At 44.1% G+C, this 72,089-nt stretch overlaps 4 protein-coding genes, 1 long non-coding RNA gene and 1 pseudogene across 5 annotated transcripts; all 6 read left to right on the top strand.

Moving 5' to 3' along the window:
* The first annotated feature begins 22,750 nt into the window (after positions 1 to 22,750).
* Positions 22,751 to 29,467, top strand: LOC115173172 (mucin-5AC-like). Its single transcript, XM_029731098.1, has 5 exons — positions 22,751 to 23,106; positions 26,064 to 26,120; positions 26,731 to 28,001; positions 28,150 to 28,259; positions 29,206 to 29,467. The coding sequence occupies exons 2-5, from the start codon at positions 26,081 to 26,083 to the stop codon at positions 29,465 to 29,467; spliced, it is 1,683 nt and encodes a 560-aa protein (XP_029586958.1). The 5' UTR covers positions 22,751 to 23,106; positions 26,064 to 26,080.
* Positions 29,468 to 29,665: 198 nt separating this feature from the next.
* Positions 29,666 to 31,843, top strand: LOC115173171 (mucin-5AC-like). The gene is made up of 3 exons (XM_029731096.1): positions 29,666 to 31,567; positions 31,661 to 31,719; positions 31,838 to 31,843. Exons 1-3 carry the CDS (start codon positions 30,121 to 30,123, stop codon positions 31,841 to 31,843), a joined length of 1,512 nt encoding a protein of 503 aa, XP_029586956.1. The 5' UTR covers positions 29,666 to 30,120.
* A 516-nt stretch (positions 31,844 to 32,359) lies between these two features.
* LOC115173667 (mucin-5AC-like) lies at positions 32,360 to 34,974 on the top strand (the record flags this gene model as incomplete). The annotated part of the gene is made up of 1 exon (XM_029731971.1): positions 32,360 to 34,974. A coding segment is annotated over exon 1 (2,442 nt), but the record flags the coding sequence as incomplete, so codon positions are not given.
* A 1,059-nt stretch (positions 34,975 to 36,033) lies between these two features.
* Positions 36,034 to 39,053, top strand: LOC115173170 (mucin-5AC-like; annotated as a pseudogene).
* Positions 39,054 to 39,351: 298 nt separating this feature from the next.
* LOC115173169 (mucin-2-like) lies at positions 39,352 to 47,790 on the top strand. The gene is made up of 9 exons (XM_029731095.1): positions 39,352 to 39,407; positions 39,797 to 39,985; positions 40,643 to 40,815; positions 41,320 to 41,458; positions 41,568 to 41,756; positions 41,865 to 42,815; positions 43,403 to 43,591; positions 46,186 to 46,335; positions 47,646 to 47,790. The coding sequence occupies exons 1-9, from the start codon at positions 39,352 to 39,354 to the stop codon at positions 47,788 to 47,790; spliced, it is 2,181 nt and encodes a 726-aa protein (XP_029586955.1).
* A 2,464-nt stretch (positions 47,791 to 50,254) lies between these two features.
* On the top strand, positions 50,255 to 51,112 carry LOC115173668 (uncharacterized). The gene is made up of 2 exons (XR_003871644.1): positions 50,255 to 50,390; positions 50,523 to 51,112. It is a non-coding gene; the product is annotated as an uncharacterized LOC115173668 (long non-coding RNA).
* The last annotated feature ends 20,977 nt before the right edge of the window (positions 51,113 to 72,089 follow it).

Here is a 72,089-nt window from a genome sequence, read left to right as displayed (position 1 = left end):
GATTTAGAGCATGAGTTAATGTTTCTGTTCTATATTGTACCAGTGAGAGATGACCCCAGGGACAGATCTTGGTCTCTACACAAAGAGAACTGTCTTTACAGCAGATACATTTTACATTTACATTTTAGTCATTTAGCAGACGCTCTTATCCAGAGCGACTTACAGTAGTGAATACATACATTTCATACATTTTTTTTTTTCTGTGCTGGCCCCCCGTGGGAATCGAACCCACAACCCTGGTGTTGCAAACACCATGCTCTACCAAACACCATGCTCTACCAACTGAGCTACAGATACTGTCTGCTGTGAATTATAAGTATCTTTCATACAAATCTTAACCTTGTGACCCATTCCATACATCTGTTGTTCGTCATGTAGACTGAAAGGAGTGTATCTTCGCTATAAAAGACCTTTGTACTTTTATCTCGGGGCTCTCAACAAATCATCTGAGGGTCATGACCAGCTCTCCTTATCGTAGAGCACTTAATCGATTCACTTTATGTGTGTGTGTTGTATTGACCTGCTCCCTTATTAACAAGTGAATAAAGATTTAGATTAAGTATAACTGTGACTTGTGTGATAAGTTTCTCTCCTCATGTACTAGTAAATAAATTAACGACCACACTATCTTGGAGCGATCCGAGGGGAAGGAGGAGGGCTGAAGCTCGAAAATGAAGCCACACTGAGCTAAAAATGCCTGACAGGTGCTCGGCTTTCCATTAAAACGTTCTGGGGTAGGTAAATGGGGCTCCCGGGAAGGTGGAGTGGTCGGTGGGGCGGCACTGCTAACCGCTGAGTTACTGAGCGGCGGTGGGGTTACCACCATGGCAGGCTGCCCCCCAGAAAACCAGTGTAATTGTTCCAGCTGCATGTCCAAAGTCCGGTCATGGCGCTCAGCCAACGTTTGGACCCCCTCCATAAGACCACGAAGCAATTCCTCGTGCCTACCAATGGAGCCTCCTTGGGAGGAGATGGCGTTGCGCAGCTGGCCCGGGTCAGCTGGGCCAGTCATGGCCAGTTTGTACTATCAGGTATGAAGGTAAGACCCAGATGCGGACAACGTCAAATTAACAATGGTTTAATAATAATAATAATAATAATAATACAACATGGGCAGTCAATAGACAGGTCAAGGCAGGCAGGGGTCATTAAACCAGAGGTGGGGCAACGGTACCGGATGGCAGGCAGACTCAGGGTAGGCAGAGGTCAATAATCCAGAGGTGCGGCAAATGTCGGCAGGCAGGTTCAGGCAGAGAGGTTAGGCAGGCGGGCTCAGAGTGAGGACAAGCAAGGATCAAAACCAGGAGGGTGAGGAAAAAGAGAGACTGGGGAAATCAGGAGCTGAGGCAAAAACACTGGTTGACTTGATAAACAAGACAAACTGGCAACAAACAAACAGAACACAGGTATAAATACACAGGTGATAATGAGGAAGATGGGCGACACCTGGAGGGGGGTGGAGACAATCAGGGTGAAACAGATCAGGGTGTGACAACACTGGGTGCAATATGGATCAAGATAAATACCTCCATCAAAGTTTAACAACTATTTGGTTGGATGCTGCGTGACCATGCATGACCATGTGACCAAGTTTGTGGTCACTTAGAAATGTACTTGTTTTTGAAATAACAGCACATTAAAATAACATCAAATTGATCAGAAATACAGTGACAACATGGTGATGTTGTAAATGACTATTGTAGCTGGAAACGGCAGTTTTTCTATGGAATATCTACATAGGCGTACAGAAGCCCATTTACAGCAACCATCACTCCTGTGTTCCAATGGCACGTTGTGCTAGCCTTTTAAAATAGCACAGCTGAAAACTGTTGTTTCTGATTAAAGAAGCAATAAAACTGGCCTTCTTTACACTAGTTGAGTATCTGCAGCATCAGTATTTGTGGGTTCGATTACAGGCTCAAAATGGCTAGAAACAAAGAACTTTCTTCTGAAACTCATCAGTCTATTCTTGTTCTGAGAAATGAAGGCGATTCCATGCAAAAAATTGCCAAGAAACTGAAGATCTCATACAATGCTGTGTACTACTCCCTACACAGAACGGCGCAAACTGAGTGGGAGGCCTAGGTGCACAAATGAGCAAGAGGACAAGTACATTAGTGTCTCTAGTTTGAGAAACAGACGCCTCACAAGTCCTCAACTGGCAGCTTCATTAAATAGTACCCGCAAAACACCAGTCTCAACGTCAACAGTGAAGAGGCGACTTCGGGATGCTGGCCTTCTAGGCAGAGATGCAAAGAAAAAGCCATATCTCAGACTGGTCAATAAAAATAAAAGATTAAGATGGGCAAGAGAAGATTGGGAAAAAGTGTGAAGAGGTGATTTTCCAATGATGTCAAGCAAAGAGGCACTGAGTTTGAAGGTAGGCCTTGAAATACACCCACATGTACACCTCCAATTGACTCAAATTATGTCAATTAGCCTATCAGAAGCTTCTAAAGCTATGACATAATTTTCTGGAATTTTCCAAGCTGTTTAAATGCACAATCAACTTAGTGTATGTAAACTTCTGACCCACTGGAATTGTGATACAGTGAATTATAAGTGAAATAATTCTGTCTGTAAACAATTGTTGGAAAAATGACTTGTGTCATGCACAAAGTAGATGTCCTAACCGACTTGCCAAAACTATAGCTGGTTAACAAGAAATTTGTGGAGTGGTTGAAAAACTAGTTTTAATGACTCCAACCTAAGTTTATGTAAACTTCCGACTTCAACTGTATTTATACAGTACCAGCCAAATGTTTGGAGACACCTACTCATTCAAGGGTTTCTTTATTTGTACTATTTTTCAACATTGTATAATAATAGTGAAGGCATCAAAACTAAGAAATAACATATGGTATCATATAGTAACCATTTGTCACGCCCTGACCAGGTGAACTCTGCTATTTTGGTCAGGGTGTGGCATTTCTATGCTTTATTTTCTATGTTTTGGTTATAGCCTTTCTTTGTGTTTTATTTCTATGTTGGGCTCGGGGGTGATTTCCCAATCAGACAGCTGTCGCTTGTGAAGTCTGATTGGGAATCACATTTAAGTTCCTTTTCCCCCACGATGTTTGTGGGTTGTTGTCTCGTTATTTGAGCACGTAACGTATAGGCAGTTTTTCCTTGATTTTGTGTACATGTTTAATTCTAGTGTGTTAAATAAACATGTATTCGCTCCCAGCTGCGTTTTGGTCCGCTTAGTCGTCTCCCGACGACAATCGTTACAGAACAACCCACCGAACCAGGACCAAGCAGCGGGAGGAAAAGGAGCGCGAGAGATGGGCTCGCGAGGGAAAGGAGTTCTGGACCTGGGAGGAGATCATGTTGGGGAAAGGACCCTGGCGGAAGGATTCCCAGGTCGAGGAGGTAAAGCCAGCCGGTAGACGGAGTCGCAGGCGGCGGTCGAGGAGGCCCGGAAAACACCCCCAATAAATTTTTTTGGGGGGGCTAATGGGGTGGTCCGGAAGGGCAGAGGAAGAGCCCAGACCACTGCTCTCGTGGGGGATGACGGCGGAGGAAGAGAAGGAGATGAGGCGTTTGATTGAGGACCTGCAGAGGGAAGATCTGGAGGAGGAGCCATGGTATGCTGAGTTGCGCGCTGTGTCGCCAGTGCGCCCGCACAGCCCGGTGCGTCCGGTGGACATGCCCAGCACATGCCGTGCTATGATGGGCATCCAGCCAGGACGAGTGGCTAAACCGGCTCCACGCTTCAGGTCACCAGTGCGTGTTCACAGTCCTGTCTGGCCCGTTCCTGTTCCCCGCACCAAGCCCACGGGGCGTGTCCCCAGTCCTGTCCGGCCCGTCCCTGCTCCCCGCACCAAGCCATGGTATGCAGAGTTGCGCGCTGTGTCGCCAGTGCGCCCGCACAGCCCAGTACGTCCGGTGGACATGCCCAGCACATGCCGTGCTAGGATGGGCATCCAGCCAGGACGAGTGGCTAAACCAGCTCCACGCTTCAGGTCACCAGTACGTGTTCACAGTCCTGTCTGGCCCGTCCCTGCTCCCCGCACCAGGTTAGTGGTGCGTGTCCCCAGTCCTGTCCGGCCCGTCCCTGCTCCCCGCTCCAGGTCAGTGGTGCGTGTCCCCAGTCCTGTCCGGCCCGTCCCTGCTCCCCGCACCAGGTTAGTGGTGCGTGTCCCCAGTCCTGTCCGGCCCGTCCCTGCTCCCGCACCAGGTTAGTGGTGCGTGTCCCCAGTCCTGTCTGGCCCGTCCCTGCTCCCCGCACCAGGTTAGTGGTGCGTGTCCCCAGTCCTGTCCGGCCCGTCCCTGCTCCCCGCACCAGGTTAGTGGTGCGTGTCCCCAGTCCTGTCCGGCCCATCCCTGTTCCCCGCACCAAGCCCACGGTGCGTGTCCACAGTCCTGTCCGGCCCGTCCTTGTTCCCCGCACCAAGCCCACGGTGCGTGTCCACAGTCCTGTCCGGCCCGTCCCTGTTCCCCGCACCAAGCCCACGGTGCGTGTCCACAGTCCTGTCCGGCCCGTTCCTGTTCCCCGCACCAAGCCCACGGTGCGTGTCCACAGTCCGGCACGGCCCGTGTCTGGTCCACCGGTGCCCAATCATGTTCCGGTCGACGGCTCCGCTCCGGAGCCTGAGCATGCCGCTCCACAGTGGTCCAGTCCGGGCCAGAGGGGTAGGGCTAGGGTGGAGGCAGGGGGAGAAACACGCCCGGGGCCAGAGCCTCCACCGAGGGTGAGGCGCCCACCCGGGTCCCCCCCCTAATAGACTTTAGTTTGGTGCGCCGGGAGTACGCACCGTTGGAGGGGGGGTACTGTCACGCCCTGACCAGGTGAACTCTGCTATTTTGGTCAGGGTGTGGCATTTCTATGCTTTATTTTCTATGTTTTGGTTATAGCCTTTCTTTGTGTTTTATTTCTATGTTGGGCTCGGGGGTGATTTCCCAATCAGACAGCTGTCGCTTATGAAGTCTGATTGGGAATCACATTTAAGTTCCTTTTCCCCCACGATGTTTGTGGGTTGTTGTCTCGTTATTTGAGCACGTAACGTATAGGCAGTTTTTCCTTGATTTTGTGTACATGTTTAATTCTAGTGTGTTAAATAAACATGTATTCGCTCCCAGCTGGTCCGCTTCCTCGTCTCCCGACGACAATCGTTACACCATTTGAGATTCCTTATAGTATATTTATATTATATAAATATTTATATAAATAGATTCCTTAAAGTAACCACCCTTTGCCTTGATGACAGTTTCGCACATTCTTGGCATTCTCTCAGCCAGCGTCATGAGGTAGTCACCTGGAATGCATTTTAATTTACAGGTGTGCCTTGTTAAAAGTTCATTTGTGGAATTTCTTTCCTTCATAATGCGTTTGAGCAAATCAGTTAAGATGTGACAAGGAAGTGTAATGCCCTGGCCATAGAGAGGGGTTTTTTGTTCTTTATTTTGGTTAGGCCAGGGTGTTACATTGGGTGGGCGTTCTATGTTTTTGTTTTTCTTTGTTTTGGGCCGTGTGTGTGTGTGTGTGTGTGTGTGTGTGTGTGGCTCCCAATCAGGCACAGCTGAAGTTTGTTGTTGTTGATTGGGAGTCACACATAAGTGCATGTTTTTCCATTGGGGTTTTGTGGGTAATTGTTTCTGTCATTGTGTTTCACCTGACAGGACTGTTTGGCTGTCAGTTTCTTATTTTGTGTTTGCATAGTGTTCATCATATTTAATATTTAAGAAAGAACACTAACTCCACTGCGTTTTGGTCCACTCTCTCTCACGGCAGTCGTTACAGGAAGGGGTGGTATACAGAAGTTAGCCCTATTTGGTAAAAAACGAAGTCCATATTATGGCAAGAACAGCTCAATTAAGTCATTACTTTAAGACAGTCAATGAGGAAAATATCAAGAACTTTTACATTTTCTTCAACTGCAGTCGCAAAACCATCTAGCGCTATAATGAAACTGGCTCTCATGAGGACCACCACATGAAAGAAAGACCCAGAATTACCTCTGCTGCAGAGGGTGTTCATTAGTTACCAGCCTCAGAAATTGCAGCCCAAATAAATGCTTCACAGAGTTCAAGTAACAGATACATCACAACTTCAACTGTTCAGAGGAGACTGCGTTTGTCAAAACTTCACGGTCGAAACCAATACTAAAGGACACCAATAAGAAGAAGACTCTAGCTTGGGCCAAGAAACACGAGCAATGGACATTAGACCGGTGAAAATCTGTCCTTTGGTCTGATGTGTCTAAATTTGAGATTTTTGGTTACAACTGCCGGGTCTTTGTGAGACGCAGAATAGATGAACAGATTATCTCCGGTGTGGGGGTGCTTTGGTGGTGACACTGTCTGTGATTTATTTATAATTCAAGACACATCATTCTGCAGGGGTGTTGTGTTCATGGGAAACACTGTTTTGTCACTGCACTTTCTCCATCATAAGTTTCAACATGCCCATCATCTCACCTTGCTGCTGCTGTGCGTGTTGCACCAAGGCATGAGTTACGGAAGTATATGGAATGTGATACTGTTGACTTTGAGTAGGAGCAGGAGCAAAAGAGGAGTGTGAGGCATGACGTTTTTCATTGTTAACTTGGTTGTGTGACACTGGGACATTGTCGTGCAGAGCAGTGACATGGCTCTTTGTTTGTTTAACGCCGCTTTGTTTCATTAAGTGTCTCTGCTCCCGTACTCATCGAGCCTCACCTGAACGTCTCTGGAGCACTACTCATGAAGTGCTTTGCAGCTGAACCTGCAGGAGAGCTCAGGATCAGGGCAATGTTTCACAAACATGTGGGCCACTTGCTGACATACGTTTTCCATCTTCCCACCCTGTCTGCGTAAACCCTCATCAGCTAAATCCGCTGCTTTGTTGAGCCTGATCCAGTAGACTACCTGATCCTCCCTCAGTTTGGGCTTCGTAGAGTAGAAATCTTCAACTGGGTGACATAATGACGTGTCACTAAAATAGGAGGATTGGAAAGATTAGATTTGAGTTCTGTTTCACATCCAACGACTCGTCACTCCTCAAGCCTATCTTCGCTACATCCCTAGCTTTTCCCATCAACCTGCTCTTGATCTTTTCCGCTTGCTCAAGGCACCTCATCATTGCTTTTTCAAATAGTCTGTTGTCAGATCAACCCACTCTTGTACTGTGTACTTGTCAGAGCTGTCACCTCTGAACACTGGGTTCTCTCTCGGACTTGCCGTGGACTGTCACATGTCGAACTGGTGGAACTTCATGTCTTACTGAATCAGTTGCTGACGTTTCTCTTCATGGTGTACTTTGGAACTCAACACTCACATCTATGGCTCCTGCTGACGTCAATCTGGCAACTATGGAGTCACCCATCTGCACTCTAAACTGGCCTACCATGTCAATAAGGTGTAGTATGGCATCTGTATCGCTACTGGGTGTGGACGTGTGTGAACCTCCTCTCAAAAACAGACCCATAGGAGAAAAACTTTTGCTCTGACCTCGCCCCGCACTCCTAACACTATCAGCTAATGACTGATATAGCCCCACACCATGACCATAAAAACCACTGGACATCACATTGCTACCTGTATGCTCGCCAAAAAAAACACCCCTCCCCTTGGCAATAGTAGGAATAGTAAAATCGTCAACTATTGCTCTATCAGTTGAAGATTTGTGAGCCATTTCCCCACCCTTAGATGAAACAAATTAAATGTAAAATAAAAAGTTAAGACGAATTGACAGAGAAAATAACAGGAAAATCCCTGAACACTGAAATTACAAAACAGCAGTCCTATGGCCATGAAACCACAAATCTGACCAGAAGAGCACACTTGATTTACATTTCACCCGGTGATCTGCGTCAGACTGATCTTGGGGATCTGACGGGTCACGGCACCAGTGTAAGGGCTCTCATATGGCTCATCGACAAAGGACGCATTGCTGTTCTTTCACAGTTTATTCTGCAAATACATACACAACACTGTGTAAACTTCAGAACAACTGCAAACCCACCATGGTACCTCCATCAAAGTTTAACAACTCTTTGGCTGGAACTGTAATACTTTTAGAAAAGTTAAATGTACAGTACCAGTCAAAAGTGTGCAAAGCTGTCATCAAGGCAAAGGGTGGCTACATTGAAGAAGTAAAATATAACATATATTTTGATTTGTTTAACACTTTTTGGGGTTACTACATGATTCCATGTGTCATTTCATATTTGTAATGTCTTCATTACTACTCTACAATGTAGAAAATAGTAAAAATAAAGAAAACCCCTTGAATGAGTAGGTGTGTCCAATCTTTTGACTGATACTGTACTTCCTAGCTAAACTCATTGTGGATGCATTTTCTACGTTTCTGGAAGTGTAACGGCTCTCATTTGGCTCATCGACAAAGGACAAAGTGCTGTTCTCTTTCACGGTTTATTCTGCAAATACACACACAACACAATTGCAAACCCACCAAGCAATCTCCATCAAAGTTTAACAACTCTTTGGCTGGAATTGTAATAATAAAAAAAGTTAAATGTATATTTATATTATACATTTATAACATGGCTACAGACAACATTGTGTAAACTTCAGAACAACTGCAAACCCAACAAGCGATCTGAGTGACATGAAATAACAAAATAAAAGTACATTTACACTTCGAGATGACTAGCCTCAATAGCAAAGAAAGTACAAGGTGAACATTAGCTAACCTTTAGCATAACGCAACGTGAAAATGTTATACATGTCCATCAAATTGTAAATACATGACACAGCTCTATCACACTATTACATAACATGTCAACATCGATAGTGATTGTAAAACAATACATTTGTTCAGCCTAACACACATTAGATATCATTTAAAAAATGGAAACACTGGGTGCAGCATGGATCACGATACATACCGCCATCAAAGGGTGGGCGCCATCACTGGGTGCAGCATGGATCACGATACATACCGCCATCAAAGGGTGGGCGCCATCACTGGGTGCAGCATGGATCACGATACATACCGCCATCAAAGTTTAACAACTCTTTGGCTGGACACGGCATGATCATGCGCACACACACACACACACACACATACATATATATATATATATATATATATATATATATATATATATATATATATATATATATATATATATATATATATATGGGGATACAGTTACTCAAATAATACAGCAGGTGGTTCCACAACTATACATACATTTGCATAACCTGGCTTCTTAATTATGACAAAACTCATACAAGTAAGGATGTTTATTTCTACCCTGTTACACCCGCACCATCCAAGTGGGAGAATAAGCACACTAATACACCATAGAGTTCATTTAATGTTCACATAAGAACAATGTAGTTACTAGTTATTAAACAGGATATTGTTGGTTAAAATTAAGTGTATCTTGAGGAGTACTTAATGTGTACTTATACATTACCCATCCTGACAACCTGGCTCTCATTTTTAAAGTTTCTGGAAGCGCCATCCATGTGGGAGAATAAACACACAAGTACACCATAGAGTACACTAACCAATAACCAAAACGAAACAGGTGGGTGTTTAGGAGGGGTACTGAAAGACACTCATGGGGGTATCCACTCAAAGTTGACTAGCAACAGCAAAATTTGCCCAATGAAGAGGCAAACAAAAATAAAAAAACACATCAAACTTAGAGACAGGAAGTAAACCAAAAAGGTAGAGCAAAACAAAAACAGGGAAATTAGATAAAGGATTGTTTTTCCAGAAATAAAAAAAGAGAGCCAACTGAAGGTGTTAACCCTTCGCATCTGTCAAGACAACTGGAGCACTGGGCCTGCCACTCTTAAATATCACCTGGGCCAGGACAGGTGAAACACCTTCCCACTAACTTGATGGCAACCAGCACAGATGTAAAACATACTGACTAAATTCGTTAAGGCTGGGTCATTGAAAGAAAGCTTATTTTACACTTCTCCAGTGAAACGAGGCCGCCATGCATTTATGAAAGCACTTGTTTCCAAAACTCAAATTATCTCCCTCTTTCTTACAGTTCTACAAGAATATTAAATGATGTTAAATAAAAGTTTTATTAGTAAAAACGTGAGCACCAACATTTTTTTATGGGCTTAATCATACAATTACATATAGAATTGGAGCCTATTTCTTTCTATTCAAAAACGTGGTAAGCCTACCTGTTTGACAAACACAATTATGCTATCTATAGACGTCGATATAGCCAAATTCTCCAATACTGTCGCATGCACTCCTTCAATACCTCCGTTTCTGGGAAGGGCTTGGTGTGTTTGGCCTCAAATTGAGTGAGGGTATCCCATACTCTTTGTTAAAAGGTAATTTACCACCTTCACAAGTGCAGTCTCAGTGCTATGATGGGGTCTAAAACCAGACTGAAGCGTTTCGTATACATTGTTTGTCTTCAGGAAGGCAGTGAGTTGCTGTGCAACAGCTTTTTCAATTTTTTTTTAGAGGAATGGAAGATTCGATATAGGCCGATAGTTTTTTATAATTTCCGGGTCAAGATTCGTCTTTTTCAAGAGAGGCTTTATTACTGCCACTTTTAGTGAGCTTGGTACACATCCGGTGGATAGAGAGCCGTTTATTATGTTCAACATAGGAGGGCCGAGCACAGGAAGCAGCTCTTTCAGTAGTTTAGTTGGAATAGGGTCCAGTATGCAGCTTGAGGGTTTAGAGGCCATGATTATTTTCATCATTGTGTCAAGAGATATAGTACTAAAACACTTTAGTATCTCCCTTGATCCTAGGTCCTGGCAGAGTTGTGCAGACTCAGGACAATGGAGCTTTGGAGGAATACGCAGATTTAAAGAGGAGTCCGTAATTTGCTTTCTAATGATCATGATCTTTTCCTCAAAGAAGTTCATAAATGTATTACTGCTGAAGTGAAAGCCATCCTCCATTTGCGAATGCTGCTTTTTAGTTAGCTTTGCGACAGTATCAAAAAGACATTTCGGATTGTTCTTATTTTCCTCAATTAAGTTGGAAAAATAGGATGATCGAGCAGCAGTGAGGGCTCTTCGATACTGCACGGTACTGTCTTTCCAAGCTAGTCGGAAGACTTCCAGTTTGGTATGGCGCCATTTCCGTTCCAATTTTCTGGAAGCTTGCTTCAGAGCTCGTGTATTTTCTGTATACCAGGGAGCTAGTTTCTTATGACAGATGTTTTTAGTTTTTAGGGGTGCAACTGCATCTAGGGTATTGCGCAAGGTTAAATTGAGTTCCTCGGTTAGGTGGTTAACTGATTTTGTCCTCTGACGTCCTTGTGTAGGCAGAGGGAGTCTGGAAGGGCATCAAGGAATCTTTGGGTTGTCTGAGAATTTATAGCATGACTTTTAATGCTCCTTGGTTGGGGTCTGAGCAGATTATTTGTTGCGATTGCAAATGCAATAAAATGGTGGTCCGATAATCCAGGATTATGAGGAAAAACATTAAGCTCCACAACATGTATTCCATGAGACAAAACTAGGTCCAGAGTATGACTGTGGCAGTGAGTAGGTCCAGAGACATGTTGGACAAAACCCACTGAGTCGATGATGGCTCCGAAAGCCTTTTGGAGTGGGTCTGTGGACTTTTTCATGTGAATGTTAAAGTCACCAAAATTAGAATATTATCTGCTATGACTACAAGATCCGATAGGAATTCAGGGAACTCAGTGAGGAACACTGCATATGGCCCAGGAGGCCTGTAAACAGTAGCTATAAAAAGTGATTGAGTAGGCTGCATAGATTTCATGACTAGAAGCTCAAAAGACGAAAACGTCATTGTTTTTTTTTTTGTAAATTGAAATTTGCTATCATAAATGTTAGCAACACCTCCGCCTTTGCCGGATGCACGGGGGGTATGGTCACTAGTTTAACCAGGGGGTGAGGCCTCATTTAACACAGTAAATTCATCAGGCTTAAGCCATGTTTCAGTCAGGCCAATCACATCAAGATTATGATCAGTGATTAGTTCATTGACTATAACTGCCTTGGAAGTGAGGGATCTAACATTAAGTAACCCAATTTTGAGATGTGAGGTATCACCATCTCTTTCAATAATGACAGGAATGGAGGAGGTCTTTATACTAGTGAGATTGCTAAAGCGAACACCGCAATCTTTAATTTTGCCCAACCTAGATCGAGGCACAGACACGGTCTCAATGGGGAAAGCTGAGCTGACTACACTGACTGTGCTAGTGGCAGACTCCACTAAACTAGCAGGCTGGCTAACAGCCTGCTGCCTGGCCTGCACCCTATTTCATTGTGGAGCTAGAGGAGTTAGAGCCCTGTCTATGTTCGTTGATAAGATGAGAGCACCCCTCCAGCTAGGATGGAGTCCGTCACTCCTCAACAGGCCAGGCTTGGTCCTGTTTGTGGGTGAGTCCCAGAAAGAGGGCCAATTATCTACAAATTCTATCTTTTGGGAGGGGCAGAACACAGTTTTCAACCAGCAATTGAGTTGTGAGACTCTGCTGTAGAGCTCATCACTCCCCCTAACTGGGAGGGGGCCAGATACAATTAATCGATGCCGACACATCTTTCTAGCTGATTTACACGCTGAAGCTATGTTGCGCTTGGTGACCTCTGACTGTTTCATCCTAACATCGTTGGTGCCGACGTGGATAACAATATCTCTATACTCTCTACACTCGCCAGTTTTAGCTTTAGCCAGCACCATCTTTAGATTAGCCTTAACGTCGGTAGACCTGCCCCCTGGTAAACAGTGTATGATCGCTGGATGATTCGTTTTAAGTCTAATACTGCGGGTAATGGAGTCGCCAATGACTAGGGTTTTCAATTTGTCAGAGCTAATGGTGGGAGCCTTCGGCGTCTCAGACCCCACAACGGGAGGAGTAGAGACCAGAGAAGGCTCGGCCTCCGACTCCGACTCGCTTAATGGGGAGAACCGGTTGAAAGTTTCTGTCGGCTGAATAAGCGACACCGGTTGAGCATTCCTACAGCGTTTCCCTCCAGAAGCCATGAGAAAGTTGTCCGGCTGCGGGGACCGTGCGAGGGGGTTTATACTAACGTTACTATCTGTACTTACTGGTGGCACAGACGCTGCACTGAAATTCCTACACTGAAATTACCCTTGCCTAACGATTGCGTCTGAAGCTGGGCTTGCAGCACAGCTATCCTTGCCGTAAGGCGATCGTTCTCCTGTATATTATAAGTACAACGACTGCAATTAGAAGGCATCATGTTAATGTTACTTAGCTTCGGCTGTTTGAAGTCCTGACGAACCATGTCCAGATAAAACCTCCGGGGTGAAAAAGTTGAATGAAAAAAGTTGAGTGAGAGAAAAACTAAAAATATACGGTAATGAAAAAGTAAAAACCGTGAGGTAGTCAGGTAGCAAAGTAAGATCGGCAACAAAACGCACAGCAGCACGTAAACAAGTCTGCAAGTTGTGACCGTAAACTTTGTTTTGCGTGGTGTATGTATTTCCTCCAGGTGAAATGCACAAGCCAGCTGTGCTGTTTTTCAAGACTGAGTCCTTGTCTCGTCCTACAACTCAGTTCATGAATTAATTTCTTGTACTTAAAAAAAATATATTGGCTACTATATTATTAGTGATGTATCCGCTTATTATCCGTGTGTAATAGCAGATCGCTTAACCGTTTGTAGCCGAGCATAGCCGACTCAGAATCATAGTCCCAACAAGAGGTCAGCCATTGGCATACACAGTGAGACGCTTCCTGAGTGTTCGACCACTGGGCAGCGGTTTCCAGTATCTGGTTGACTGGGAGGGTTATGGCTCGGAGGAGAGGTGCGGGGTCCCCGCTAGAGACATCCTAGACAGGGCCCTCATTGCCGACTTCCACCGCCGGCACCCCGGTCGCCCAGGTACGACGCCAGGTGACGCCCCTGGGGGGGGGGGGGCGTATGTCACACCCTGATCTGTTTCACCTGTCTTTGTGATTGTCTCCACCCCCTCCAGATGTCACCCATCTTCCCCATTATCCCCTGTGTATTTATACCTCTTTTTTAGTTTTTCTCTGTTGCCAGTTTGTCTTGTTTGTCAAGTCAATCAGCGTTTTTGTCTCAGCTCCCGCTTTTCCCAGTCTCTCTTTTTCTCGCCCTCCTGGTTTTGACCCTTGCCTGTCCTGACTCTGAGACCGCCTGCTTGACCACTCTGCCTGCCCCTGCCCCTGAGCCTGCCTGTCGTCCGGTACAGTTGCCCTACCTCTGGTTTACTGACCCCTGCCTGCCTTGACCTGTCTATTGCCTGCCCGTTGGATTATTAAACCATTGTTAATTCGACTTCTGCATCTGGGTCTTACCTTCATACCTGATAAGTGTTTTCACTTTTAAAATGATATCTAATGTATGTTAAGTTGAAAACGATATTGTTTTATAATCACTATCAATGTTGACATGTTATATGATAGTGTTACAGAGTTATGTCATGTATTTACAATTGTATGGACATTTACACAATGTGTACGTTGCGTTATGCTAAAGGCTACTGTAGCTAACTAGCCTTGTACTTTCTTTGCTAATGAGGCAAGTCACCTCGTGAAGAGAAACTGTATTTTTATTTTACGTTATTTCATGTTACTCAAACTGCTTGGTGAGTTTTCAGTTGTTCTGACGTTTACACAGTGTTGTTTATGTATTTGCAGGTATGTGCTCCCAAATTATATGGAAAAATGTTATGTTAATGTACACGTGTTGCCCATGTGCTGTGCTCAAATCAAATTTTATTGGCCACATACAGTTGAAGTCGGAAGTTTACATACACCTTAGCCAAATACATTTAAACTCAGTTTTTCACAATTCCTGACATTTAATCCAAGTAAACAATTCCCTGTCTTAGGTCAGTTAGGATCACCACTTTATTTTAAGAATGTGAAATGTCAGAATAATAGTAGAGAGAATTATTTATTTCAGCTTTTATTTCTTTCATCACTTTCCCAGTGAGTCAGAAGTTTACATACCCTCAATTAGTATTTGGTAGCATTGCCTTTAAATTGTTTAACTTGGGTCAAAAGTTTTGGGTAGCCTTCCACAAGCTTCACCCAATAAGTTGGGTGAATTTTGGCCCATTCCTCCTGACAGATCTGTTGTAACTGAATCAGGTATGTAGGCTTCCTGGCTCGCACACGCTTTTTCAGTTCTGCCCACAAATGTTCTATAGGATGGAGGTCAGGGCTTTGTGAATGCCTACCATTTCAGCTTGTCAGTGATGTCAGTGATACATCAATGATGTCGCTCTTGCTGCTGGTGATTCTCTGATCCACCTCTACGCAGACGACGCCATTCTGTATACTTCTGGCCCCTCTTTGGACACTGTTAACTAACCTCCAGACGAGCTTCAATGCCATACAACTCTCCTTCCGTGGCCTCCAACTGCTCTTAAATACAAGTAAAAATAAATGCAACGCTCTTCAACCGATCACTGCCCGTACCTGCCCGCCCGTCCAACATCACTGCTCTGGACGGTTCTGATTTAGAATATGTGGACAACTACAAATACCTAGGTGTCTGGCTAGACTGTAAACTCTCCTTCCAGACCCACATTAAGCATTTCCAATCCAAAATTAAATCTAGAATCGGCTCACTAGTTCGCAAACAAAGTATCCTTCACTCATGCTGCCAAACATACCCTCGTAAAATTGACCATCCTACCGATCCTCGACTTCGGCGATGTCATTTATAAAATAGCCTCCAACACTCTACTCAACAAATTGGATGCAGTCTATCACAGTGCCATCCGTTTTGTCACCAAAGCCCCATATACTACCCACCACTGCGACCTGTATGCTCTCATTGGCTGGCCCTCGCTTCATACTCGTCGCCAAACCCACTGGCTCCAGGTCATCTACAAGTCTCTGCTAGGTAAAGCCCCACTTATCTCAGCTCACTGGTCACCATATCAGCACCCACCCGTAGCACGAGCTCCAGCAGGTATATCTCACTTATCACCTCCAAAGCCAATTCCTCCTTTTGCCGCCTTTCCTTCCAGTTCTCAGCTGCCAATGATTGGAACAAACTGCAAAAATCACTGAAGCTGAAGACTCATATCTCTCTCCCTCACTAGCTTTAAGCATCAGCTGTCAGAGCAGCTCACAGATCACTGCACCTGTACATAGCCCATCTGTAAACAGCCCATCCAACTACCTCATCCCCATACTGTATTTATTTATTTATCTTGCTCCTTTGCACCCCAGTATCTCTACTTGCACATTAATCTTCTGCACATCTACCATTCCAGTGTTAATTGCTATATACTTCGCCATCATGGCCTATTTATTGCCTTACCTCTCTTAACTTACCTCATTTGCACTGTATATAGACTTTTCTTTTTTCTACTGTATTATTGACTATATGTTGTTTATTCTATGTGTAACTCTGTGTTGTTGTTTGTGTCGAACTGCTTTGCTTTATCTCAGCCAGATCGCAGTTGTAAATGAGAACTTGTTCTCAACTAGCCTGCCTACCTGGTTAAATAAAGGTGGAATAAATAAAATAAAAATGTGTATGCCGAGGAAATTGAAGCTTTCCACCTTCGCGGCTGCGGTCCCATTGATGTGGATAGGGGGGTACTCCCTCTGACTCCACGATCAGATGGAGTCATTATAAGTTGAGCGCTCCTCTGTAACCATGTTCAGATGGAGTCATTATAAGTTGAGCGCTCCTCTGTAACCATGTTATAAATGTAGTAATGTATAAAATGTATAATATAAATATACATTTAACTTTTCTAAAATTATTACAATTCCAACTGATTTAACTTGTAATATATGCTGGCTCCTTTCCTGTTACCAAATTTGTTACGGGGAACGTATACATTTCCCAAATTGACCTTCTCCTGTAACATACAGTATATATATGGAACACATGTAAGCCCTTTACTATTGCCCTTCCAGGTAATTTCCAACTTTGATGGAAATTGTTAGGTGGGTTTGCAATTGTGTTGTGTGTTGTGTATGTATTTGCAGAATAGACCGTGAAAGAGAACAGCACTGTGTCCTTTGTCAATGAGCCATATGAGAGCCATAACACTTCCAGAAACATAACAAATTTGAGCATAGGCTATAATCTCTCAGACACCCAGTGCATCCACAAGGGATCCCAAGCTTCGTCACAGTTGTTAATGAATCAGATGCAGCAGAGAAGATTCTAAGAAAAAAAATTAAGGGAATTTAATGGCAACCTGCCCATTTGTAACTAGCATGGTAACAAGCATTCGATGTTACACTTCTGTAATTACAGACCGCAATTACAACCAGTCAAATGTTCTTACATTGTAACTATGAGTTTTTACGGTCAACTACAATACTTGTTACAGTGTAATTACAATGTAATGAGGACCCTGTCAGGTCCGTCATAAAAAGTGGACCAAAACGCAGCGGGTATATGAATACTCATCTTATTTTATTAGTATGGAAACCAAAACAAAACACTTATACAAAAACAACGACGAAAAACAGTCCTGTAAGGCTACACAGCTATACATGGAACAACTACCCACAAAACCCATGGAAAAACACCCCTACTATATAGGACCTTCAATTAGAGGCAACACGGAATAGCTGCCTCCAATTGTAGGTCAACCCAATAAACTAAACATAGAAATAGAAGAACTAGAACAAACATAGAAATATATTAACATAGAACATAACCCAAAAACCCCCGAAACACACAAAACAAACACACCCCTGCCACGTCCTGACCAACTACCATAACAAAATGACCCCTTTACTGGTCAGGACGTGACAGACCCCTTATAAGGAAGTGTTACAAAATTCACTTATGTGTATTAAAATAGTAAAAAGTTCAACATTAATGGTAAATGATGTATTGTGTAATTGGAATCACTTTTATTGTATATAAAAATAGAAGGTTTCTTAACACATCTACATTAATGTGGCAGCTACCATGATTACGGATAATCCTGATGGAATTTTGAATAATGATGAGTGAGAAAGTTAGACACACAAATATCATACCACCAAGACATGCTAACATCTCACCATTACAATAACAGGGGAGGTTAGCATTTATGGGGGGGTTAGAAACATACTACACTGCTCAACAAAAATAAAGGGAACATTAAAATAACATCCTAGATCTGAATGAAATAATCTTATTAAATACTTTTTTCTTTACATAGTTGAATGTGCTGACAACAAAATCACACAAAAATGGAAATCCAATTTATCAACCCATGGAGGTCTGGATTTGGAGTCACTCAAAATTAAAGTGGAAAACCACACTACAGGCTGATCCAACTTTGATGTAATGTCCTTAAAACAAGTCAAAATGAGGCTCAGTAGTGTGTGTGGCCTCCACGTGCCTGTATGACCTCCCTACAACGCCTGGGCATGCTCCTGATGAGGTGGCGGATGGTCTCCTGAGGGATCTCCTCCCAGACCTGGACTAAAGCATCCGCCAACTCCTGGACAGTCTGTGGTGCAACGTGGCGTTGGTGGATGGAGCGAGACATGATGTCCCAGATGTGCTCAATTGGATTCAGGTCTGGGGAATGGGCGGGCCAGTCCATAGCATCAATGCCTTCCTCTTGCAGGAACTGCTGACACACTCCAGCCACTTGAGGTCTAGCATTGTCTTGCATTAGGAGGAACCCAGGGCCAACCGCACCAGCATATGGTCTCACAAGGGGTCTGAGGATCTCATCTCGGTACCTAATGGCAGTCAGGCTACCTCTGGCGAGCACATGGAGGGCTGTGCGGGCCCCCAAAGAAATGCCACCCCACACCATGACTGACCCACCGCCAAAACGGTCATGCTGGAGGATGTTCTCCACGGCGTCTCCAGACTCTGTCACGTCTGTCACATGTGCTCAGTGTGAACCTGCTTTCATCTGTGAAGAGCACAGGGCGCCAGTGGCGAATTTGCCAATCTTGGTGTTCTCTGGCAAATGATAAACGTCCTGCACGGTGTTGGGCTGTAAGCACAACCCCCACCTGTGGACGTCGGGCCCTCATACCACCCTCATGAAGTCTGTTTCTGACCGTTTGAGCAGACACATGCACATTTGTGGCCTGCTGGAGGTCATTTTGCAGGGCTCTGGCAGTGCTCTTCCTTGCACAAAGGCGGAGGTAGCGGTCCTGCTGCTGGGTTGTTGCCCTCCTACGGCCTCCTCCACGTCTCCTGATGTACTGGCCTGTCTCCTGGTAGCGTCTCCATGCTCTGGACACTACGCTGACAGACACAGCAAACCTTCTTGCCACAGCTCACATTGATGTGCCATCCTGGATGAGCTGCACTACCTGAGCCACTTGTGTGGGTTGTAGACTCCGTCTCATGCTACCACTAGAGTGAAAGCACCGCCAGCATTCAAAAGTGGCCAAAACATCAGCCAGGAAGCATAGGAACTGAGAAGTGGTCTGTGGTCACCACCTACAGAACCACTCCTTTATTGGGGGTGTCTTGCTAATTGCCTATAATTCCCACCTGTTGTCTATTCCATTTGCACAACAGCATGTGAAATTTATTGTCAATCAGTGTTGCTTCCTAAGTGGACAGTTTGATTTCACAGAAGTGTGATTGACTTGGAGTTACATTGTGTTGTTTAAGTGTTCCCTTTATTTTTTTGGGCAGTGTATATTCTTTTTTTAAATTAAAGTAAGTCCAAAATTACACAATACATTATTTCCCATTAATTTCTATTGGGCACAAAATAATCTGAAACACAACCAAAACTAATTTGTAGAGTCAGAAACTTGATGTAATCATTGCATGAAACAAAATGCTAAACCTTTTAATACTTTAATACACATATAAGTGAATTTGTCCCAATACTTTTAGTTCCCTAAAATGGGGGGGACTGTACAAAAATGCTGGAATTTCCAAATGGTTCAACTGATATGGATGATAATACCCTCAAAATAAAGGTGACAATCTGCACTAACCAGATAGTCATTGTATCATTTGAAATCCAAAGTGCTGGAGCACAGAGCCAAAACAATAAAATTGTCACTGTCCCAATACTTTTGAGCTCACCGTATAGGCTCAGTCCAAATACTTTGAAAATAAAATCTTACATGTCTGAATTGATGAAAACTAGCATTAAACGTCTTTAAAGGGCCATTATGTACCATTTTGTAGAGTGCAGCGCTTGCAATGCCAGGGTTGTGGGTTGTGGTTCCCTCAGGAACCAGCCAGACAAAAACATACGCTCTACTGTATGTTGCTTTTGATAAAAGCATCTACTAAATTATATTATAAACTAAGCACTAAAACCATCTTCTATGTCATACCATGGCATTCAAACATATAACAAGGATGTTCCTTGTTATGGATGTAGAGGTATGTTCAATAGAACAGATTCTAAAAGAAACTCAAACACCTTTAAACGTCACAGGAGACGTCAGGGAGGCGTCAGGGAGTGATACAACTCTTTAAAAAAAACATGCCATCTTATGATATGTCATCGAATGACAAACCACACCAGAATTCTTAGGGTGTGGCTAGTCACAGAACAGTGGAGTTATTGGTGGACAGCAACACCCAAGACAACAATAAATCATCAGAAACATGAAATCACAGTTCAAAAGAATGTTAAGTGTAAGAGTAAGTTGTACAATTCACATCTGATAAATATAAGTTGTTATGATTGGGTCAATGCAAATTGTTAGTTGGGATGTGTGCCAAAAAAATACTGGTCAAAACACAGACACCTGAGACTACTTGCCAACATGCTCTAACTGGGGATTTTAGCCTTCCCTGTGGCTCAGTTGGTAGAGCATGGTGTGTGCAACACCAGGGTTGTGGGTTCGATTCCCACGGGGGGCCAGTACAAAAATAATAAAACATTTTTAAAAAAGCCATGAAATGTATGTATTCACTACTGTAAGTTGCTCTGGATAAGAGCGTCTGCTAAATGACTTAAATGTAAAAATTTTGCTCTCTGCAATATGACGAAAGATTTTCTCTAAACTGAATACACTTCTACCAGTACACGTGTTAATTAAGTTTACTGCAAGTATCCGTCGTATAAGCAGGATGACGTTTTATGAAAATAACCCACTTCACAGAGGTATAACAGCATGCATCTGCACAATTTTGATAGTACAATAGTATAAATAAAGGTTATAAATGCACCTGACTGGTTAAGTTTTAGGGAAAACCATGTATATCCTGAATATATTCTATATTTGTATTAGATTCTGAATCCAATTTTGTCACAGCACTGTCTCTGTGAAAATCACACCTTTGAAGATAAACATACTCTCTAAAACCTGTGATGTGTTTACACCTAGCAAGTATAACTGAAAAGCACACAAATACATCCAGGGCAACAGTCCTTATTAGTCAAGAAGTCGTGAGACAGTAACAATTAGACATGTTGAGTTTATGTTTAACATTAACATACCAACAGAGGACATTCTTCGTCAAGTGGAACTTTCTGTTCAAGAAAAACCAACTCCTGAGCCTAAAGTTGGTCGAAAGAGCAGCAGCGTGAGCATCAGAGGACAGAACCTCAGCCCCTTCCTGTTTCTCCTCCTCAGTCCAACTCTACATTTCCTTTGATTTACAGCACAGAAATTGGCCATTTGTCACGTCCTGACCATAGAAAGCTTTTATTTTCTATATTAGAGTAGGTCAGGGCGTGACAGGGGTTTTCTATTTGTTATTTTCTATGTGGGGTTCTAGTTTAGTTTTTCTATGTTTTGTGATTGGTATGATTCCCAATTAGAGGCAGCTGGTAATCGTTGTCTCTAGTTGGGGATCATACTTAAGTAGCTTGTTTTTCACTTGGGGGTTATTGGATATTGTTTATGTATGTAAGGCGTGTGTGTAAGCTGATGAGGAATCAAGTGCAGGAAGCAGCGATGCAGGGTATTGGCTTTAATAGGCACAATGGCTTAAACGACAAGCCAACCCAAACAGCCCAAAGTGCGCACTACAAAACAAAGTCCCCCAAACACAAGGGACAAAACACAGCTTGCGCAAAACACACGCACCACTGAAAATGTACAACAACAGCGTGTCACCACACACAGCATACAACGAAACAATCCCGTACAAAGAGCAGGCGGGCCTACTGGCTAATAAAGCCCGCTAATCAGCCCAACTCGCAACAGGTGCACCTAATAACGAAAAGGGGGAAAACAAAAAGGGAATCAGTGGCAGCTAGTAGGCCGGTGACGACGACCGCCGAGCGCCACCCGAGCAGGGGGGGGGCCACCTTCGGTAGGAGTCGTGACAATGTATTGTTGCTTTGTAGTCACGGTTCGTCTATTCTTTATTTGTTTTTGTACTTGCATTACGTTTCACTTTATAATAAATTATGTGGAACGCTACTCACGCTGCGCCTTGGTCCGATCATTCTAACGAACGTGACAGAATATCCCATCCGACCAGGACCAAGCAGCGTGACCAGTAGTGGGGGACATACTGGACTTGGGAGGAGATATTGGATGGGAAGACATCATAGTTACCAGCTGATTTCAACATATCTTGACATCTCTTTTGTTAGAGATTTATAAACACACTGAAGTTGCAGGTGTGTGAGTGGTGGACTGTTAAATAGAAAAAAGCTGATTGTTTACTTTAGGCCAGTGACTAAATAAAATGAATGGCTCAAAAGTTAAGTCGATTAATTGCAATGAAGCAAGTTTCTGGCTATAGAAAATGTATATTGTCACCTGACCAATTTTCAATACAATAAGTAATTGGGGGTAACAACACTGCTATGTTACTCTCAAACAGATAGACCTGCCCTTCTTTCACCCCTCCCTTTTTCAGACGATCTTTGTCTCTCCCCAAACATTTTGTCAGAACACAACCAGTTTTCCATACCACGTCAGTCACTGGGGAAAAAATGAAAGCATTATTAACCTAAATACAACTCACATGCATTCCTCTGCCCGTCCATTGTCCCATCCATTGTCCCTCCCTTTTTTCATCTTTATCTTATTGTCTTTTGTGCCTGCGAAAATATTACATCACCTGAAAGACAAACAACTTGTGGCGTCAAACCAGCCCTATAGTAATATAAATAGAAACTAGAAATACATTGACATGACAGTATACATAGGAACAGTTCACTTGTAAGCTTTAAATGGCTAACATCACTAGACAGATAATGAGATTTTAAAGTAGATATAAGCTAGATATTGTGATTGTTTATTGTCATTAGCCAAGACCTTCATCAATTGATATTTGGAGACATTACAGAAAACGGAGGCTGGCATTGAATTGTTTGCTGTAGGTAAGTAATAACCTTTACTGTATAATGGAATATATAAATGGAAAAGCTTTGATTTAAAACAAATATATATTTGCTCACAGTAAAAAACAGAAATACAAACAAATATTACAAGGTACATTGTTCTTATAAATAAGGATCAAAATCCAAAATTGATCATGTAAGCAAAAACATTGAAACTATGAAGATTATGGTTATTATGTATGTGTTATATGTGAACACCTTTACACTTTTTCTAAACTACAACTTCTATTCTGTCACTGAATATGTATAGGATTCAGAGTGAATTGTTGGCAGACGATTTGAAAACTTGTAATTACTTTCTCTTTTATGAAGTAATGGTTACATGATTTACAGTGTATTCAAAAAGTATTCATACCCCTTGACTTACTCCACACTTTGCTGTGTTATAGCCTCATTTACATAAGTATTCACACCCCTGAGTAAATACTTTGTAGAAGCACCTTTGGCAGCGATTACAGCTTTGAGTCTTTCTGGGTAAGTCTGTAAGAGCTTTCCACACCTGGATTGTGCAACATTTGCCCATTATTCTTTTGAAAATTCTTCAAGCTCTGTCAAATTAGTTATTGATTATTGCTAGACAACAATTTTTAGGCCTTGCCATAGATTTCCAAGTAGATTTAAGTCAAAACTGTAACTTGGTGGCTCAGGAACATTCACTGTCTGTTTGGTAAGCAACTCCCCTGTAGATGTGGCCTTGTGTTTTAGGTTATTGTGTTGATGAAAGGTGAATTCATCTCCCAGTATCTGTCTGAAAGTTGACTGAACCAGGTCCTCCTCTTGGATTTTGCCTGTGCTTAGTTCCAGTCCAATTTTTTAAAATCTTGAATAACTCCCTATTCCTTAACGATTACAAGCATACCCATAACATGATGCCGCCACCATTATGCTTGAAAATATGGAGAGTGGTACTCAGTAGTGTGTTGTTTTGGATTTGCCTCACACATAACAATTAGTATTCAGTGCAAAAAGTGAATTGCTTTGCCACATTTGATTTTTGTATTATTACTTTAGTGCCTTGTTGCATACAGGATGCCTGCTTTGGAATATTTGTATTCTGTACAGACTTTCTTCTTTTCACTCTGTCAATTAGGTTAGTATTGTGGAGTATCTGCAATGTTGTTGATCCTGCCTCAGTTTTTCCCTATCACAGCCAACAAACTCTGTAGCTGTTTTAAAGTCTCCATTGTCCTCATGGTGATATCCCTGAGCGGTTTCCCTCCTCTCCGTCAACTGAGTCAGGAAGGAAGACTGTATCTTTGTAGTGACTGGGTGTTTTGATACACCATCCAAAGTATAATTAAAACTTCAACATGATAAAAAGGATATTCAATGTCTGCTTTGTTTTTTACCAATAGGTGCCCTTCTTTGCGAGGCATAGGAAAACCTTCCCGGTCTTTGTGGTTTAATCTGTGTTTGAATTTCACTGCTTGACTGAGGGACCTTACAGATAATTGTATGTGTGGGGTACAGAGAGGAAGTAGTCATTGAAAAATCATGTTAAAAACTAATATTGCACACATAGTGAGTCCGTGCAACTTATTTGACTTGTAAAGCATATTTCAGGCTTGGCATAACAAAGAGGTTGAATACTTATTTACTCAAGCAATTTACAGCTTTTCATTTTTAATGAATTTGTAAAAATTCCTAAAAATAGAATTCCAATCTGGCATTATGGGGTATTATGTGTATGCCAGTGACAAAATCCATTTTAAATTCAGGCTGTAACACAACATTATGTGGAAAAAGTAAAGAGGTGTGACTACTTTCTGAAGGCACTGTAAGTGATGTCCATTCATCCGCATGATGGATGGATGTGCAATCCTTTCAAAATAATTAATTAGCCTTACAGTATTGCTATGTGTGAGAGGATATTAAGTATAACTATTTATCCTCCTGTTGTCACGCCCTGACCATAGAGAGCCCTTGGTTCTAGGGGGTGTTCTAGGTTTATTATTTCTATGTTGGTGTGCTTGGTATGGTTCCCAATCAGAGGCAGCTGTTTAGCGTTGTCTCTGATTGGGGATCATATTTAGGCAACCATTTCCCAACTGTGTTTTGTGGGATTTTGTTTTGAGTTAGTGCATGTGACACCGCTGATGTCACGGTTCGTTGATTGTTTGTTTCTTTTTTTGTTTGGAAGTTTCGCTTAAATAAATATGTGGACCCCAGATCACGCTGCGCTTTGGTCCGAGTATGCTTCCAGTTCTTACGACGATCATGACACCTGTCTTCTTTATAAGAATACAATAACATGTAGCCATGTTTTGTGCTGTGATAATGAATGACACAAACATTCTCCCTTCTTCAATTTATCACCTTTCCCTTTGAAAATATATGGAAATTGGATTTGTCAGCATTTTATAGCATATACTTTTTATGCAGTAAAGGGCAGATTTCTCTTGTAAAAATGCAACGCTAATGTGGGTTTTACTGTATTATATAAAAAAAACATCACTTTTTGATGAACTACACCTATTACTTTCACAGAATATGTATACGTATACGTAAGATTCAGAGTGAATTGCTGGTCGCTGGCAGACTGTTCGAACACTTGAAATGACTTATCCTCTTTTATGAAGTAACATGATTGAAGTGATGCAGTAAATGGCTGATTTCTTATGGAAAAAAAACAATACTAATCTGGATTTACTGTATATTTTACACACAATTGCAAAACTTCCACATTTTGTTGCCTTATTTTCTCCGCTATTCTACACAAGTTATTCCATGAAAAAGTATAGAACACTTTTATTCACTAAGATGTCTTGAATGCATAATTATTTACACTTCTTGGTCTGGCACACATAAATGAGTTCAAGTGCATATATTTCCTTACCAAGTTACACATTACATTGAATGGAATCCACCGTTGCACATTAATAGTGGTTCACATGACCTGTCAAAAACATTTTATATTTTTCTTCCTATTCAGAAAACAACTGTATCAAAATGAAGACACATAAACTGACAGCTACGTTTATCACCATGGGTATGTAGTACACTGAATTTCATTCCGTGTTCTTGTTTCTAACTCAGTTTTTACTAATTGCTAACTGCATGCCAACCCGTGTTTTAATCCTGAATCAAAATATTAACAACCAAAAAGGCAAGACTAGACCATATACATTTAGATCATGTAATTATAATAATGAGCAATGAAATGATGTACGTATTATTTGCATATGATGTTAATGTACAATGCATAGGATTTTTCATGGGGCAATTTTACATTTTGCCTAGTCTGTCAAATGTCTCACCTCGATTAAATACATTTCCAAAAAATAAAAAAGGAAAATGACTAAATTCTAAGCGGTAAGCATTATCACACTGCTGTATATTACTTGAATTATATTACCACTACTGTAATGAAAAATGTCCCATCTTGTAAACAAACATAAAATACAACTCAAGTGTACTAATATCAATATGGTATTATACAATCAAGGGATTTATTTAATAATTTAATTTGTGTGGCTACAATGATAATTATTACTGAATATGAAGATATTAAACCTGCACCATGCTGATGAAGGGTAATCTTGGAAATATTGATATTATGCACGACAAAACACCTTAACCATTCATCTTAAAAATCCCAGTGTTTTTTTGCTGGATTACACATGGAGATTCGACCACAACTGCAGCACCTACTACAACAACTACAACTGAAATCCCTACGCCAACAACTGTAAATCCAACGACAGCAACTGTATCTCACACAACAACTGCAGCTCCTACGACAACTGCAGCTCCTACGACAACTGCAACTCTTTTTACCACTACAACTGCAGAACCTACTACAGCTCCTACTACAACTGTAGCCCCTACTACAGCCACAACAGCAACACCTTCGACAACCACTGCAGCTCTTACTACAACAGCTGTAGATACTACAACAACTACAACTGGAGCACCTGCTACAGAAACTACAATTGCACCTACTACGACAACCACAACTGCAGCACCAACTACAGCAAATGTAGCTCCTACTACGACAACCACAACTGAAGCACCTACTATAACAGCAGCACCCGTGACAACCACTGTAGCTCTTACTACAACAGCAGTAGACACTACAACCACATCTGGAGGACCTGCTACAGAAACTACAATTGCAACTACTACGACAACCACAACTGCATTACCTACAACGACAACTGCAGGACCTACTACGACAACTGCAGCACCTACTACGACAACTGCAGCACCTACAGCAACAACTGTAGCTCCTTCAACAATAATATCTGTAGATCCTACAACCACTACAACTGCAGCTCCTACGACAACTGTATCTCTTTTTACCACTACAACTGCAGAACCTACTACAGTTCCTACCACAACTGTAGCTAATACTACAGCCACAACAGCAACACCAACGACATCCACTGCAGCTATTACTATAACAGCTGTAGATATTACAATAACTACAACTGGAGCACCTGCTACAGAAACTACAATTGCACCTACAACGACAACCACAACTGCAGCACCTACTACGGCAAATGCAGTTCCCACTACGACAACCACAACTGCAGCACCTACAAAGACAACAGCAGCATCCACGACAAGTGTGACACCTACTACGACAACTGCGACACCTACTACGACAACTGCGACATCTACTACGACAACTGCGACACCAACTACGACAACTGCAGCACCTACTACGACAACTGCAGCACCTACTACGACAACTGCAGCACCTACTACGACAACTGAAGCTCCTACGACATCAGCAGCTTCTACGACGACAAAAGCAGCTCCAGCAATGACAACTGTAGCTCCTACAACAGCTACTTCTGCAGCTCCTACGGCAATCTCAACTGCAGAACCTTCTACAACTTTACCTCCTACAACCACTATGACTGCAGCAACTACTACGACAACCACCATTGCACCTACTACGACAACTACCACAACTGCAGATCCTACTACAACATTACTTGCTCTTACAAGCACTACAGCAGCTGAACCTACAACAACTGAAGCTCCGACAACAACCATACCCTCTACGACAGCTACAACTGAAGCTCCTACGACCTCTACAACAGCAACACCTGCAACGACAGCTGCAGCTCCTACAACAACAGCAGCTCCTACGACAACAGAAGCTCATACGACAACAACTGTATCCCATTTTACTACTACAACTGCAGAACATACTACAGTTCCTACTACAACTGTAGCCCCTACTACAGCCACAACAGCAACACCTTCGACAACCACGGCAGCTTTTACTACAACAGCTGTAGATACTACAACTACAACTGGAGCACCTGCGACAGAAACTTCAATTGCACCTACTACAACAACCACAACTGCAGCACCTACAAAGACAACAGCAGAATCCACGACAACTGCAGCACCTACTACAAAAACTGCAGCACCTACGACAACTGCGACACCTACTACGACAACTGCGACACTTACTACGACAACTGCGACACCTACTATGACAACTGCAGCAACTACTACGACAACTGCAGCACCAACCACGACAACTGCAGCACCTACTACGACAACTGCAGCACCTACTACGACAACTGCAGCACCTACTACGACAACTGCAGCACCTACTACGACAACTGCAGCTCCTACTATGACAACTGAAGCTCCTACGACCTCTAAAACTGCAACACCTGCAACGACAACTGCAGCTCCTACGACAACTGCAGCTCCTACGACAACAACTGTATCTCTTTTTACCACTACAACTGCAGAACCTACTACAGCTCCTACTACAACTGTAGCCTTTACTACAGCCACAACAGCAACACCTTCGACAACCACGGCAGCTCTTACTACAACAGCTGTAGATACTATAACAACTACAACTGGAGCACCTGCAACAGAAACTACAATTGAACCTACTACGACAACCACAACTGTAGCACCTACAAAGACAACAGCAGCATCCACGACAACTGCTGCACCTACTACAACAACTGCAGCACCTACGACAACTGCGACACCTACTACGACAACTGCGGCACCTACTTCGACAACTGCAGCACCTACTACGACAACTGCAGCACCTACTACGACAACTACAGCACCTACTATGACAATTGAAGTTCCTACGACATCAGCAGCTTCTACGACGACAAAAGCAGCTCCAGCGACGACAACTGTAGCTCCTACAACAGCTACTTCTGCAGCTCCTACGACAACCTCAACTGCAGCACCTTCTACAACTTTAGCTCCTACAACCACTATGACTGCAGCAACTACTACGACAACCACCATTGTACCTACAGCAACAAGCACAAACTGCAGATCCTACTACAACATTACTTGCTCTTACGAGCACTACAGCAGCTGAACCTACAACTGTAGCTCCTATTACAACAACTGTAGCTCCTGAAACAGCTAAAACTACAGCAACTACAACAACTGAAGCTCCGACAACAACCACACCCTCTACGACAGCTACAACTGAAGCTCCGACAACAACCACACCAACTACGACAGCTACAACTGAAGCTCCTACGACCTCTACAACAGCAACACCTGCAACGACAACTGCAGCTCCTACGACAACAGCAGCTCCTACGACAACAGCAGCTCCTACGACAACTGCAGCTCATACGACAACAACTGTATCTCTTTTTACCACTACAACTGCAGAACCTACTACAGCTCCTACTACAACTGTAGCCTTTACTACAGCCACAACAGCAACACTTTCGACAACCACGGCAGCTCTTACTACAACAGCTGTAGATACTACAACAACTACAACTGGAGCACCTGCGACAGAAACTACAATTGAACCTACTACGACAACCACAACTGTAGCACCTACAAAGACAACAGCAGCATCCACGACAACTGCAGCACCTACTACGACAACTGCAGCACCTACGACAACTGCAACATCTACTACGACAACTGCGACACCTACTACGACAACTGCAGCACCTTCTACGACAACTGCAACACCTACTACGACAACTGCAGCACCTACTACGACAACTACAGCACCTACAATGACAATTGAAGTTCCTACGACATCAGCAGCTTCTACGACGACAAAAGCAGCTCCAGCGACGACAACTGTAGCTCCTACAACAGCTACTTCTGCAGCTCCTACGACAACCTCAACTGCAGCACCTTCTACAACTTTAGCTCCTACAACCACTATGACTGCAGCAACTACTACGACAACCACCATTGTACCTACAGCAACAAGCACAACTGCAGATCCTACTACAACATTACTTGCTCTTACGAGCACTACAGCAGCTGAACCTACAACTGTAGCTCCTACTACAACAACTGTAGCTCCTGAAACAGCTAAAACTACAGCAACTACAACAACTGAAGCTCCGACAACAACCACACCCTCTACGACAGCTACAACTGAAGCTCCTACGACCTCTACAACAGCAACACCTGCAACGACAACTGCAGCTCATACGACAGCAACTGTATCTCTTTTTACCACTACAACTGCAGAACCTACTACAGCTCCTACTACAACTGTAGCCCCTACTACAGCCACAACAGCAACACCTTCGACAACCACGGCAGCTCTTACTACAACAGCTGTAGATACTACAACAACTACAACTGGAGGACCTGCGACAGAAACTACAATTGAACCTACTACGACAACCACAACTGTAGCACCTACAAAGACAACAGCAGCATCCACAACAACTGCTGCACCTACAAAGACCACTGCGACACCTACTGCAACACCTACTACGACAACTGCGGCACCTACTACGACAACTGCGGCACCTACTTCGACAACTGCAGTACCTACTACGACAACTGCAGCACCTACTACGACAACTGCAGCACCTACTACGACAACTGCAGCACCTACTACGACAACTGCAGCACCTACTACGACAACTGCAGCACCTACTACGACAACTGCAGCTCCTACTATGACAACTGAAGTTCCTACGACCTCTAAAACAGCAACACCTTCAACGACAACTGCAGCTCCTACGACAACAGCAGCTCCTACGACAACAGCAGCTCCTACGACAACTGCAGCTCATACGACAGCAACTGTATCTCTTTTTACCACTACAACTGCAGAACCTACTACAGCTCCTACTACAACTGTAGCCCCTACTACAGCCACAACAGCAACACCTTCGACAACCACGGCAGCTCTTACTACAACAGCTGTAGATACTACAACAACTACAACTGGAGGACCTGCGACAGAAACTACAATTGAACCTACTACGACAACCACAACTGTAGCACCTACAAAGACAACAGCAGCATCCACGACAACTGCTGCACCTACAAAGACCACTGCGACACCTACTGCGACACCTACTACGACAACTGCGGCACCTACTTCGACAACTGCAGTACCTACTTCGACAACTGCAGGACCTACTACGACAACTGCAGCACCTACTACGACAACTGCAGCACCTACTACGACAACTGCAGCACCTACTACGACAACTGCAGCACCTACTACGACAACTGCAGCACCTACTACGACAACTGCAGCTCCTACTATGACAACTGAAGCTCCTACGACCTCTAAAACAGCAACACCTTCAACGACAACTGCAGCTCCTACGACAACTGCAGCTCCTACGACAACAACTGTATCTCTTTTTACCACTACAACTGCAGAACCTACTACAGCTTCTACTACAACTGTAGCCTTTACTACAGCCACAACAGCAACACCTTCGACAACCACGGCAGCTCTTACTACAACAGCTGTAGATACTATAACAACTACAACTGGAGCACCTGCAACAGAAACTACAATTGAACCTACTACGACAACCACAACTGTAGCACCTACAAAGACAACAGCAGCATCCACGACAACTGCTGCACCTACTACAACAACTGCAGCACCTACGACAACTGCGACACCTACTACGACAACTGCAGCACCTACTTCGACAACTGCAGCACCTACTACGACAACTGCAGCACCTACTTCGACAACTGCAGCACCTACTACGACAACTGCAGCACCTACTACGACAACTGCAGCACCTACGACAACTGCAGCACCTACTACGACAACTGCAGCACCTACTACGACAACTGCAGAACCTACTACGACAACTGCAGCACCTACTACGATAACTGCAGCACCTACTACGACAACTGCAGCACCTACTACGACAACTGCAGCACCTACTACGACAACTGCAGCACCTACTACGACAACTGCAGCACCTACTACGACAACTGCAGCACCTACTACGACAACTGCAGCACCTACTACGACAACTGCAGCTCCTACTATGACAACTGAAGCTCCTACGACATCAGCAGCTTCTCTGACGACAAAAGCAGCTCCAGCGACAACAACTGTAGCTCCTACAACAGCTACTTCTGCAGCTCCTACGACAACCTCAACTGCAGCACCTTCTACAACTTTAGCTCCTACAACCACTATGACTGCAGCAACTACTACGACAACCACCATTGCACCTACAGCAACAAGCACAACTGCAGATCCTACTACAACATTACTTGCTCTTACGAGCACTACAGCAGCTGAACCTACAACTGTAGCTCCTACTACAACAACTGTAGCTCCTGAAACAGCTAAAACTACAGCAACTACAACAACTGAAGCTCCGACAACAACCACACCAACTAAGACAGCTACAACTGAAGCTCCGACAACAACCACACCAACTACGACAGCTACAACTGAAGCTCCGACAACAACCACACCCTCTACGACAGCTTCAACTGAAGCTCCTATGACCTCTACAACAGCAACACCTGCAACGACAACTGCAGCTCCTACGACAACAGCAGCTCCTACGACAACTGCAGCTCATACGACAACAACTGTATCTCTTTTTACCACTACAACTGCAGAACCTACTACAGCTCCTACTACAACTGTAGCCCCTACTACAGCCACAACAGCAACACCTTCGACAACCACGGCAGCTCTTAATACAACAGCTCTAGATACTACAACTACAACTGGAGCACCTGCGACAGAAACTTCAATTGCACCTACTACGACAACCACAACTGCAGCACCTACAAAGACAACAGCAGCATCCACGACAACTGCAGCACCTACTACAACAACTGCAGCGCCTACCACAACTGCGACACCTACTACGACAACTGCAGCACCTACTTCGACAACTGCAGCACCTACTACGACAACTGCAGCACCTACTATGACAACTGCAGCACCTACTACGACAACTGCAGCACCTACTACAACAACTGCAGCTCCTACGACATCAGCAGCTTCTCTGACGACAAAAGCAGCTCCAGCGACGACAACTGTAGCTCCTACAACAGCTTCTTCTGCAGCTCCTACGACAACCTCAACTGCAGAACCTTCTACAACTTTAGCTCCTACAACCACTATGACTGCAGCAACTACTACGACAACCACCATTGCACCTACAGCAACAAGCACAACTGCAGATCCTACTACAACTATCCTTGCTCTTATGATCACTACAGCAGCTGAACCTACAACTGTAGCTCCTACTACAACAACTGTAGCTCCTGAAACAGCTAAAACTACAGCAACTACAACAACTGAAGCTCCGACAACAACCACACCAACTACGACAGCTACAACTGAAGCTCCGACAACAACCACACCAACTACGACAGCTACAACTGAAGCTCCTACGACCTCTACAACAGCAACACCTGCAACGACAACTGCAGCTCCTACGACAACAGCAGCTCCTACGACAACAGCAGCTCCTACGACAACTGCAGCTCATACGACAACAACTGTATCTCTTTTTACCACTACAACTGCAGAACCTACTACAGCTCCTACTACAACTGTAGCCTTTACTACAGCCACAACAGCAACACTTTCGACAACCACGGCAGCTCTTACTACAACAGCTGTAGATACTACAACAACTACAACTGGAGCACCTGCGACAAAAACTACAATTGAACCTACTACGACAACCACAACTGTAGCACCTACAAAGACAACAGCAGCATCCACGACAACTGCAGCACCTACTACGACAACTGCAGCACCTACGACAACTGCAACATCTACTACGACAACTGCGACACCTACTACGACAACTGCAGCACCTTCTACGACAACTGCAACACCTACTACGACAACTGCAGCACCTACTACGACAACTACAGCACCTACAATGACAATTGAAGTTCCTACGACATCAGCAGCTTCTACGACGACAAAAGCAGCTCCAGCGACGACAACTGTAGCTCCTACAACAGCTACTTCTGCAGCTCCTACGACAACCTCAACTGCAGCACCTTCTACAACTTTAGCTCCTACAACCACTATGACTGCAGCAACTACTACGACAACCACCATTGTACCTACAGCAACAAGCACAACTGCAGATCCTACTACAACATTACTTGCTCTTACGAGCACTACAGCAGCTGAACCTACAACTGTAGCTCCTACTACAACAACTGTAGCTCCTGAAACAGCTAAAACTACAGCAACTACAACAACTGAAGCTCCGACAACAACCACACCCTCTACGACAGCTACAACTGAAGCTCCTACGACCTCTACAACAGCAACACCTGCAACGACAACTGCAGCTCCTACGACAACTGCAGCTCCTACGACAACAGCAGCTCCTATGACAACTGCAGCTCATACGACAGCAACTGTATCTCTTTTTACCACTACAACTGCAGAACCTACTACAGCTCCTACTACAACTGTAGCCCCTACTACAGCCACAACAGCAACACCTTCAACAACCACGGCAGCTCTTAATACAACAGCTCTAGATACTACAACTACAACTGGAGCACCTGCGACAGAAACTTCAATTGCACCTACTACGACAACCACAACTGCAGCACCTACAAAGACAACAGCAGCATCCACGACAACTGCAGCACCTACTACAACAACTGCAGCACCTACCACAACTGCGACACCTACTACGACAACTGCAGCACCTACTTCGACAACTGCAGCACCTACTACGACAACTGCAGCACCTACTATGACAACTGCAGCACCTACTACGAAAACTGCAGCACCTACTACAACAACTGCAGCTCCTACGACATCAGCAGCTTCTCTGACGACAAAAGCAGCTCCAGCGACGACAACTGTAGCTCCTACAACAGCTTCTTCTGCAGCTCCTACGACAACCTCAAATGCAGAACTTTCTACAACTTTAGCTCCTACAACCACTATGACTGCAGCAACTACTAAGACAACCACCATTGCACCTACAGCAACAAGCACAACTGCAGATCCTACTACAACATTACTTGCTCTTACGAGCACTACAGCAGCTGAACCTACAACTGTAGCTCCTACTACAACAACTGTAGCTCCTGAAACAGCTAAAACTACAGCAACTACAACAACTGAAGCTCCGACAACAACCACACCAACTACGACAGCTACAACTGAAGCTCCGACAACAACCACACCAACTACGACTGAAGCTCCGACAACAACCACACCCTCTACGACAGCTTCAACTGAAGCTCCTATGACCTCTACAACAGCAACACCTGCAACGACAACTGCAGCTCCTACGACAACAGCAGCTCCTACGACAACTGCAGCTAATACGACAACAACTGTGTCTCTTTTTACCACTACAACTGCAGAACATACTACAGCTCCTACTACAACTGTAGCCCCTACTACAGCCACAACAGCAACACCTTCAACAACCACGGCAGCTCTTAATACAACAGCTCTAGATACTACAACTACAACTGGAGCACCTGCGACAGAAACTTCAATTGCACCTACTACGACAACCACAACTGCAGCACCTACAAAGACAACAGCAGCATCCACGACAACTGCAGCACCTACTACAACAACTGCAGCACCTACCACAACTGCGACACCTACTACGACAACTGCAGCACCTACTACGACAACTGCAGCACCTACTACGACAACTGCAGCACCTACTATGACAACTGCACCACCTACTACGACAACTGCAGCACCTACTACAACAACTGCAGCTCCTACGACATCAGCAGCTTCTCTGACGACAAAAGCAGCTCCAGCAACGACAACTGTAGCTCCTACAACAGCTTCTTCTGCAGCTCCTACGACAACCTCAACTGCAGAACCTTCTACAACTTTAGCTCCTACAACCACTATGACTGCAGCAACTACTACGACAACCACCATTGCACCTACAGCAACAAGCACAACTGCAGATCCTACTACAACATTACTTGCTCTTACGAGCACTACAGCAGCTGAACCTACAACTGTAGCTCCTACTACAACAACTTTAGCTCCTGAAAGAGCTAAAACTACAGCAACTACAACAACTGAAGCTCCGACAACAACCACACCAACTACGACAGCTACAACTGAAGCTCCGACAACAACCACACCAACTACGACAGCTACAACTGAAGCTCCTACGACCTCTACAACAGCAACACCTGCAACGACAACTGCAGCTCCTACGACAACAGCAGCTCCTACGACAACAGCAGCTCATACGACAACAACTGTATCTCTTTTTACCACTACAACTGCAAAACCTACTACAGCTCCTACTACAACTGTAGCCTTTACTACAGCCACAACAGCAACACTTTCGACAACCACGGCAGCTCTTACTACAACAGCTGTAGATACTACAACAACTACAACTGGAGCACCTGCGACAGAAACTTCAATTGAACCTACTACGACAACCACAACTGTAGCACCTACAAAGACAACAGCAGCATCCACGACAACTGCAGCACCTTCTACGACAACTGCAACACCTACTACGACAACTGCAACACCTACTACGACAACTGCAGCACCTACTACGACAACTACAGCACCTACTATGACAATTGAAGTTCCTACGACATCAGCAGCTTCTACGACGACAAAAGCAGCTCCAGCGACGACAACTGTAGCTCCTACAACAGCTACTTCTGCAGCTCCTACGACAACCTCAACTGCAGCACCTTCTACAACTTTAGCTCCTACAACCACTATGACTGCAGCAACAACTACGACAACCACCATTGCACCTACTACAACAAGCACAACTGCAGATCCTACTACAACATTACTTGCTCTTACGAGCACTACAGCAGCTGAACCTACAACTGTAGCTCCTACTACAACAACTGTAGCTCCTGAAACAGCTAAATCTACAGCAACTACAACAACTGAAGCTCCGACAACAACCACACCAACTACGACAGCTACAACTGAAGCTCCGACAACAACCACACCAACTACGACTGAAGCTCCGACAACAACCACACCCCTCTACGACAGCTTCAACTGAAGCTCCTATGACCTCTACAACAGCAACACCTGCAACGACAACTGCAGCTCCTACGACAACAGCAGCTCCTACGACAACTGCAGCTCATACGACAACAACTGTGTCTCTTTTTACCACTACAACTGCAGAACATACTACAGCTCCTCCTACAACTGTAGCCCCTACTACAGCCACAACAGCAACACCTTCAACAACCACGGCAGCTCTTAATACAACAGCTCTAGATACTACAACTACAACTGGAGCACCTGTGACAGAAACTTCAATTGCACATACTACGACAACCACAACTGCAGCACCTACAAAGACAACAGCAGCATCCACGACACCTGCAGCACCTACTACAACAACTGCAGCACCTACCACAACTGCGACACCTACTACGACAACTGCAGCACCTACTACGACAACTGCAGCACCTACTATGACAACTGCACCACCTACTACGACAACTGCAGCACCTACTACAACAACTGCAGCTCCTACGACATCAGCAGCTTCTCTGACGACAAAAGCAGCTCCAGCAACGACAACTGTAGCTCCTACAACAGCTTCTTCTGCAGCTCCTACGACAACCTCAACTGCAGAACCTTCTACAACTTTAGCTCCTACAACCACTATGACTGCAGCAACTACTACGACAACCACCATTGCACCTACAGCAACAAGCACAACTGCAGATCCTACTACAACATTACTTGCTCTTACGAGCACTACAGCAGCTGAACCTACAACTGTAGCTCCTACTACAACAACTTTAGCTCCTGAAACAGCTAAAACTACAGCAACTACAACAACTGAAGCTCCGACAACAACCACACCAACTACGACAGCTACAACTGAAGCTCCGACAACAACCACACCAACTACGACAGCTACAACTGAAGCTCCTACGACCTCTACAACAGCAACACCTGCAACGACAACTGCAGCTCCTACGACAACAGCAGCTCCTACGACAACAGCAGCTCATACGACAACAACTGTATCTCTTTTACCACTACAACTGCAAAACCTACTACAGCTCCTACTACAACTGTAGCCTTTACTACAGCCACAACAGCAACACTTTCGACAACCACGGCAGCTCTTACTACAACAGCTGTAGATACTACAACAACTACAACTGGAGCACCTGCGACAGAAACTACAATTGAACCTACTACGACAACCACAACTGTAGCACCTACAAAGACAACAGCAGCATCCACGACAACTGCTGCACCTACTACAACAACTGCAGCACCTACGACAACTGCGACACCTACTACGACAACTGCAGCACCTACTTCGACAACTGCAGCACCTACTACGACAACTGCAGCACCTACTACGACAACTGCAGCACCTACTACGACAACTGCAGCACCTACTACGACAACTGCAGCACCTACTACGACAACTGCAGCTCCTACTATGACAACTGAAGCTCCTACGACATCAGCAGCTTCTCTGACGACAAAAGCAGCTCCAGCGACAACAACTGTAGCTCCTACAACAGCTACTTCTGCAGCTCCTACGACAACCTCAACTGCAGCACCTTCTACAACTTTAGCTCCTACAACCACTATGACTGCAGCAACTACTACGACAACCACCATTGCACCTACAGCAACAAGCACAACTGCAGATCCTACTACAACATTACTTGCTCTTACGAGCACTACAGCAGCTGAACCTACAACTGTAGCTCCTATTACAACAACTGTAGCTCCTGAAACAGCTAAAACTACAGCAACTACAACAACTGAAGCTCCGACAACAACCACACCAACTACGACAGCTACAACTGAAGCTCCGACAACAACCACACCAACTACGACAGCTACACTGAAGCTCCGACAACAACCACACCCTCTACGACAGCTTCAACTGAAGCTCCTATGACCTCTACAACAGCAACACCTGCAACGACAACTGCAGCTCCTACGACAACAGCAGCTCCTACGACAACTGCAGCTCATACGACAACAAATGTATCTCTTTTTACCACTACAACTGCAGAACCTACTACAGCTCCTACTACAACTGTAGCCCCTACTACAGCCACAACAGCAACACCTTCGACAACCACGGCAGCTCTTAATACAACAGCTCTAGATACTACAACTACAACTGGAGCACCTGCGACAGAAACTTCAATTGCACCTACTACGACAACCACAACTGCAGCACCTACAAAGACAACAGCAGCATCCACGACAACTGCAGCACCCTACTACAACAACTGCAGCACCTACCACAACTGCGACACCTACTATGACAACTGCAGCACCTACTTCGACAACTGCAGCACCTACTTCGACAACTGCAGCACCTACTTCGACAACTGCAGCACCTACTACGACAACTGCAGCACCTACTATGACAACTGCAGCACCTACTACGACAACTGCAGCACCTACTACAACAACTGCAGCTCCTACGACATCAGCAGCTTCTCTGACGACAAAAGCAGCTCCAGCGACGACAACTGTAGCTCCTACAACAGCTTCTTCTGCAGCTCCTACGACAACCTCAACTGCAGAACCTTCTACAACTTTAGCTCCTACAACCACTATGACTGCAGCAACTACTACGACAACCACCATTGCACCTACAGCAACAAGCACAACTGCAGATCCTACTACAACTATCCTTGCTCTTATGAGCACTACAGCAGCTGAACCTACAACTGTAGCTCCTACTACAACAACTGTAGCTCCTGAAACAGCTAAAACTACAGCAACTACAACAACTGAAGCTCCGACAACAACCACACCAACTACGACAGCTACAACTGAAGCTCCGACAACAACCACACCAACTACGACAGCTACAACTGAAGCTCCTACGACCTCTACAACAGCAACACCTGCAACGACAACTGCAGCTCCTACGACAACAGCAGCTCCTACGACAACAGCAGCTCCTACGACAACAGCAGCTCATAACGACAACAACTGTATCTCTTTTTACCACTACAACTGCAGAACCTACTACAGCTCCTACTACAACTGTAGCCTTTACTACAGCCACAACAGCAACACTTTCGACAAACCACGGCAGCTCTTACTACAACAGCTGTAAATACTACAACAACTACAACTGGAGCACCTGCGACAGAAACTACAATTGAACCTACTACGACAACCACAACTGTAGCACCTACCAAAGACAACAGCAGCATCCACGACAACTGCAGCACCTACTACGACAACTGCAGCACCTACGACAACTGCAGCACCTACTACGACAACTACAGCACCTACAATGACAATTGAAGTTCCTACGACATCAGCAGCTTCTACGACGACAAAAGCAGCTCCAGCGCCGACAACTGTAGCTCCTACAACAGCTACTTCTGCAGCTCCTACGACAACCTCAACTGCAGCACCTTCTACAACTTTAGCTCCTACAACCACTATGACTGCAGCAACTACTACGACAACCACCATTGTACCTACAGCAACAAGCACAACTGCAGATCCTACTACATACTTGCTCTTACGAGCACTACAGCAGCTGAACCTACAAACTGTAGCTCCTACTACAACAACTGTAGCTCCTGAAACAGCTAAAACTACAGCAACTACAACAACTGAAGCTCCGACAACAACCACACCCTCTACGACAGCTACAACTGAAGCTCCTACGACCTCTACAACAGCAAACACTGCAACGACAACTGCAGCTCCTACGACAACTGCAGCTCCTAAGACAACAGCAGCTCCTATGACAACTGCAGCTCATACGACAGCAACTGTATCTCTTTTACCACTACAACTGCAGAACCTACTACAGCTCCTACTACAACTGTAGCCCCTACTACAGCCACAACAGCAACACCTTCGACAACCACGGCAGCTCTTACTACAACAGCTGTAGATACTACAACAACTACAACTGGAGGACCTGCGACAGAAACTACAATTGAACCTACTACGACAACCACAACTGTAGCACCTACAAAGACAACAGCAGCTATCCACGACAACTCCTGCACCTACTACAACAACTGCAGCACCTACGACAACTGCCACACCTACTACGACAACTGCAGCACCTACTTCGACAACCTGCAGCACCTACTACGACAACTGCAGCACCTACTACAACAACTGCAGCACCTACTACGACAACTGCAGCACCTACTACGACAACTGTAGCACCTACTACGACAACTGCAGCTCCTACTATGACAACTGAAGCTCCTACGACATCAGCAGCTTCTCTGACGACAAAAGCAGCTCCAGCGACAACAACTGTAGCTCCTACAACAGCTACTTCTGCAGCTCCTACGACAACCTCAACTGCAGCACCTTCTACAACTTTAGCTCCTACAACCACTATGACTGCAGCAACTACTACGACAACCACCATTGCACCTACAGCAACAAGCACAACTGCAGATCCTACTACAACATTACTTGCTCTTACGAGCACTACAGCAGCTGAACCTACAACTGTAGCTCCTACTACAACAACTGTAGCTCCTGAACAGCTAAAACTACAGCAACTACAACAACTGAAGCTCCGACAACAACCACACCAACTACGACAGCTACAACTGAAGCTCCGACAACAACCACACCAACTACGACAGCTACAACTGAAGCTCCGACAACAACCACACCCTCTACGACAGCTTCAACTGAAGCTCCTATGACCTCTACAACAGCAACACCTGCAACGACAACTGCAGCTCCTACGACAACAGCAGCTCCTACGACAACTGCAGCTCATACGACAACAAATGTATCTCTTTTTACCACTACAACTGCAGAACCTACTACAGCTCCTACTACAACTGTAGCCCCTACTACAGCCACAACAGCAACACCTTCGACAACCACGGCAGCTCTTAATACAACAGCTCTAGATACTACAACTACAACTGGAGCACCTGCGACAGAAACTTCAATTGCACCTACTACGACAACCACAACTGCAGCACCTACAAAGACAACAGCAGCATCCACGACAACTGCAGCACCTACTACAACAACTGCAGCACCTACCACAACTGCGACACCTACTACGACAACTGCAGCACCTACTTCGACAACTGCAGCACCTACTTCGACAACTGCAGCACCTACTTCGACAACTGCAGCACCTACTACGACAACTGCAGCACCTACTATGACAACTGCAGCACCTACTACGACAACTGCAGCACCTACTACAACAACTGCAGCTCCTACGACATCAGCAGCTTCTCTGACAACAAAAGCAGCTCCAGCGACGACAACTGTAGCTCCTACAACAGCTTCTTCTGCAGCTCCTACGACAACCTCAACTGCAGAACCTTCTACAACTTTAGCTCCTACAACCACTATGACTGCAGCAACTACTACGACAACCACCATTGCACCTACAGCAACAAGCACAACTGCAGATCCTACTACAACTATCCTTGCTCTTATGAGCACTACAGCAGGCTTGAACCTACAACTGTAGCTCCTACTACAACAACTGTAGCTCCTGAAACAGCTAAAAACTACAGCAACTACAACAACTGAAGCTCCGACAACAACCACACCAACTACGACAGCTACAACTGAAGCTCCGACAACAACCACACCAACTACGACAGCTACAACTGAAGCTCCTACGACCTCTACAACAGCAACACCTGCAACGACAACTGCAGCTCCTACGACAACAGCAGCTCCTACGACAACAGCAGCTCCTACGACAACAGCAGCTCATACGACAACAACTGTATCTCTTTTTACCACTACAACTGCAGAACCTACTACAGCTCCTACTACAACTGTAGCCTTTACTACAGCCACAACAGCAACACTTTCGACAACCACGGCAGCTCTTACTACAACAGCTGTAAATACTACAACAACTACAACTGGAGCACCTGCGACAGAAACTACAATTGAACCTACTACGACAACCACAACTGTAGCACCTACAAAGACAACAGCAGCATCCACGACAACTGCAGCACCTACTACGACAACTGCAGCACCTACGACAACTGCAGCACCTACTACGACAACTACAGCACCTACAATGACAATTGAAGTTCCTACGACATCAGCAGCTTCTACGACGACAAAAGCAGCTCCAGCGACGACAACTGTAGCTCCTACAACAGCTACTTCTGCAGCTCCTACGACAACCTCAACTGCAGCACCTTCTACAACTTTAGCTCCTACAACCACTATGACTGCAGCAACTACTACGACAACCACCATTGTACCTACAGCAACAAGCACAACTGCAGATCCTACTACTACATTACTTGCTCTTACGAGCACTACAGCAGCTGAACCTACAACTGTAGCTCCTACTACAACAACTGTAGCTCTGAAACAGCTAAAACTACAGCAACTACAACAACTGAAGCTCCGACAACAACCACACCCCTCTACGACAGCTACAACTGAAGCTCCTACGACCTCTACAACAGCAACACCTGCAACGACAACTGCAGCTCCTACGACAACTGCAGCTCCTACGACAACAGCAGCTCCTATGACAACTGCAGCTCATACGACAGCAACTGTATCTCTTTTTACCACTACAACTGCAGAACCTACTACAGCTCCTACTACAACTGTAGCCCCTACTACAGCCACCACAGCAACACCTTCGACAAACACGGCAGCTCTTACTACAACAGCTGTAGATACTACAACAACTACAACTGGAGGACCTGCGACAGAAACTACAATTGAACCTACTACGACAACCACAACTGTAGCACCTACAAAGACAACAGCAGCATCCACGACAACTCCTGCACCTACTACAACAACTGCAGCACCTACGACAACTGCGACACCTACTACGACAACTGCAGCACCTACTTCGACAACTGCAGCACCTACTTCGACAACTGCAGCACCTACTACGACAACTGCAGCACCTACTACGACAACTGCAGCACCTACTACGACAACTGCAGCACCTACTACGACAACTGCAGCACCTACTACGACAACTGCAGCACCTACTATGACAACTGAAGCTCCTACGACATCAGCAGCTTCTACCACGGACAAAAGCAGCTCCAGCGACGACAACTGTAGCTCCTACAGCAGCTACTTCTGCAGCTCCTACGACAATCTCAACTGCAGAACCTTTTACACCTTTAGCTCCTACAACCCACTATGACTGCAGCAACTACTACAACAACCACCATTGCACCTACAGCAACAAGCACAACTGCAGATCTACTACACCATTACTTGATCTTACAAGCACTACAGCAGCTGAACCTACAACAACTGTAGCTCCTAAAACAGCTAAAATTACAGCAACTACAACACTGAAGCTACAACAACAACCACACCAACTACGACAGCTACAAACTGAAGCACCGACAACAACCACACCCTCTACGACAGCTACAACTGAAGCTCCTACAACCTCTACAACAGCAACACCTGCAACGACAACTGCAGCTCTTACGACAACAGCAGCTCCTACGACAACTGCAGCTCCTATGACAACTGCAGCTCCTATGACAACTGCAGCTCCTACGACAACAGCATCTCCAACGACAACAACTGTATCTCTTTTTACCACTACAACTGCAGTACCTACTACAGCTCCTACTACAACTGTAGCCCCTACTACAGCCACAAACAGCAACACCTTTGACAACCACTGCAGCTCTTACTACAACAGCTGTAGATACTACAACAACTACAACTGGAGCACCTGCGACAGAAACTACAATTGCACCTACTACGACAACCACAACTGCAGCACCAACTACAGCAAATGTAGCTCCTACTACGACAACCACAACTGAAGCACCTACTACGACAACAGCAGCACCTACGAACACCACTGCAGCTCTTACTACAAACAGCTGTAGATACTACAACTACATCTGGAGCAACTTCTACAGAAACTACCAATTGCCCCTACTACGACAAGTTCAGCACCTACAAACTACAACTGCAGCTTCTACGACAACTGCAGCACCTACAACGACAACTGCAGCACCATCGACAACTGCAGCACCTATTACGACAACTGCAGCACCTACTATGCAACTGCAGCTCCTACTATGACAACTGCAGATCCTGCGACAACAGCAGCTGCTACGACAGCTGCATCTTCTATGACGTCAAAGCAGCTCCAACAATGACAACTGCAGATCGTTACAACAATATCAGTTGCTTTTACGACCAATACAGCAGGAGCACCTACAGCAACAATTGTAGCTCCTTCAACAATAATATCTGTAGCTCCTACAACCAGTATAACTGCAGCAACTACTACAACTGAAGCTCCAACAACAACCACACCTACCACAACAACTACAACTGAAGCTCCTACGACCTCTACAACAGCAACACATGCAACGACAACTGCAGCTCCTACGACAACTGCAGCTCATACGACAACAACTGCAGAACCTACTACAGCTTCAACAACAACTGTAGCCCCTACTACAGCCACAACAGCAACACCTTCAACAACCCACTGCAGCTCTTACTACAACAGCTGTAGATACTACAAACAACTACAACTGGAGCACCTGCGACAGAAACTACAATTGCACCTACTACGACAAACACAACTGCAGCACCTACTTTTGCAAATGCAGCTCCTACTACGAAAAACATAAACTGAAGCACCTACTACGACAACAGCAGCACCTGCGACAACCACTGCAGCTCTTACTACAACAGTTGTAGATATTATAACTACATCTGGAGGAACTGCTACAGAAAACAACAATTGCACCTACTACGACAACCACAACTGCAGCTTCTACGACAACTGCAGCACCTACTACGACAACTGCAGCACCTACGACAACTGCAGCACCTATTACGACCACTGCAGCTCCTACTACGACAACTGTAGCTCCTACAACAGCTACTTCTGCAGCTCCTATGACAACCTCAACTGCAGCACCTTCTACAACTTTAGCTCCTACGACCACTATGACTGCAGCAACAACTACGACAACCACCATTGCACCTACAGCAACAAGCACAACTGCAGATCCTACTACAACATTACTTGCTCTACGAGCACTACAGCAGCGGAACTTGTAACAACTGTAGCTCCTACTACAATAACTGAAACTCCTAAAACAGCTACACCTGCAGCACACTACTACAACTGAAGCTCAGACAACAACCCACACCTACTATGACAGCTACAACTGATGCTCCGACAACAACCACACCTACTACGACGGCTACAACTGAAGCTCCAACGACCTCCAAAACAGCAACACCTGCAACGACAACTGCAGCTCCTACAACAACTGCAGCTCCTATGACAACTGCAGCTCCTATGACAACTGCAGCTCCTACGACAACTGCAGCTCCTACGACAACAATATCTCTTTTTACCACTACAACTGCAGTACCTACTACAGCTCCTGCTACAACTGTAGCCCCTACTACAGCTACAACAGCAACACCTTTGACAACCACTGCAGCTCTTACTACAACAGCTGTAGATACTACAACAACTACAACTGGAGCATCTGCTACTGAAACTACTATTGCACCTACCACGACAACCACAACTGCAAGCACCAACTACAACCACTGCAGCTTCTACGACAACTGCAGCACCAACACCAACTGCAGCACCTACTATGCCAACTGCAGCTCCTACTACGATAACTGCAGCTCCTACGACAGGTGCAGCTTCTACAACATCAAAGCAGCTCCAACAATGACAACTGCAGATCCTGCAACAATATTTGTTGCTCTTACGACCAATACAGTAGGAACACCTAAAGCAACAACTGTAGCTCCTTCAACAATAATATCTGTAGCTCCTACAACCACTGCAACTGCAGCAACTACTACAACTGAAGCTCCGACAACAACCACACCTAATACGACAGCAACAACTGAAGCTCCGACAACAACCACACCTACTACGACAACTACAACTGAAGCTCTTACGACCACTACAACAACAGCAACACCTGCAATGACAACTGCAGCTCCTATGACAACTGCAGCTCCTATGACAACAACTGTATCTCTTTTTACCTCTACAACTGCAGTACCTACTACAGCTCCTACTACAACTGTAGCCCCTACTACAGCCACAACAGTAACACCTTTGGCAACCACTGCAGCTCTTACTGTAACAGCTGGAGATCCTACAACTACATCTGGAGCAACTGCTACAGAAACTACAATTGCATCTATTTCGACAACCACAATTGCAGCTGCTACGACAACTGCAGCACCCTTCGACAACTGCAGCACCTACTACAACCAATGCAGCTCCTACTACAACAAATGTAGCTCCTACAACAACTACTTCTGCAGCTCCTACGACAACCTCAACTGCAGCATCTTCTACAACTTTAGCTCCTACAACCACTATGACGGCAGCAACTACTACGACAACCGCAAATCCACCTACTGCTACAACCACAACTGCAGATCCTGCAACAACATTAGTTGCTCTTAAGAGCACTACAGCATCTGAACTTGCAAAAACTGTAGCTCCTACTACAACAACTGTAGCTCCTAAAACAACCCACACATACTACGACAGCTACAACTGAAGCTCCGACAACAACCACACCACCTACGACGGCTACAACTGAAGCTCCTACAACCTCCACAACAGCAACACCTGCAATGACAACTGCAGCTCCTACGACAACTGCAGCTCCTACGACAACTGTATCTCTTTTTACCACTAAAACTGCAGTACCCTACTACAGCTCTACTACAACTGTAGCCCCTACTACAGCCACAACAGCAACACCATCGAAAAGCCATTGCAGCTCTTACTACAACAGCTGTATATACCACAACAAATACAACTGGAGCACCTGCTACAGACAACTACAATTGCACCAACTACGACAACCACAACCTCTCCTACTATCACAGCACCATAGAAGCTCCTACTTCCACAACCATAACTGAAGGCTTCTATAACCACCACAACTGTATCTTCTACTATGACAACCACAACTTCAGCTGCCATAATGACAACTACCAAATGCAGCTCCAACAATGGCAACTCCAGGTCTTACAACCACCACCACCACTGTAGTTTCTATCATGGCAATTGAACCTGCAGGTCCTACAACAACGACCACAACTGTTTATCCAACAATGACTGCACTGCAGCACCTACCAAGTACAACCACAATTGTACTTCCACTTTTACCTCAACTTCTATGGCTTCAGTGACATCACAACCAGGTAAGCAAGATCATTTTGTAGAATTATTTTATGCAATTGAATAAACACTTTGTCAATCAAGGAAACTTTGAAGCAAAGAACCATGTGTATTGTTTGTGGGTCGTTAACTACTCATATATTCATAAAGCATTCAAAATGTCAGCCATTCTTTAGAAAAGCTCTTTGCGTTACCTCAGGTTGTGTATAGGCGCTATTTCGATCCAATTAGTGTGCTTGCTGAAGGTAAAACCTCCCCGATTGTTTTACATACTATTCTAATTATTTGATTCATTTAGGCCCGCTCTCGCACTTAACGCTTTAAGTTAAACACGGAATCAACTTAGATATTATATTTTTAGAGCATTTCTATCTTTTTGTACTACAACAATTATCATAACGTTTATAAACTATACACATTTAAACAAGTAGAAACTAGCATTGTAATAACCTACCAACAATAGTAGTAACTCTTGAACCGTTCAAGCTAGAGACACCAAACCAAACCAAAAACTAACGTTTTTCCATCTACCTACCTTACGTACTGCAGTCACTGCCACTAATATCTTTATTTCACAGCCATAAAAATGATAAGACACGCTAGCAAGCACACACATTTACTTTAGGAATTGACATGTTCATTTATTACTATTTTCTCTTAGATTTGGCACCGTGATTATTTTTGCTAGACTGGTGTTCCAGCTCAACACACCAGTCCCCCACTGAGGATGATGTCTTGGTGTCATCAACGAGCAACTGTCTCGCCAATTGAACATTCAGGAGAAACACTCAAACCACCTTCCAGAATGCAACTATATCAGTGAGTTCAACAAATTAGGCTTATATCATGACATTTATTACCACTCTCTCTATATAACTTTTCATAGGTAAACATTCAACTGCTTCAATACTTCTTGAATGTTTTTTAACGTTTGAAACTCCTATATTGTAGCAGTTCATTTGGTCTGTTGTCTATAGTAACACTTTTTTGTGTGCTCACAGAACTTACACATACTTCATTTGCCATCAATCTTGGTTTCAAAATAACCAATGTCACCATGGAGTCTCGAAGTGATAGACTCACATTCACCAGTGAGACCTACAACAAGATACAGGATTCAATTAACAGCCTAGTAAGATACTTCTATACAGAAGATACATCCATGGTCATGTTCAGGTCATGATAGTAATTGACAACTTGTTGTTTTGTCCCCCTTTTAGCTCAATGATATTCTTAGTAAACCAGATGGCAAACAATTTGTCTTTCCCAATGCCAACTTCACGTAAGTACAACGTCATGTCTGTAAACCAACCCATCTTTCTCAACTGCACTCTTTAGAATGTCTGCAGATTTCATACAGCTGCTGTTTGTACAGCTAAACAGGATGGAGGGAAGATGTTCAACTCTCACACAAACCACTTTTTTACGTCCACAGTATTGTTGGCACTCAAATCAGGGCAGACATGATGTATGTATACAAAGAGGAAGACATCAAGTTCCCTAGTGCTTTTCTAGAGGAAGTCTTAAAAGTCTCAGGTATGCTGCTTTTTTTGCCATTTCAGTTTTTTTATTACGTCAAGTTATAAAACACCATGTACAGTATGTGTAATACTCAATCTCGAAAACAGTTTCATATGTTATAGTTCACTATGTTATAGTTTATAATTCCCCCTAAAATGTATTAAATGTGTACTCTAGGTCTCTAACAACCACGGTTGCCCCAACAACTACCCAGCACCACACCACTTCCTAACCTTTTGCTGACCACTACTTTCAATACCACAAGTGATGGAGGTTTTCCTGGCTGGGCTCTGGCCATTATCATCCCTTGTGGCATCGCTATCATTCTGGTACCCCTGTGGATCCTGCTATGTGTACGTATAGGCTTGTGTTCACTTGTGTACTGTGAAAATGCTCTACAAAGTATATGATCAAATAAGCTGTTCGATGTCTGCAATGATATTGATTTAGCATGGGAATCATACTTCACCATCTTTGTTTTGCAGTGCTTGCTATGTGGCTGTTGTGCAGCTGTAAGGAGACGCTGGCACAGACGTAGATCTTACAATGTACAGTACACCACCAGAAACGGTTTCCTCTGAGGTGACTTCGCTAACATCTGTGGGCAACTGTCATCACAAAAACAACCAATCATCTATATCTGCTAATCACGGGACTTTAATGCATGGAAAATCCTTGTTACTACATACAATTGCATCTGAAAAGCGGGGAGTTGCATATATTTTTATCATAAAAGAAAATTGATAATGGGGTTAATAGGCACATGTTTTTTGGGAAATGTACTACTTTTTATATATACATATATGATTGTTAATCAAAGTTACAGCTGAGCTGAACAAGGAATGTTATATATTTATTAGCTATGTCATTTGTGGTTTCAAGCTGTGCTGTCCACTTACTAAAACAGTTATCATTTATTTATTTCATGTGTAATATACTAGATTGCAATATTTCTTCTTGAGTTTGTTATTATCTGTCTTGATTAACTATGAACAAATTTATTTTAGACTGCAATACAGTTCTTGTTTCTTCAACTTACAGTTTGACAAATGTAATAAAAAGTCTTCACAAACCAGTATTACGTTAACATTTTATGAATAGGTTTGACTACAGGGTGATTATAGACAAAACATCAAAAATAGTCCAAATTGTCTGACCTGGCACCTGAATTTTTTTTTTTTTTCAATGCAAACCTTAAAGGCCATGTGCAGGCAAAATTTGTATATTCCTGTGTTTTATATACAGTGCCTTCAGAACGTGTTCACATCCCTCGACTTTTTCCATATTTTGTTGTGTTACAGCCTGAATTTGAAGATGATTATGTCCCGTGTGGCTCAGTTGGTAGAGCATGGTGTTTGCAACACCACGGTTGTGGGTTCGATTCCCACGGAGGACCAGTACGGGGGAAAAAATGTATGAAATATATGCAGTCACTACTGTAAGTCGCTCTGGATAAGAGCGTCTGCTAAATTACTAAATGGAAATGTAATGATTAGATTGAGAATGTGTGACACTGGCCTATACACAATACCCCATAATATCATAGTTTAATTATGTTTTTAGAAATGTTTACTAATGTCTTGAGTCAATAAGTTTGTTATGGCACAAGTTCAGGAGTAAAAATGTGCTTACCAAGGCACAGAATAAGTTGAATGGAGTCACTGTGTGCAATAATAGTCTTTAACATGATTTTGGAATGACTACCTAATCTCTGTACCCCACAACTACAATATATGAAAGGTCCCTCAGTCGAGCAGTGAATTTCAAACACAGATTCAACCACAAAGACCAGGGAGGCTTTTCAATGCTTCACAAAGTAGGCCACCTATTGTTGAATGGGTAAAAAAGCAGACTGAATATCCCTTTGAGCATGCTTAATTAAGTTATTAACTACACTTTGGATGGTGTATCAATTCGACCAGTCACTACAAAGATACTGGCGTCCTTCCTAATTCAGTTGACGGAATGGAAGGAATCCGCTCAGGAATTTCCCCATGGGGCCAGTGGTGACTTTAAAACAGTTAGAGTTTAATGGCTGTGATCGGAGACAACTTAGGATGGACCAACAACATTGTAGTTACTCCAAATACTAACCTAATGACAGAGGGAAAGAAGGAAGCCTGTATAGAATACAAATATTCCAAAAACATACATCCTGTTTGCAACAAGGCACTAAAGTTATACTGCAGAATGGTGGCAAAGCAATTCACTTCTTGTCCTGAATACATTACATTTACATTTACATTTAAGTCATTTAGCAGACGCTCTTATCCAGAGCGACTTACAAATTGGTGCATTCACCTATAATATCCAGTAGAACAACCACTTTACAATAGTGCATCTAAATCTTTTTAGGGGGGGGGGGGTTAGAAGGATTACTTTATCCTATCCCAGGTATTCCTTAAAGAGGTGGGGTTTCAGGTGTCTCCGGAAGGTGGTGATTGACTCCGCTGTCCTGGCATCGTGAGGGAGATTGTTCCACCATTGGGGTGCCAGAGCGGCGAACAGTTTTGACTGGGCTGAGCGGGGAAACTGTGCTTCCTCAGAGGTAGGGAGGCGAGCAGGCCAGAGGTGGATGAAGCAGTGCCCTTGTTTGGGTGTAGGGCCTGATCAGAGCCTGAAGGTACGGAGGTGCATTTCCCAGCTCAGCTCCGTAGGCAAGCACCATGGTCTTGTAGCGGATGCGAGCTTCAACTGGAAGCCAGTGGAGAGAGCGGAGGAGCGGGGTGACGTGAGAGAACTTGGGAAGGTTGAACACCAGACGGGCTGCAGCGTTCTGGATGAGTTGTAGGGGTTTGATGGCACATGCAGGGAGCCCAGCCAACAGCGAGTTGCAGTAATCCAGACGGGAGATGACAAGTGCCTGGATTAGGACCTGCGCCGCTTCCTGTGTGAGGCAGGGTCGTACTCTGCGAATGTTGTAGAGCATGAACCTACAGGATCGGGTCACCGCCTTGATGTTAGTGGAGAACGACAGGGTGTTGTCCAGGATCACGCCAAGGTTCTTAGCACTCTGGGAGGAGGACACAAGGGAGTTGTCAACCGTGATGGCGAGATCATGGAACGGGCAGTCCTTCCCCCGGGAGGAAGAGGCAGCTCCGTCTTGCCGAGGTTCAGCTTGAGGTGGTGATCCGTCATCCACACTGATATGTCTGCCAGACATGCAGAGATGCGATTCGCCACCTGGTTGTCAGAAGGGGGAAAGGAGAAGATTAATTGTGTGTCGTCTGCATAAGCAATGATAGGAGAGACCGTGTGAGGATATGACAGAGCCAAGTGACTTGGTGTTATAGCGAGAATAGGAGAGGGCCTAGAACAGAGCCCTGGGGGACACCAGTGGTGAGAGCACGTGGTGGGGAGACAGATTCTCGCCACGCCACCTGGTAGGAGCGACCTGTCAGGTAGGATGCAATCCAAGCGTGGGCCGCGCCGGAGATGCCCAGCTCGGAGAGGGTGGGAGAGAAGGATCTGATGGTTCACAGTATCAAAGGCAGCAGATAGGTCTAGAAGGATGAGAGCAGAGGAGAGAGAGTTAGCTTTAGCAGTGCGGAGAGCCTCCGTGACACAGAGAAGAGCAGTCTCAGTTGAATGCCCAGTCTTGACACCTGACTGATTAGGATCAAGAAGGGCGTTCTGAGAGAGGATAGCAGGAGAGCTGGCCAAGGACGGCACGTTCAAGAGTTTTGGAGAGAAAGAAAGAAGGGATACTGGTCTGTAGTTGTTGACATCGGAGGGATCGAGTGTAGGTTTTTTTCAGAAGGGGTGCAACTCTCGCTCTCTTGAAGACGGAAGGGACGTAGCCAGCGGTCAAGGAATGAGTTGATGAGCGAGGTGAGGTAGGGGAGAAGGTCTCCGGAAATGGTCTGGAGAAGAGAGGAGGGGATAGGGTCAAGTGGGCAGGTTGTTGGGCGGCCGGCCGTCAAAGACGCTGAGATTATCTGGACGAGAGAGGGAAGAAGAGGTCAAGCACAGGGTAGGGCAGTGTGAGCAGGACCAGCGGTGTCGCTCTGACTTAGCAACGAGGATCGGATGTCGTCAACCTTCTTTTCAAATGGTTGACGAAGTCATCCGCAGTGAGGGAGGAGGGGGGGGGGAGGAGGATCAGGAGGGAGGAGAACTGTAGCAAAAGCTTCCTAGGGTTAGAGGCAGATGCTTGGAATTTAGAGTGGTAGAAAGTGGCTTTAGCAGCAGAGACAGAAGAGGAAAATGTAGAGAGGAGGGAGTGAAAGGATGCGAGGTCCGCAGGGAGGCGAGTTTTCCTCTATTTCTGCTCGGCTGCCCGGAGCCCTGAATACAAGATGTTATGTTTGGGGCGAAATTAAATACAACACAGTACTGAGTACCTCTCTCCATATTTTCAAGCATAGTGGTGGCTGCATTATCTTCTCGGTATGCTTGTAACAGTTAAGGACTGGAGAGTTTTTCAGGATAAAAAATAAACTTAATGGAGCTAAGCACATATAAAAATCCTAGAGGAAAACCTGATTCAGTCTGCTGTCCACCAGACAAATAACCTAAATCACAAGGCCAAATCTACACTGTCTTTTGGTGTCTTTCCTATATAACTTTTTAAAATATTTAATTAATTTGTTTATTTAATGTAATATCTTATGCTATTCTGTCTTACTGTTCTGTACTTTGTCATGTATTGTATGTTTTATGTAGACCCCAGGAAGGGTAGCTTCTGCTTGTTGCAGTAGCTAATGGGGATCCGTATAAACTAAATCAAGAAGACAGTGAATGTTCCTCAGTTGCCGAGTTACAGTTTTGACTTAAATCCGTTTTGACAATCTATGGCAAGACATGAAAATGATCAACAACCCAATTTGACAGAGCTTTGAAGAATTTTCCAAATAATTATGGGCAAATGTTGCACAATCCAGAAGTGGAAAGTTGCTAGATTTACCCAAGACTCACAGCTTTAATCGCTTCTGCCAAAAGGTGATTCTAATGTATTCACTCAGGCGGTTGAATACTTATGTAATCAAGATATATTAGTGTTTCATTTTTCATAAATGTCTTACAAATGTTAGAATTTCTCTTCCACGTTGACCATATAGAGTATTTTTGTAGACTGTTGACAAAAAATGACAATTAAATCCATTTAATCCCAACACGTAGCTCTTACTGAAATGTGGGAAAGTCAAGGGAAAAGTCAAGGGGTGTTAATACTTTCTGAGGGCACTGTATATTTTCACACTATGGGTTGGAATGCAGAAAACAGATATCGCTAGCTTAAACTGACACCTATTGATGTGGATTTTTGTTATCTGACAGCACCGGTGGTCAATCGATCTAGGGTGTTAACTATTTTAGCGGTGTTATGAAATGGGGTAGAAGCTGTTCAGGGTCCGGTCTGTTTCTTACTGGGTTCGACGGTTAATGCTACCCGTGCGGTAGCAGATAGAACAGTCTCTTGACCATTTTAGGGCTTTCGCCTGTTACAGAGGTCCTGGATGGCAGGGAGCTCGGTCCCAGTGATGTACGCACTCCCTTCTGTAGTCTCTTGCAGTCGGAGAGCAAGCAGTTGTCATACCAAGTGAACACTTCCGCGCTTGTCTGTTGCTACTTGGCTAATGCCAATGATTTTGTTTGTTACTTTTAATAACCTTTCAATCAAAACTCTGCCTTTAACACATTTACCAACATCTTAGTATTTTCCTCGCTTGACTTTTTTCATTCAACTTTTTCACCCCCGGACACTGTCTAGACATGTTCTACAGGACCCCCACCAGCCCGAAAAAGCTAAGTAGTAACATTAATGCTATGCCATCTAATTGCAATTGCTGTATTTATAATATACAGGAGAACTATCGTTCTTATGGTGAGGATAGCCGAGTTGCAAGCCCAACTTCAGACGCAATCGTTAGGCAAGGGCAATTTAAGTGTAGGAAAGGATGAAACAGCGTCTGTGCCACCAGTATGTACAGATATTAGCATAAATCATCCCCGCACAGGTCCCTGAAGCCGGACACTTTTTCAATGGTTCTGGAAAGAAAATGCTATCGGCATGCTCAACGGTCTGTCGCTCATTCAGCCGACAGAAATTTTCAACCGGTTCTCCCGGAGTCTGAGACCAAGGCTTCTCTGGTCTCTCCTCCACCTGTACGGGGTTTGAGCTGACAAATTGAAAACTATAGTCATTGGTTATTCCAATCATCAGTGATCATACAGTGTTACCAAGGGGCAGGGCTACGACGTCAAGGCGAATCTAAAGAGGTTGCTAGCTAAGGCTAAAACCGGCGAGCATAGAGGTTATAGGGATATTGTTATCCACATTGGCACCAACGATGTTAGGATTAAACAGTCTGAGGTCACCAGAAAGATATGTCGGCATCAAGTAGTTGTCTCTGGCCCCCTCTCAGACGACGGGAGTGATGAGCTCTACAGAAGAGTCTCACAGCTTAATCGCTGGTTGAAAACGTTTTCTGCCCCTCCCGAATTAATAGAATTTGTGGATAATTGTCCCTCTTTCTGGGACTCACCCACAAACAGGACTAACCTGGTCTGCTGAGGAGTGACGGACTCCATCCTAGCTGGAGGGGTGCTGTAAGCCAGCCTGCAGCTTAGTGGAGTCCGCTATCCCCATTGAGACTGTGTCTGTGCCTTGATCTAGTTTGGGCAAAACTAAACATGGCTGTGTTTGCTATAGCAATCTCAATGGAATAAGACCTCCTCCATTCCTGTCATTATTGAAAGAGATTGTGATATCCTCGCATCTCAAAATAGGGCTACTCAATAGATCACTTCCAAGGCAGTCACTAGTCAATGAACTAAACACTGATCATAACTTTGATGTGATTGGCTTGACTGAAACATGGCTCAAGCCTAATGAATTTACTGTGAAATGAGGTCTCTCCTCCTGGTTACACTACTGACCATATCCCCCGCAAGGCAGAGGTGTTGCTAACATTTACCACAGCACATCTTAGTTAACCCCCCCCCCCCAAAAAAAATACTGTGTTTCTGTGTTTTGAGCTTCTCCTCATGAAATCTATGCAGCCTACTCAATCACTTTTTATAGCTACTGCAAATCACAGACTCCTCTTTGAAAGTGTTCATTTCTCCAATGCTCAGTTGTCCTGAGTCTGCACAGAACTGCCAGAAACTAGGATCAATGGAGACACTCAAGTTTTTTTTTTATCCTATATCTCTTGACAAATTCACGAAAATAGTCATGGCCTCTAACCTTTCAGCTGCATACTGGACCTTTTTCCAACTCAACTACTGAAAGATGTCATGGAATATTGTAATCAAAAGGAGAGACTTCAAATGTCTTCTAAACAAGTCAACTTTATTATTTAATTACTGCAGTAATGGAGCTTGTCAATGAGCCCCCCCTCCCCTCTCGTTCTGACAATAGCTACTTCCTATGCTTGGCCCTCCTATGTTGAACATAATAAATGGCTCCCTATCCTCCGGATGTGTACCAAATTCACTTAAGGGGCAGTAATAAAGCCTCTTCTGGAAAAAGCCAGACCTTGACCCGAAAAAGGTAAAAAGCTATTGGCCTATATCGAATCTCCCATTCGTCAAAAAAAAATGGAAAAAAGCTATTGCGCAACAACTCACAGCCTTCCCGAAGACAAACAATGTACACAAAATGCATCAGTCTGGTTTTAAACCCCATCATAGTACTGAGACTGCACTCGTGAAGGTGATAAATTACCCTTTTAATGAGGTCAGACCGTAAATGGTCTACGTGGATAAGTTCTTACCTGGTTTAGTACTTATCTGTCGGAAAGATATCAGTTAGTTTCTTTTGACAAACATATCAATAGTATTTTTCAAGGGCAGCTTTTATTCATGTTCATAATGTTGCAAAAATCTGAAACTTATGTCCAAGATGATGCAGAAAGCTAATCCATGATTTTGTAGATTGGACTTCTAGATTGGACTACTGCAATGCTCTACTCTCGGCTACCTGGATAAAGCACTACATAACTAAGTTAGTGCTAACACGGCTGATCGAATCTTGACTAGAACCCCAAAATGTTATCATATTACTCCAGTGCTAGCTTCTCTACACTGGTTTCCCGTTAAGGCTATGGCTGAGTTCAAGGTTTTGCTCTTAACCTACAAAAGCATTAAATGGACTTACTCCTATCTATCTCTCCGATTTGGTCCTGCCAAACATACCTACACGTATGCTATGGTCACAAGACGCAGACCTCCTTTATTGTCTCTACAATTTCTAAGAAAAAAGCTGAAGGCAGGGCTTTCTCCTATACAGCTCCATTTTTATGTAATGGTATGCCTATCCATGTGAGAGACTCAGACCTGTTCTCGACCTTAAAGTCTTTGCTGAAGACTCATCTCTTCAGTAGGTCCTATGATTGAGTGGAGCAATGAATCGCCATTGCTATCTCTGCCTGGCTGGCTCCCCTCTCTCCACTGGGATTCTCTGACCCTATTATGGGGGCTGAGTCACTGGCTTACTAATACTCTTCCATGCTGTTCCTAGGAGGGGTGCATCACTTGAGTGGGTTGAGTCCCTGACATCATATCCTGTCCGGTTTTGAGCCCACTCTGGCTAGTGCGATGGAAGGAGATCTTTGTGGGCTATACTCAGCCTTGATTAGGGTAGTAAGTTGGTGGTCTGTTGATATCCCTCAGTGGTGTGGGGCTGTGCTTTGGCAAAGGGGTGGGTTTATATCCTGGCTAGTTGGCCCCTATCGTCGGACGGGGCCACAGTGTCTATATATAGTCGGGGGCTAGTGTAGTCTGTTATATCTGGTGTAATTCTCCTGTATTATCTGGTGTCCTGTGTGAATTTAAATATGCTTCCTCTAATTCTCTCTCTATCCCTCCCCTCCAAGACGACCCTGAGCCCTAGGGCCATGCATCAGGAACTACTGGCCTGATGACTCCTGAATGTCCCCAGTCCACCTGGTCGTGCTGCTGCTCCAGATTCAACTGTTTTGACTGCGGCTATGGAACCCTGACCTGTTCACCGGATGTGCTACCTTCTTCCGGACCTGCACTTTTCATCTCTCTCTACCACACCTGCTGTCTTGACCTCTGAATGCTTGGCTATGAAAAGCCAACTGACATTTAGTCCTGAGGTACAGGGATTATTATTTGACCCGCCTTCACTAAACCCCTAAATTAAAGCAGCTTAATTGAATTTTAAACCCCAAATCTATTTTGCATGAAGAAAAACAACCTGTCACTCATCACAAACTTTGGGAATATCTGTGTTTTCCCTCTTCACAATGCAGAAGACTGCATTTAATCAGTGGACACAACTCATTTTTAATACAACACACCTGACATAATTGTTTTCTTTACTATAGGTTTATTATTATTACTATTATTGCTAAAAGTACTGCATAGGTGTAAACATGCCATTTTTAGCAAGAGATAGCACTTGTATAGCCTAAGAAAGTAGTAGAAATGTGCAGAAAGTAGTTTTGAATGCATTTTATTGAAGGGAAACAATAACAGTCAAACGTTTTTTGTCACCAGAGTAATATATTCTTATATACTGTACAATGAGGAATTCAACTACAAAATACTAGACTTCTCCCATTTGTATAACCATTGCCCCCACCCACAAGGTGTATACACAACAACAATAAATACGAATAAAATAAGATAATAGATACAAAACAAAAGCTGAAGAAACATAATCAATCAATTCTAATTATCACATGTAGGACAGTATGCAAGTGTGTGTGCAGGACTTTTCAGATGCATTTCTCACATGTGCAGCACATAGTATTTGTTTTTATAATCCTTCTTTGGTGGTCAGAATAGGCATCTCCTCCTCTTGTCTGCCCCAGCTGCAACTTCAGGTGGATCAGGACAAGATTCAGCCCCCTGAACAGCTTTCACAAGCTCTGCAGAGGCTGCTGTGCGGGGGAGGCGCTCCCTTCTTTGAATGTGTGGGGTTACAAGTGCCTTTCCCAGCTGCTCCAGGAACACCCTCTTCTTGTTCCGCATATCAGGCATCCAGGTAGGGTTGATCTTGTTCCATATCACAAAAGCATTGTATAAGGACACATCAATTATGTTATGGAAGATGACCAGGGGCCAGCGGGCAGTCATCCTCCTGCAGCTGTAAGTTCCAATCACCTTGTCCAGGTTGTCCCGCCTCCTTTGTTGTGGTTGTAGTCCAGGATGATGGCTGGCTTCCTGTCCTCACGATCATTGATCTCAGCCGTTCGTTGCAGTGTGCTCAGGAGGACCACATTATTGTTCCTCTTTGGGAGGTAAGAACCAGAGTTGCAGTGGTGGTGAAGGGGGGAGCTCAGGCTTGTTCTTTATAACGTGCCAACCAATGGTGATCTTCCTCTTCAGGAGCTGCTGGCTGAGGTCAATCAGTAGCACACATAATTCCAATTCTCTCTCTCTCTGTGTGTGTGTGTGTTTGTGGTGTGTAAATTATTGTATAACTACCAGGTCAAAAATGACCCTTTGACAATCTTTGTACCCTGGTGGTGTACAGCTTTCATGAAAATATGAACAAAGGCGATGTTTCACTTTTTCTACTGTTGCGGTCACTCTAGGAAAAGTCATCATATTTCAAGTTGAAAACATATCATTTAGGGGGTTTTCTCTGCTGTTAAACATAGTGGCGGGTAATTTTTTTACCCTTAAGACAGCAAAATAAGCAATCAAACATTAAAAGCTAGCCAAAATGGGTGTGACTTTAGTTGTTTTTTTTTATGGGGAAAGTACACTGCCTCCTTGATATGTATAGCTAGAGTGTTCTAGAGCTAATGGGCCACATGTGAGGAGTTCCTGTCACTCATGCTGTGCAGGGTTGTGGCTGGGATGACCAGGCATGTTGGCGCTGATGATCATAGGGTGCGTGCTGGTGAATAGTTCTCTAGAAGTTGGATATATAAACTCAGCAATAAAAGAGACGTACTCTCATGTCAACTGCGTTTATTTTCAGAAAACTTAACATGTCTAAATATTTGTATGAACATAACAAGATTCAACAACTGAGACATAAACTGAACAAGTTCCACAGACATGTGACTAACAGAAATGGAATAATATGTCCCTGAACAAGGAGGGGTCAAATCAAAAGTAACAGTCAGTATCTGGTGTGGCCACCAGCTGCATTAAGTACTGCAGTGCATCTCCTCCTCATGGACTGCACCAGATTTGCCAGTTCTTGCTGTGAGATGTTACCCCAGTCTTCCACCAAGGCACCTGCAAGTTCCACATTTCTACATTTCTGGGGGGAATGGCCCTAGCCCTCACCCTCCGATCCAACGGGTCCCAGACCTGCTCAATGGGATTGAGAACCTGGCTCTTCGCTGGCAATGGCAGAACACTTACATTCTTGTCTTGCAGGAAATCACGCACATAACGAGCAGTATGGCTGGTGGCATTGTCATGCTGGAGGGTCATGTCAGGATGAGCCTGCAGGAAGGGTACCACATGAGGGAGGAGGAGGTCTTCCCTGTAACGCACAGCGTTGAGATTGCCTGCAATGACAACAAGCTCAGTCAGATGCTGTGACACACTGCCCCAGAGCATGACGAACCCTCCACCTCCAAATCGATCCCACTCCAGAGTACAGGCCTCGGTGTAACGCTCATTCCTTCAACGATAAATGCAAATCTGACCATCACCCCTGGTGAGACAAAACCAAGACTTGTCAGTGAAGATACATTTTTGCCAGTCCTGTCTGGTCCAGCAATGGTGTGCCCATAGGCGACGTTGTTGCTGGTGATGTCTGGTGAGGACCTGCCTTACAACAGGCCTACAAGCCCTCAGTCCAGCCTCTCTCAGCCTATTACAGTCTGAGCACTGATGGAGGGATTGTGCGTTCCTGGTGTAACTCGGGCAGTTGTTGTTGCCATCCTGTACCTGTCCCGCAGGTGTGATGTTCAGATGTACCGATCCTGCGCAGGTGTTGTTACACGTAGTCTGCCACTGCAAGGATGATCAACTGTCCGTCCTGTCTCCCTGTAGCGCTGTCTTAGGCGTCTAACAGTACGGTAAATTGCAACTTATTGCCCTGGCCACATCTGCAATCCTCATGCCTCCATGCAGCATGCCTAAGGCACGTTCACGCAGATGAGCAGGGACCCTGGGCATCTTTCTTTTGGTGTTTTTCAGAGTCAGTTGAAAGGCCTCTTTAGTGTCTTAAGTTTTCATCACTGTGACCTTAATTGGTTAACGTCTGTAAGCTGTTAGACCGTTCCACAGGTGCATGTTCATTAATTGTTTATGGTTCATTGAACAAGCATGGGAAACAGTGTTTTAAAACTTCACAGATCTTCATTGTAAAGGGTATTTGGATTTTTATGAATTATCTTTGAAAGACAGGGTCCTGAAAAAGGGACGTTTCTTTTTTCCTGAGTTTATATTTAGCTGCATCACCTTTGAGGGCCTGAAAGTTGAGCAGAATAATCTTGAATTTGATCCTATATTGAACAGGCAGCCATTGGAGGTGGAATAAAATAGGGATAATGTGTTCTTTTTTTGGGTGGTGTGAGATTATTCTGCCAGCTGCATTCTGGAACATCTGGAGTTGGGACAGGAGCCTTACAGGGATTCCTGTCAGCAGTACATTTAAGTAGTCTAGATGAGATGTTACGAGATAATGTACAAGCATCGACAATGGACAATAACGATCTGATCCAATCATTGTTTCAAAGATTTTTAAAAATGAAACTTTCTTGGTGATGCTGATGTGTGCTTCAAATGAGAGGTTACAGGTAAAAAAAATAAGTTTCTGCTGGTGGGGGAAGCTGTGATGGTGTCATCATCCAGAGATATGGAGAATGTGCTCAGCTTGCTCCATGCATTCTTAGAGCCACTAAGCACAAGCTCTGTTTTGGTGCAATTAAGTTTCAGGAAATTCAACTGCATACATCTCTTGATTGCATCTCGACAGTCTGTCAGTTTAGTTGTAACAGTCTCAGTGTATCCATTGGTCCTTACAAATATTTGTGTCATCAGAATAAAACTGACAGTTCAATCCAAATTGTTGGATGTAGTCTGTTGATGAGAATGTTATGATTCACTGTGTCAAAGGCTGATCATGTCCAGAAGCAAAAGGAAGCTATTGTCTCCATCAAAAGCTGCCATCAACAAGTAATTTCGTACTCTTACCTGCGCTGTCTCTATGATGTGCCGTGCACGGAAGCCAGGCTGGAAGGGATCATAGAGGCTGTTGGTTGAAAGGTATTTCTGTAGCTGTGTTGAGACCACACATTCAAGGACCTTTGATAGAAAGAGCAGGTTGGAAATTGGTCTGTAATTGCGTTGTGTGTTGTGGTCAAGTCCATATTTTTTCAAGGTTAGTGTAATGAAGGCAGTTTTTAGGGAATTAGACCCAGACCTGAATTAAGGTAGTAATTTATGATTTTGGTTAGAGTTGGACTGAGAAGAGTGAGGCTGGATTTAATAAGTACTGTGGGACAGAGATGGGCATGAGTAATTTGAGTACTCGAACTAAAGTCAAAACTCCATCTTAAACCAGAGATCACATTTTCTTCAAATACTGTAAAACTATTTTGTCTAAATTTGCTTTGACTGTAGTGTTTCATTTGTACATGTGCATTTGCGGGACTCAACAAAAAATATACCAAGCCAAGCCTCCCACTGTTCTGCTCCCTAAATTCCCTTTCCCCTCACTGTCCCACTCAATTGCATTCCAACAAGCTACATTCCTTGCAAAATAATGACAGTTTCATCACAAATTCTAAATGGACTGGTTGACTGAAGTTGGGAAATATGTGTTCCAACAATGAGCTGCAGTTTTGGAATGATTAAGTAATTTTCTGCATAGGCTTCTTTGCAGATGTCAGAAGTTGCCACAGTCAATATTGTCTATATCGTAAACATTACATTTTATTTTTATCTTAATTTAAGGTTAGGCTTAGGTTAACAGTCTGGGTAAGGTTATGGTAAAAGTGTAACTGACAGCATTTTAGCAAAATGAAATCTTATTCAAATCTGTTCATATTTGGGGTGGCAGGTAGCCTAGTGGTTAGAGCATTGGGCCAGTAAGCGGGAGGTTGCTAGATCGAATTCCTGAGCTGACAAGGTAAAAATCTGTCATTCTTCCCCTGAACAAGGCAGTTAACCCACTGTTCCTAGGCCGTCATTGTAAATAAGAATTTGTTCTTAACTGACTTGCCTAGTTAAATGAAGATTAAAATATACCCACCCCCAGGAAGAATGACACTTTTTTTTTTTCTTTTTCTTTTTTTTAATAAATGTTTTATTTATTATTGCTAACAAGCAAGCACTTAGATATGGTAATGTTCAGGTTTTCATAAATTCTTAGAATGTTTGGGAATACGTATACTAGGCACTTGGGAAAATTCTATAGCAATATAGAGTGGGAAAGCGGCCGTGCGTTTGGACAATTAATAGACCCTGCGGTAAATAACACCTAATAAAACATCTGTCTTTTCCAGGACCAGACTCTATGCAGACTGGTGCGCCATAGCCAATCAGAGCTACGGTAAGCCTTTATGCAAACAAGCCATTTGCCACACAGGCCTGCCATCATTCACTTTGAACTGGACTGTGTGTTTACAGGCAGTTGCAACAGCGCAACTTTAGGTCATTAGAACGCATTTGCCAAAAGCCACAAAATACACCAGAATGGATTTCTGCAAATATGTCAATACCACGGGAGTCCTGTTACATTTGAACTTTACAGTCCTATTGATCAGACAACCATGAAAAGATAGGCTCTCTCTCCCTCAGTTAAGCACATCAACAAGATCAACAACTAATGCTAGCCAGAGCAAGATGAGCTAAAATCTAACTCAGGAACATTAGATAAACCTTCTTAAACTTTTTCAGCTAGTTGGCTGTCAAAATTGCACTAATAAAGGATGGGAAATTGTAGCCAACTCATCCTTCTGCAGCTTGCCTTCTCCAAACTAAGCACCAAAGCCAACTGGCTAAATTTGGCTATCTAGCTACTTCCAGACACAAATGAGAGAACACCTCACTGACCATTTTACTCGCCCTAGCAGAGCTGGTTAGGCTGTTTACATGTTATCTAGAGTGTTCGTGACAAACTATTCCTTTTTTGCCTACGTTTATTGACACCGGTCATATTCAGTGAATGTTGTGCGTTTGTAAATTCCTCCATTATTCTGCACTCTGGCACACAGTGCTCTAAAATCAGAGTAGATAGCCAGAGTGAAATTGCGAAAGCAAGAGATATGCTAACTGTCATCCAAGTTCTTTCTAGCTAACCAAAGGACACCTGCATCTCTAGCTGTGTACAGCCAAACCATATAAGAGTGAAAAGTCCGTCACTCACCCACTCCTCCAATGACATGACATGACATTCTCCTAGCACCTATGTAGCTAACGTTACGCTCCGTGTTTTTAGCTTGCTACATACAGTGGGGGGGGAAAGTATTTGATCCCCTGCTGATTTTGTACGTTTGCCCACTGACAAAGAAATGATCAGTCTATAATTTTAATGGTAGGTTTATTTGAACAGTGAGAGACAGAATAACAACAAAAATATCCAGAAAAATGCATGTCAAAAATGTTATAAATTGATTTGCATTTTAATGAGGGAAATAAGTATTTGACCCCCTCTCAATCAGAAAGATTTCTGGCTCCCAGGTGTCTTTTATACAGGTAACGAGCTGAGATTAGGAGCACACTCTTAAAGGGAGTGCTCCTAACCGCAGATTGTTACCTGTAAAAAAGACACCTGTCCACAGAAGCAATCAATCAATCAGATTCCAAACTCTCCACCATGGCCAAGACCAAAGAGCTCTCCAAGGACGTCAGGGACAACATTGTAGATCTACACAAGGCTGGAATGGGCTACAAGACCATCGCCAAGCAGCTTGGTGAGAAGGTGACAACATTTGGTGCGATTATTCACAAATGGAAGAAACACAAAAGAACTGTCAATATCCCTCCGCCTGGGGCTCCATGCAAGATCTCACCTCGTGGAGTTGCAATGATCATGAGAACGGTGAGGAATCAACCCAAACACACGGCCAAAGGAGTGGCTCAAGAAGAAGCACATTAAGGTCCTGGAGTGGCCTAGCCAGTCTCCAGACCATAATCCCATAGAAAATCTGTGGAGGGAGCTGAAGGTTCGAGTTGCCAAACGTCAGCCTCAAAACTTTAAGGACATGGAGAAGATCTGCAAAGAGGAGTGGGACAAAATCCCTCCTGAGATGTGTGCAACTACAAGAAACGTCTGACCTCTGTGATTGCCAACAAGGGTTTTGCCACCAAGTACTAAGTCATGTTTTGCAGAGGGGTCAAATACTTATTTCCCTCATTAAAATGCAAATCATTTTATAACATTTTTGACAGGCGTTTTTCTGGATTTTTTTGTTGTTATTCTGTCTCTCACTGTTCAAATATACCTACCATTAAAATTATAGAATGAACATTTCTTTGTAAGTGGGCAAACGTACAAAATCAGCAGGGGATTAAATACTTTTCCCCCCCACTGTAAATAGATGCGGTAGCCTATTAGCCACATTGACTGACTGCTAGTTTGATTGTATTGACATTCCCCGCCTTAGTTGCATTAATCCAGTTTTGTCCAAAATATTGAGTCATTGAAACAGAAACAGTGCATCCCAAATGGAGTCAGCAAACAATGTATCAGGCCAGCTGTGATTTACAACCTGATAGCAATATTTTTTGGACTAACAAGAAATGTATTGGTGAATTTTATGAATCATTCATTGAACTGCATCCATCTATTGTGCCAACAATGCCTTAGTGTACGTCATGGAATGTTGAGTCAAATGGAACCTATTTTTAAAACATCTTATGAAGTTCGTTTTGTGGCATAAACTGGGAATTGTATATTTTTGACTGATATTATTATTTTTCAGTTTGTTTCATATCTGCAAAGTAGTTAAATTCTGTCAGTTCCACTTTAATAAGGGTTAGGTTATAATCAGATTTTAAGAAGCAAAATTGTAGAAACAGGCAGGGTTTATGACCTTGTGGCCGTGGCAACTAAAGTTATTGACGACCATACTTTAGTGGCATTTAAAGTTAGCCTAGGTTATTACCCCCTAAACATAGACAGGATCCACACTGAAAAAATACTAAAACATTAGTTTGATAAAGACAAAGATCGCATTTTCATCAGAATCATTAAGCCTAGGCCATAATTCATCCCCATGCAGTGTTCACCATAGAACTGTTAATCCATTTCCAAAATTCCAAAGAACAAGCAAATTAAATTGAAAGTCTGTATATCGAAAAGACACATTTTGGTTTGTAACACTGAAAAATGTGTCTTTCAACTTGCCAAATTGAGCCCCGTTTCAAATGATCACTCATTGAGAATAACTGTCCAAGAAACGAGATGCGAATCACTTCACACTATTCGGTTCTATTTTATTCCCTTACATTACATCATGTTTTTAATATAAAATAGATGTCTTGACTGTGATAAGGGCTCCGTAAATAAGAGCTAAATTAACACAACAAGACAATGACATTTTACAGCCGTAGGCTTCTACAAGCAAACGCCACACTGCTGAGGTGTTACTTACGCCTCTTGGAGAGGGAACGCAACACCCTGCTACAACTCAACTCCCCGTGGAGTGAAAGAGGTATGGGATTGTAGGTCACCTGGTGCACTAACCAAAATACAGGGGGTGGTCCGCCCATGTCTTACCTAGTGTGCATAGACAATAAATACTACGGGTTATGTATGCCCACAGGCCTCTTGCCTAAGCACTCCCTAGGTGCCTTCCCCTTCCCCCCTGGGAACAAATGAAACAGAATAATACAAACGTAAGTAAACAATTTCAAGAATCAAAAACACTGCGTCCTATTGGCACACATATACCTCAGATCAGCGGCAACAAAATACTTAACAAAAACCTGTCTCTGAGCAACAACCAACACCGGACATATCAATCAGTTCTCTGAGAAACAACCAACACAGGATATAACCATCTCTCTCTCTCCGCATGCTGGGAGTGTTTGGTGTATGCTGGGAATTGTGTGAGGGAGTGCGAGTGTTGTGTAGAGTTAGATATCTTGGTTTTTCTTTTATGTTTCCTTTTCTTCCTATGCATGATTAAGGTTATCAATATTTTTATTTAGTTGTTGTGGTAGAATTAAGTATATTATTCTCGAAATTACCCTGGTTTTGTCGGGGATGGTGACCCACATGGGGACGCCGTCTCTGTCACTTCGGCACGGCTTTAGGTGTGTTATTGAAGCTACTGTCACTGTGGAGGAGTTTCTGGTCGCCGTAGGAGAGAAGGTAGGATATGAGAATGTTGCTTATGCGTCACGGATGAATAAAGCGGTGGTGGTTTTTCTTAAAGAAGAGCGCCTTGTTGATCGTATGGTTTCTCCGTCAACAAGGGTAACGATTTCGAATGTACCGCCGTTTATTCCCAATGAGCTATTGGAGCGCGAGTTATTGTGGTTTGGGAAGTTCGCAAGTTCAATAAAAATTGTCGCGTTGGGTTGCAAACACCCGGCTATGAAACAGGTTGTCGTTTCGGCGACAGGTGTATATGGTTTTGGACTCACCGGAGCAGACTTTGGAGTTATCGTTTAAAGTCAAGTATGACAACAGACTGTATATGGCTTATGCTAGTACGGGTAGTCAACGGTATTTTGAGTGTGGTGATGTTGGCCATAAGCGACATGCTTGCCCGAACAGGGGAAGGCAGAGGGAGGGGCGCAGGTGGTCCTCGTAACGCCTGGGCCCACTGATGTCGGGAGAGGTGGGCCGACAGCGGTAGAGCAGCCACAAGCACCCGTTGCTGAGGAATAAGTTGTCTGTGTTGAGGGCACGGAGTTGCAACTTGTACCAGAGGGAAATGTTATGCAGCAGAAAAATATTGTTTTAGAAGGTAAGGATGGATCTGAAGAGCCATTTCCTCAGACTGGTGAGGAGGTGCCCAGTACGAGTGCTGGGGTACAGGAGGGGGTTCATTTGGAGCTAATTTCCCATGTAGTGGAGGAGATGCCCACTATGGGTGATAGGGTACAGGAGGGGGTTCAGGTGGGGCTAGTCTCCCAGGTAGTGGAGGAGATGCCTGGTACGAGTGATGGGGTGCAAGTGGGAGTGTTGAGAGGGATGTGGTAGAAGGGAGTCAGGGGTCTGTGGCCTCAGTTGAGGATGATCAGGAGAAGGATATGGATATCTCTATTGATAAGATAGCAGCTGGTGACGACTCAATATACAATCTAGAGGAGATAAATGGGTTCCTGGATCAGACTTTTGGGAAATCTGTCAAATTGGCAGATTGTTTTGATGTTGATAAGTTTGTGAGATCAGCTGTGATGTTACAGAAGACGGTGGGGTTACACCAGTTGAGTGAGAAGAAGCATTTTGCTTGAGGAAATTTGTTACTGCTGTCACAGAGTCAAAAGGTAGTGGGAAACATGGTCAGGTTAAGAGAAAATTAAAACGATGATGATCATGCCTCATAGGGTGTCTTTTTTCTCTTTGTTTTCTTGTGCTTTTCCTTTCTCTTTTCTATATGGAGGTACTAAGGGTAGGTTCTCTCAATATTATTGTAGGAAGGGAAAGGAATAAGAGGGCTTGGGTATTAGAAGTAGTAAAACAGAAAAGGCTTAATCTAGTTTTTCTACAGGAGACACATAGTGATGAGGTTGACTGAAGTATATGGTGGGAGGGGCAGCATATACTCAGTCATGGTACTAATTTCAGTGCTGGGGTGGCAATTTTGGTTTCCTCAGGCTTAGGGGTGACTGTGGTATCTACAACAGAGATTGTCAAGGGTCGGGTTTTATTACTCCAGGGGGATGTTAGGGTTTTTTTATTTGTTTTTTGAATGTTTATGCTCCTAATGAGGGTACAGAGCGTATTGCTGTATTTGATAAAATAAAGGAAACCTTAAGACAGTGTGACCAAGCGGGGTGTATGGTTTTAGGGGGGAGACTAGAATTGTACAATAGATTTTACTGTTGACCGCACTGCTGAAGAACCTCATCTGCGGTCAGCTACTTGCCTGTCTGGTCTATTAACTGAGTTTCAGCTTTCTGATGTGTGGAGAGTAAGGAATGCAAAAGTTAGGCAGTACACATGGCTAAAAGTTAATGAAGGTCGTGTCAGTGCAGCAAGGTTAGACAGGTTGTATGTATCTGAGCACTACTGTAGTAGAGTTGGAAGGTGTGATATCACTCCTGTGGGTTTCTCTGATCACCATATTGTTACTGTTGATATTCACTTGTCCTGTCCACGAAGGTCATCACCTTACTGGTATTTTAATGTTAATTTGTTACATGATATCATGTTTTGTGAAAGGTTTTTGTTGTTTTGGGAAAAATGGAGGGTTACAAAAGGGAATTTTGAGTCCTTGAGACAATGGTGGGAGGTTGGGAAGGCCCAAATACAATTGTTTTGTCAACAGTATACTGCTCTGTCTTGTATTGAAGTTAAAGAAACTATCAGGGCCCTTGAACAGGACATCAAATCTATTGAATTGAAGTTGCTCACTCAGAATGACCCTGGACTAGTTATGAACTAGACATGAACTGAGGTCGTTTTTATATGAAAGAGTGAAGGGTGCCTTGATTAGGTCTCATTTTGCTACCCTCAAAGATATGGATGCTCCTAGGCTTTTTTTTACCTAGGACAGTTGACGTTGCAGCGCAAACAGATGGTCTGCCTTCGTCTCCCTGATGGGAAGGTGACCACGGATGATAGGGAAATGCGCCAACATGTCGTGGATTTTTACTCTGCCCTCTATAAGGCGGAGGATTGTAATTCTCTGTGTACTGAACAGTTGTTACATGGTCTTCCTCAATTGGGCCCTGAGCAGAGAGTTGCTTTGGACTCTGACATTACTCTGCAGGAGCTGTCCACAGCAGTTATGCAGCTCTCAACAGGCCGAGCCCCTGGCATCGATGGTTTACCATCTGAGTTTTATAAGCACTTTTGGGGTCTATTGGGGAGGATTTTTATGAAGTGGTTTGTGAATCTTTTCATGAGGGTTCGCTTCCTGTATCCTGTCAACGTGCAGTGCTTTCATTGTTGCCAAAAAAGGGGGATTTGGCTCTTATAAAAAATTGGCGACCTGTTGCATTGCTGTGCGCAGAATATAAAATTGTATCTAAATGTATTTCAAACAGGTTGAAAGAGTATCTGGGGCTGTTGGTCCACAAGGACCAGTCTTACTGTGTACCTGACCGCTCTATAGTTGATCACTTGTTTCTAATAAGAGATGTTTAAGACATTTGTAAACTGCCTGATGTAAATGTGGGTTTACTTTCTTTGGATCGGGAGAAGGCCTTTGATCATGTGGACCACCAGTACTTGTTCAAAACAATGAAAGCCTTTTGGTTTGGGGATGTGTTTTTGTCTTGGATGAGTTTACTGTATGCTGGGGCCTCATGTATGGTGAAGATGGGGGGTGGTTTGAGTTGCCCCATCCCTGTCAAAAGGGGCATCAGGCAGGGATGCCCAATTACAGGGCAGTTATATTGTCGGGAAATTGAACCAATGCTTTGTTTTTTAAGAGCGATGCTTACTGGTTTCTCTGTGCCAGGAGTAATGAAGGGTCCCATGATAGCACTGTCTGCGTATGCAGATGATGTGACATCCTCAGGGCTGAGGATGTTAAGGTTCTCTCAAATGCTTTAAAGGTGTATGAGGGGGCCTCAGCTAGAGTTCATTGGGAAAAGAGTGAATCGCTGTGGGCAGGTCAGCTTCAGACGGGGTCCGCTCCACGGTTACCAGGGGGGCTTCAGTGGGGCAGAGATGGGATGAAGACTTTTCTTTTTTGTAGTCTCTGATGTATTTCAGAAAAAGAACTGGGAGGGTGTAGTGGTGAAAGTGTGTGCCAGAATGTCAAGGTGAAAATGGGTGCTACTCCAGCTGTCTTATAGGGGAAGGGTACTGGTAGCTAATAATCTTGCTTCCTCTACCCTGTGGCACAGACTAATGATTTTACAGCCACCGGGGGGTCTGATACAAGAGCTTCAGAGGACCCTTGTCAATTTCTTCTGGTCTGAACAACATTGGATTAAAGCTGCAGCCCTGTACCTGCCACTACACAAGGGTGGGCAAGGCCTGGTGGACATTTCTTCCAGGATCATGGCTTTCCAGCTTCAAGCAGCCCAGAGAC

This window comes from Salmo trutta, chromosome 34 (genome assembly GCF_901001165.1).
Source record: "Salmo trutta chromosome 34, fSalTru1.1, whole genome shotgun sequence".
NCBI classification, from domain to species: domain Eukaryota; kingdom Metazoa; phylum Chordata; class Actinopteri; order Salmoniformes; family Salmonidae; genus Salmo; species Salmo trutta.
Note: the sequence above shows the minus strand (reverse complement) of the source record. Positions and strands in the feature narration are given on the sequence as shown.

Coding starts and splice junctions, on each gene's coding strand:
- LOC115173172 (XM_029731098.1), top strand. CDS start 26,081: ATGAAGACACATAAACTGACAGCTACGTTTATCACCATGG. Junction 26,121..26,730: donor AGCTACGTTTATCACCATGG/GTATGTAGTACA, acceptor TAAAAATCCCAG/TGTTTTTTTGCTGGATTACA. Junction 28,002..28,149: donor CTACAACCACTATGACTGCA/GCAACTACTACG, acceptor CCTCTACGACAG/CTACAACTGAAGCTCCTACG.
- LOC115173171 (XM_029731096.1), top strand. CDS start 30,121: ATGACAATTGAAGTTCCTACGACATCAGCAGCTTCTACGACGACAAAA. Junction 31,568..31,660: donor AACTGCAGCACCTACTACGA/CAACTGCAGCAC, acceptor CCTCTAAAACAG/CAACACCTTCAACGACAACT.
- LOC115173169 (XM_029731095.1), top strand. CDS start 39,352: ATGTATCTCTTTTTACCACTACAACTGCAGAACCTACTACAGCTCCTA. Junction 40,816..41,319: donor CTACTACGACAACCACCATT/GTACCTACAGCA, acceptor CCACAACTGTAG/CACCTACAAAGACAACAGCA. Junction 46,336..47,645: donor CATTGCACCTACAGCAACAA/GCACAACTGCAG, acceptor CTACTTCTGCAG/CTCCTACGACAACCTCAACT.